At 43.7% G+C, this 50,618-nt stretch overlaps 1 protein-coding gene across 1 annotated transcript; it reads right to left on the minus strand.

Annotated features, from left to right (window-relative positions):
• Positions 1-6,828: 6,828 nt before the first annotated feature.
• Positions 6,829-42,865, minus strand: Cow (Proteoglycan Cow). The gene is made up of 11 exons (XM_089581877.1): positions 42,372-42,865; positions 41,619-41,685; positions 41,338-41,440; positions 32,894-33,240; positions 25,163-25,307; positions 21,833-21,936; positions 19,827-19,952; positions 17,509-17,715; positions 14,661-14,708; positions 14,291-14,428; positions 6,829-12,781 (listed from the first exon to the last, which is right to left on the minus strand). The coding sequence occupies exons 1-11, from the start codon at positions 42,510-42,512 to the stop codon at positions 12,663-12,665; spliced, it is 1,545 nt and encodes a 514-aa protein (XP_089438003.1). The 5' UTR covers positions 42,513-42,865; the 3' UTR covers positions 6,829-12,662.
• Between the last annotated feature and the right edge of the window lie 7,753 nt (positions 42,866-50,618).

Raw genomic sequence — 50,618 nt, forward strand, 5'->3', positions numbered from 1 at the left:
TGCCAGATCATCCTCCTCATTTTCTGACTTTGGTCTCCGTGCTACTGTACAAAATGTAAAATAAACCTTCCAGCTTTGCTATTCCTCCCGAAGGCTTCCATCCGTAGTCTGGCTGCTTCGTCCTAATGCGGTGAAGACCCTGGTCCCGATCCCCGAACACATCAACCTGCACACATTCATTGAGCTGACTCAGGCTCACCGAGCCGAGAGAGCTCTACCCATTACCACACCCCTCACTCGACAGTTACCACCAAACCCTATGGCGACGCCTCCAGACGCGAACCCTTCCATCTCCTTATACCAAGTCCCGCTACCACCAAACGCTCACCAACCCCTCTTGCACCCTCTGCAACTCCCCCACCACCACTCTTGCCAACATTCTATTCCATTGCCAGACGGATCCTTTTCCGCGGGGCCTGGAGCACCTCACCAGCTGGGAGGACTGAGCGACCCTGCTACGCTCTGAGGACTGGGTCCGGCAGAAGACCGCCACGGACCGGGCGTCATGGACCGCAGGCACATGAGCGTTTGAGTGTATAGTGGGGTCGTTCGGGGGCCCAGCGGCCTGTGCGCCCCAAACACTTCTGTTAAAATAAAAGTTTTTACTACTACTACTTCCAAAATCGTGAGCAACCGTTTGTCCTACAGCGTTCCGGGTGCTGTCATACCATATCTCTTTGCATATAGCTTACATGTGCTAGTCAAGTTAGAGGCTAGCCTGCGACAGGGATTCGAACCGACGACATCTGCAACCTTCATTTGTATGCCTTCCCGGACTCTTTACATTCTTCCCTTAAGGCGTGGTTCAGGTGTCCGCTGAGATGTGAGACAGTTAATTACTCCGCCATTTCCTTTCTTCAAAAACTAATTTTCGTATTAAAATTTTGACGCAGCCGTTCGTCGTACACCGCTGCGGGAGGTGTCATGCGATTTCTCGTTCCATACAGCATACGTTTCTCAACCAGCTGGTTGGAGGCTACCTCGCGACAGGTATTCGAACCGAGTTTCTGGACTCAGCGTTTGTGGAATCGGCATTCGGAGGTACGTCTTCATGGCATTTCTCAGTGCGCAACCTGCGTCGAGGTCGAACGCTCACGATGGCACACTAATGCTTTCGCCATCACTGCACGTATACGTGGCCGCCTTGAGGCAGCCTTAAGTTTCAAACATCGCTCAAACATCGCTGAGCTACTTTTAAATGCCCAGTCTCACAAGCGAAAAGCGAGTATGACGCTGAGCATTTTGGTGAACTCTAAAAAGTCGGGAAACTTACGCGCGCTATTCGGTTGTCTACGGTCGAGAAAAAAGCTCACGGTCTAACAAAATTTACCCTCATTAGTTTTGACACAGAGAGAAGCTATCGAGACAACTGAATCAATTGCCAAGTGAAATTGGAGGTGCGGTTTTCTTCTCTACTACCTCTCCGACCAATGTTGTTGGCGCCAGTGACGCCAATGAATTGTGACACTCTGGTTAAACTATCTGAGCTTTGTCCAGTTGTACTAAGGTTGCCAGCTGCTTCTCCCTGCCTCGTTGACGTCACTTCGAAAATGCTCGAGATTCTCTTTGAGGGGTCTCCTGACTTTTTATTACAACTGGTAAATTATTCCTTCAAAACACGCTTGGATACCTTCCGAGTGGAAGCTCGCAAAGGTGATCCCATTGCTCAAAAGTCAGGGTGGGGGCTACGTTTTGGATAACATTGGGCATATTTATTTAACATCGAACGTGGTTAAGATAATAGAAAGGGTTTTACTCATCCGTGTGTCAGCCTTCATGGACAGCAGAACTATTCTCAGTCCTTGCCAAATCTGTTTCCGGGCACCACAGTTGCCTTGACGGATCAGATATAAGTTCCGCCGTCAAGCAACCCTAAATCTGCCTCATGCGGTAAAAGCCCAATTTGTGGCCCTCTTTTATCCCTGTCTTGGAACCCAAAGTGACGGGATTTGAAGGCACAGGTTCCTTTCCCAAGCCGAACACCAGGCCGGGACATAGCTTGCACCCATTTTGAGAAAACCGGTGGGTACCCGGCCGGCAGCGGGAGTCGAACCCACCACCTCCCGAAGCCGAGGAGGGTGCTCTACCACGAGGCCACGGCTCCCGTTTTTCAGCGTAATTCACCCGACGTTATCAAGCTTGTTATATGCGTCTTTGCTTGTTGGGATCTTGCTCCCAAATTCGAACTCATGAAATTGTCATCGTTCCTCCGCATGCATTCAGCTAACGTGAGAGCGCAGTTAACGCCTCAGAAACGGGAGCCGCGCTTTCTTTCAACTGCCGCTCGTACCAACTGGCGCTTATCTTGGAACTTGCCGCCGCGGTGGCTCAGTGGTTATGGTGCTCGGCTGCTGACCCGAAAGACGCGGGTTCGATCCCGGCCGCGGCGGTTGAATTTCTTTGGAGGAGAAATTCTAGAGGCGTACTGTGCGATGTCAGTGCACGTTAAAGAACCCCAGGTGGTCGAAATTTCCGGAGCCCTCCACTACGCGGCGTCGACGTTAAACCCCATAAACCAAACCAAACCTTATCATGGAACTTGGAACCAACCACAACGCGAAGCTCCGTCTTGGGCACCACGAAAGGCGCGAAGCGAGTGACGTTTTTTACAAAGCACGATGAGAGCGCTGTAATAACGGTGCCCGGAGCGCGCTGTCGCGTGGTATTTTTTAAACTCCGCGGGCTTTCGTTTTTCCCGGATTAAAACGGCCACGCTAAGTCCATCTCGTTGGAAGTGCCGGGGTTGGACAATATTTGTGGAGCTGCACAACTTGACGCCTGAACGTTACTATATTTAAAAAGTTAATTTATTTATCTCGACTATTTGTTCAAATAGGACGAGCGAAAAAAATGGTACTGTAACTTTAGATAAACCCTAACAACATCCACGCGATTTCAGTTGTGAAGAACGCTTAGGTTTTTTAAAATCTTGGTCCAAGTTAGCTGGGACACCCTGTAGATTAGGGGAGAAGCAGTAATTTTTTTCTCGAGTAAGTTGGGCGGATCTGACCAACGTGCTTTTTAAAGTCCGGCCATTTGATGCTAGCTCGGGGGTCGGCTCAATTTCTTTCTCATTGCGCTCCTTTGGTTTACCATCTATGAGGATAGTTATACATTAAGTTGGTTCGGAAATATCAACGATCACTGCCCACGAAATGGTGCGATTGGAGTTCAGTGCGCGTACTTCAAGAGCGCAGCAATTGTTTTGCAACGCGCTTTACAAACAATATTTACTAGTCCAGTTGCACTGTTTGTTGTTGCACTTCATTTGGTTGCAGTGTGCGAACTAAAAAGTTACTCCTGCTATTTCTATGCCAACATATGAGCTCTTCTGCCGTGTGCCGAAATCCGCTTAAACTTGAAAGCACGCTTTCCTGCGGCGAGCCGCTGCCTTCCAGCCGAAGTTGAGTGCACGCTGCATCATCGGTGCTCAGAAAATGCACATTTGTGGCGATCGTAATTGTTGGGACTCAGGTAGCGTAATCGGGCCGGAGAAGCGACGAGGAAGATCTGAGACGTGGTTACGATGAAGACACTGAAAACTTTGTACAACTATTTACATTATGTACAAGTAAAGAGCAACTGAGACGTACGTGTCTTTCAGCAAAATGGAACGTCCTAGCAGAAGGGAGTCTCGGTGAGAGAGAGCTGCTCGGCCGTATTCGATGCCGAGTTTTTCGTTCCCTGAAATCCCTAGACGGGGGCCGGGCCTTCCGAGGAAGGCGTGTCCTGAAAATTAAGTTCACTGGTACTCATCACGCACTCTCTCATTAGGGAACACGCCCCCGTCACGTGTTGAGCTTGAGAGTGAGGATGACATCTACGTCGCGCAGACAGCGGAATGTCCGCGAGTGGCGTTCCCACGGCCTGCAGGTGGTCGCACTTGTTCCTGATCAGTGCAAGGTCAAGGCTACGAGGTCTGTTAGAAAAGTATCCGACCTTTGGCAGAATAAAAAAAACTGGCATAACTGGAGCGTTAGAAACCTAATAACCTTCAAAGTAGTCTCCTTGGGGCTCCATATGCATCTCCCAGCGGTGCTGCCATTGTTGGAAATATTCCGAAAAAACCCTTTTCGGAATGGAATTTAGCTCTGCTGTCATTGCAGCCATAATGTCCTTTCTTTTCTGAAATGGCGCTCCTTTCAATGACCTCTTGATTTTAGGAAACAGCCAGAAGTCGTAGGGGGACATATCAGGAGAGTAAGGAGCCTGTTGAACTACAGGAGTCTGTTTTTTCGCCAGAAAAGTCTGAATCAAATGCGAGGAATGTGCAGGAGCAATGCCGCGAGGGATGCCCCAATTTCTTGTTGACCTTAATTCCGGTCTCTTGCGCCGCACAGCACCACGTAGGCGATGGAGGACATCCCTGTAGTACTGTTTAGTCATTCTTTGACCCTGTGGGGTGCGTACTCGTGGTGTGCCACACAGAGGGAGTCAAAAAAGCAGTCAGCATCACTTTGACATTGCTGCGCACTTGTCGGGCCTTCTTTGGTCTTGTGACGTGGAATGCGTCCTCTGTGACGACTGGGATTTGGTTTCCGGGTCGTACCCGTACACCCAAGACTCGTCACTAGTGATTACGGTGTCGGTGAAGTCAGGGTAACTGTTTGTGGAATCCAGCATCTCCTGTGAGACTTCAACACGAAGCTGCTTTTTCTCCACCGTCAGCAGCTTCGGCACGAATTTCGCCGCAACTCTCTCCATGGCCAAATCTTCGGTGATAATGGAATGTGAATTGCTGATGTCCACCTCTTCCGCAATTTCTCGGATAGTCAAACAACAGTCCCGCATCACCACAGCGTTCACTTCGGCAATTACCTGGTCATTTCGGCATGTTGATGGCCGGCCGGAGCGTGGCTCTCTCTCCACGGATGTGCGGCCGTCTTTAAACCAGTTGCACCACTGCTTAATCTGTGTGCTGCTCATAGCATCATCACCGAAAGCCGTCTGAACATTTCGAATAATTTCCACTTGGCTATCGCCAAGTTTCTGGCAAAATTTGAGGTAGTAGCGCTGCTCCTCTCGCTCCGCCATTTTACTTGCAACAAAAAACCGACGAGAGTTTTTTTACCTCCATGTCCGTAACGCCCGTACCACGTGACAATCCTGCCCCGCCCGCTCTGCGGTGCTCCCCGCCACGTCCCTGCTCCAGCGCGGGCGGGTCAGGTTTTCAGGCGAAAGCCTTCAATGCTTCATCGTTGTCGACAGAAGGCGGTCAGCAGAAGCTTGTCAGCAGAGGTGTCACGCTTTTGACGGGTGTCTACAGAGATATGTGAGATAGTTACTGCATAGTTTCCTTTCTTCAAATACAATTTTCATTTTCATCATTACGGCCCCTCTTCCTCTTTCACTCCCACTTCCTCCCTTCCTGTATGGTGCGGTTTAACTGGTGTCCACCGAGATGACAGAGAATTAATGCGCCATTTCCTTTCCTCAAAAAGCGTTGCGTTCAGAGGGAAAGGCATCGCCCCGAACGGGTGATGGCGTTCCGTGGACTCCCTGGCAGCGCTACAACACGCTATCGCGTTCCACTCCTAAAGTTGAAGCTTAAGCGTCATTAATTAGCAGTTATTTAGTGATTAATGAGTAATTAGAATTAATTAGTAATTTGTCATTACTTGGTAATTAGTCATTATGTGTGACGTCATCCAGTGGTGACGTACCAGTACCACAGAGGTAGTCAAAGTGGTGCAGAAAATGCACTTTAGACAGATCAGGGGCACAGATCAGCTGTGCCCCTGAATTTTTTCACATGGTACGGCCGGGCGTCACAAAGTGTCTCGATTTGATGGAAGTTGTTTCAGTGGAGGCGAAATGCTAAGGGGCCCGTGTGCTGCATGATGTCAGTGCATGTTAAAGATCCCCAGGTGGTCGAAATTATTCCGGAGCCCTCCACTACAGCACCTCTTTCTTCTTTCACTCCCACCTCCCTCCCTTCCCCTATGGAGCGGTTCGGGTGTCCTCAGATATGCAAAACAATTACTGCTTCATTTCCTTTCCTCAAAAAACAATTTTTCGCTTCACACTCCCATGCATGCCCCAGTTTTCGAATGTACGCAAGAAATGGTCCAAATTTGTTGAGCCACAGCGGCGAGCGTAATCGCGTTTTCGAAATTCTAAGCACTGATAAGGCTATTACTAACGGCTGCCTACAAATCTCAAATTGCTATCAGGTGCCCACTGGCAATAGTTAAAAAGTTTACTATTAGAATTTACTTGATCACTTTACTAGTTAACATGATTCACCTGTTTTTTGATGTCCGCCAACACTGCATAGTATTACTATGCTAAAAAAGCTTTTCTTTACGTCAAAAACCCTATTTTTAAAAATTAGTGGCGGGCTTCCCCTGAAACACCTGGTATATGCAGCCCGATAACGAATGTGCAAATTACAGACTTCACCGATAAATCACGCCCTGGATGAAAAGAAATAAAAAATTCTTTGCCAGCGTCGTGTTCCATAAACTTCTGACAACAGAGAATTAGAGAATAGTCTGCGTGGCTCCCCGTTTTTACACACTACTACACATTTGAGTCGGTGCAAAAAACTCGCAGGGCTGTAGAGAGCCACGCTCATTTTATTATAACCCTCGAAGCAAGCAGCTTTCGATGAAGACCAATAGTGAAGACAGCAGCAAGAGAACAAGGCTCACACATTACAAAGGCGAAACTTTCGCTTGAAGGAAGAAAGAGGTGCCATGTGCAACTAGAGGTTGCCGCTTTATGCAGATGACATGTAGCTCCTCATTTTCAAATTTAAAAGGTTCATATTTTCTTAGTGACATGCACCTGTATCCACTTTTTGCACACCAGACTATCACACATACACTAGGTTATACACTACATAAACTTATGTCTTGTAGTGGTACTTTATTCATCACAGCCTACAAAAAACATTGTTACGTAGTGGTTACCAAGACCATATGCAAGTAGTAAATACATTAGGCATAAATGCATACAGAAAAACATCAGATGGCACTTATAAGACAGAAAAGAAGACATTTGTACTGCTACACTTTGTCAAACAAAGATGCTAGTTATGCAATGTGGACTACCATCCACTAGACACTTTAAGCCCAGGACTAAATTTTTCAATCAGTCTCAAATGTGATCAGCAAGATGTCATAAGCAACATCCATAAGCAATAAGCAATACATATTTTTCAAATTTTCTATGTTCACCTAGATGGTTTGTGCCGATTTAAAATGCGTGAGAATAAACAAGGCATCACAGGAAGTTGTGGCCACAAACAAAAGGGAATGCAATGAACTTGAGAATGCTCACAGAAATTTCACAAGTTTCTTTTTGTGATTACCACCTACCAAAAAAGAGCTCTCTGATGGGAAAATTTTGTGCAGTTTCGACAGCTAAGCCTTGGGTGAGCATTGCCATCTAAATAGCAAAGAATACGGGTCCCTTGGTTTCAGCTGAACATCAGCTGTGCCACAAACAGGACTTGACAGCACAACGATGCAAAGTTTCTGGCTTCTTGCTCATGGCAGCTGACATATGTCAAAGAATTGCGTCTGTGGATACTGGGCTTAAGTGGAGCTTTTTTTTTTTAAATTCTTGCTCTTGAATATTGTACAATTTAAGCATGTATCTAGGAGTCACAAAAACAGTGAGAAATACAACAGCAGCAGCTCTGCCACACAGTGCCCAATCTCTGAGCAGATCCAAACACCAACACAAGACTCTCAGAAACACAAATGCACACCCTCAAAGGTTGCCCCTCTGCCTTGGAGGAGGAAAATGGGGAAGGAGAGGAAACACGTGCACAGAACATGAACATTCTGTACACGCTAATTTCTTTATGTGCGCTAATTCTGAGGGTGCTAAATTCTGCAAGTGCTATAAACACATGTACAGAACACAAAGATTCCACACAAAGGCTCACGGTCACAGGTGGCATGCACAGAAAAGTCTCATCATAGCAATTCTCACCATTTCTAAGCTTTTCAGGCAAAAAAAGAAAAAAAAAAAGAAAAAACAATGCAAGAGCTGTGATGTGCAGGCATTCAGCCATGTCAGGGAACAATAAACAAAGACCCTGGCGAACCAACCAACAAGCCAATGCTGTTACACCAACAGCAGTAGTTTTTTTTTTTGCAGCCTCCACTGGAATGTGCTTCCTTGTCTCACTTCCCCATGTTTAAAGAAAACAGTCATGTACAGAAAAAGAGGGCACTGAAGGCTTGTTTCACAAGCAACGGGCTTCGAAGATTTGCTGTGCACCTTCTTAAAATGCATGAAAAATTGTACAAGATCATGATGCTGCTGTTACTGCTCGCATACGTAAATGCACTCAGCAGGCACCTTGCACACAGTTGTTCACATGCTCCCACAAAGGGAATGTAGGCCACTGGCCAACATTTTAATTTTATGTGCACACAGCCATAGAGCAATATAACATCTTCTCACAAGTTGCAGCTTATTTTCTTATGCAGCCTCTGTACACTACAGTAGGCAGGAAACTTCACATAAAAGGCTTAATCACAGAGCTCAAGGACAAGGCCTTTGAGCGAAAAACAAATGCTTTCCTTGAATTCCTGGCATACCGTTTTGAAAACGGTGCCATATATAAATAAAGGCTTGAAGCACTAAGATCAGGCCAGCGCCTCAACTAAAAGAAAAGACTGTCAACAAACAAAGCAATGCAGGAAGAAACAGTTGCTGCCTGGTTTTATGTTCCTCTGAGCTTGCTAACCTTCTGTGAACAAACTTTCAGGCACAGATGATAACCAACAAAAAATTAAATTTCAAAACTGGTTTTCAGGTATACTTCCGCCATGGTGATTGGAGATTCCGACATGAGAAAGTTTTTACACCTGTCTGTCTGGGTGTTCATTAACTTGTGGCTGTTGAGACTTTCCAGCAATGGGGAGTGGCCGCAGTCACTGAATCCACTTGTGACAAACTACCTCCTGACAGCGAGATTCAAACATGGACTAGCTCAAGCTCTGAATCAAGCTCGCGCCTCCAGACAAAATACGAAAAGTTACAAATGAGTGAATGTTCGCTCCCCTCTTTTCTCCGTCCTTTTATTCCCACTAGGCGCAGCTCAAGTTTCGATGGCTGATGCCGCAGCTAGCAATATCTGTTCCTTGCATTTTTATTTTTATTTCTTATTACCAATAAATAGCCACAAACAACAACATTACAAATGAATAGCTTGCCCCATGATTACAGGTAAGCGAGGATGCAGGGCAAAAGTTTCAACGTTTTACTAAAACAACACCTTTCTGGACTAAAACTGCAACTGATCCTCAACCATTCAAGAACCCATTCCCAATGTTCATCTATGGTCCATAGAGCAGTCAGCCAGAAATAAGAGTTTACTGAAATGCTGTTGGTGCGCATTAAAATCTTCCCACAAATGCCCTTTTCAAAGGGTGCTTCGACACTCGACAGCAACTGATCGATGAGTGGATACCTTCTTTTCTTTGGAAACATTTTTCACATTCTATATTACATGAGTGCAGCTCTAGAGAACAGAGGGTGTTTCATTTTATTAAATACAGATTGATTAGAACACTTTCATGGGAAGGTTAATCAGGGACGTGTTAACAGTAAACCATAATCAACTACTGTACTGTTCACAAATGTACTTAGACGTGTTCACCTGGCCATATAACCCAACCTCAAAAGCAGTGCTCTGAAACTATTAGAGTATTTGCATGGAAAATCTGTATCAAACAAAAGGAGATCCAAAGTATAATCATGAACGTAAAATAGCAAATTTCCACCATACAAAATTTTGAAGCTTTTGAAGCAAATCTTGAATAAAGATTAATTTTGAAGTGAATTTTGAAGCAAATTTTGGAGCTATAGGTACTTCAAATGAAACTGCACCCACTTGAAGCTGTGAGTGCTTTTCCCAGTTTGCATATCTACACTGAATTACCTGTCTAGAAACTGTCCTTCCAAGGACAACAAAAATTTCTGCCCATCTTGTGAACCACAACTGCACGAGGAATTCAACTGTGGGTGTGTTTTGCAATTTCTGCTCTTTTTCCAAGAAAAGAATAATGTATTCAAAGGGTCGTCATACCACAAAAACAAACTAGCAGCTTTATGAAGAGAAAATTTATACTTAATTATCATACACTGGAGAATTCTTTCCAAAGTTATATATTAAGGGCTTTTCTAGACTCTTCTATTAGAGAGAAATGGGAAACCTCAAGTAATTTTAGAACAGTAGTGTGTCTGATTAGGTACACCCATTTTCCCATTCAGTCATTTATAACTTCCTTTAAAATTGTGCAAGAATAACAAAACTTTGCAGAAGTACATATACTGCTAATATATACAGAAACCATGAAAATTTAATTAAAATCAGACAAGTGGTTCAAATCCATCTTTTAGCCCTATATCCCCTTTAATAACATATTGAGTTACAAAATTGTTTTCCCTTCAAGTTCGCAAAGTGTAATATGATCATGCTGGATTGAACACAATCCTACTAATTACGATAAAAGATTACCACCACAAATGTGACATTATTTCCATTAAATTGAATAAATCTAAAGAAGCAATTATTTTGAAGAGTTCTGAGATTTTAATGTCCATTATGCAATGATACTGGTAGTCCTAGTGCAACACACAATAACCACACGCAGGCTGTTTTTCTACCCACGTATCGTGCAGAGTTGTGGATATTGGTACTGCCTACATCAAATGGTCTCAAGTAAGACAAACATAACTGTAACTTAAAAATGTTGCAGTAGAAATACTTAACTGCAGTGGCTTTAAAGCTGGCACACGAAATAAAATGAAAGATTCAGTACATCACTATGGCACAAGTTTATACTATCACAGAAAGGTTTGTACGCTGAATCACTGAATTGGCCACTTGGAAGACAGTGCACTATTCAGCTCTGTGCCACCTATAAGCCCGTTGCTGTGAAACAAGCGACGGTCAAAGCTGTATGTTCGCTTCTTCTTACACAGTTGATAACAACAACAACAAAAAAAAAATCAACTGTAAACAGTTGGCTAATGCGAACAAAAAGTCGCAAAAGGCTTTGAGAGTGCTCAAAAACACAACCATTAGTTATAGACCTGGGAGGCCAAAACACAGGGCAAAACGGAGAAACACGCTCTTTAACCAAGAGAGAATACAAGTGGCACTCAACTTAAATGGAAGACTTGGATTCTGTTGGCTTCGTGCAAATTCTACGAAACACAGGCTGCTAAAGGATTTGCCTTTTTCTCCGCAGACACACGAAAAATAAGTGCATTTTTGCTTCATAAGTGTAAAGCATACATATAAAGCAAACAAAGGAAGCAACACAATGCCATTACATAAACACATGGCACTGCTAAGTAACAAAATAAGCTCCACCACTTTAAGTAGTTCAGCCTTTTGCATTTACGAATGTGGCCTGCAACAACTGAAAAATTGTGACACAAATATAATTCATCAATATAAAGTAAGACCTGTTTAACAAAGCAACCAGGCAGGCAATAATTGTGACAAATGTTCAAGATTGCATTTGCGGCTTAATAAATAAATGTCAAGAAATATGCACAAACTATGAATGTGTAGTGAGAGCAAGCTTGATGCATGTTATCCTCTCGTCCTCAGACTTTTTTTTTTTTTACTGTAATAATGTCTGAAAAATCATGGCACATTTATTACTGATGGAAGCAGCAACCATCAGGAGGCAGCTGCACTTCTGTGACTTAAATGCGACATGTTACAAATGCGGGCATACACAAAATGCATGTTGCGCAAGCTTCATTAGCATGTTCTGTTTATGCTGACAGCTTCAAGTAGCAACTAAAAGATTTTTTCTGCACATTTAAACAATAGGGAAAACAATAAAAAATGTAATATGCCCACACATTCGGGTCAAGTGTATTTAACAGTGCAGAAAATGAGGAGTCCTGCAGAGAACAAAACACACAAGGCTGACAACCTTGACACATTGTTGTTCAGACTGAACAAAAAGGCATGTAACATAATAAACCACAGTATTAAGCTTCTCAGACTGATTATTTTCTTTGTGCTCCAAAAAAATAAAATAAAATGCGCATGGGCATTTTAACACTGTAGAACAAATGCATAACAAATAGAAACAAGAATTCAAGCTTTCTGTGTTTCAAATAGAGCAGCTTTTTATGACTGAACACTTCTTCAAGCTTGCATAAAAGCAACGTCCCCTTTGAAATGGTTATCATAAAAAATCAAACTTTACGAAAGTTTAATGTTCAATGTAAATATGGTTAGCACTGCTGTCACCATGTTAAGATAAAAAGCTGTGAGAATCTCTCTCAAACCTGGGGCACACAAAAGGATAAGCCCACAATGAAAGAAAGACATCACTAGAACATGCTAACATGAGTCCAACACGACTAACAAGAAAAAAAGCCAATGTCTCCGTACCAGACTGCCAACGCTGCTGTCAGTTTATGCTAAAATAAGGGACATGTGGGAACAACTCTTGAAGACAGATGTGGCTCTTCCTGAAAACCACTGTTCTCTCCTTCTTTTTCCTTCCTGCTGCAAACCAGGACAGATGAAGTACAGACTATTGCACTTGCCATCACTGACAGAACAAGCGGGTGCATCAGGAAGAAACGATGGCGAATGGTAAAAGGGCTTGAGGGAAAAAGGTAAGAGGCAGGGCTTAAGTGGCCACTTGTTTGGGGGACAAAACTCAGAAGTCCTGAATGCGGTCTCCCGATCCTTCATCCTTGTTGTCTTTAACTTCATCACTGTCTTCTTCTGTGTCATCCTCGAGTGACTTGTCACGATTGGTCTTGTTCATCAGTGACTCTGCAACAATGTGAGTAAAACACGAGCTATAGCAAGGCTGCAGCAGAATTCTCACATTCTACTCTTCTTGAACACCAACTCTTTCAATCTTTTCACTCATGCATGTCATGTAAAGTCAAGGACGAAAGTTTGCAAGATGCGGATTCGCAGAAAAATTTTTTTTTTCTGGGTTGCTTCGCTAGTCGGTCAGCTGGTATTTCATCAGCTGGCAAACTGAACAACAAACGGCTTGGTGCTGGCGGTTATCGGCAGTTTGCTTTCGCAACTGTTCATCTCGGCAAGCGACTGCCAGCGCGAGTAAGTCGGGTAAATGGTGCGCAATTCGGAATTTTTGGGGGGCCAGTGTGGCAGCGTACACCCGCCACTTGCACCTTTTGCAGCTGCATACAACGACGCGGCTACGCCGATTTTCCAAGCCCGCTTTGCACATTCTACTTGCGTACACCTGCGTGCATGCTAGAGGTCTGGCGCAGCAGGGCGTGCAAGATGTGCAAGTTTTTTTTTTACATAAACACGAGTAATAAATTAAGGCTGTGCAAATTACTGAATAAACTCGTGTGAGGGACGAATTTTTTTTAAGATCCAGGTGTGAATTTTGAAGGTCTGGCCCATACACAAATAAAAAAAACCAACGTATAACAGCATCTTTTTCTCCATTATCTAGCCTGGAACAGGGGGTGTGTCCTATGCATGAGATTATAAGGTATGGCAGTAAATAAACAGAACATAAAACAGACTCGTACAAAATTCGGCTCCAGGTTTCTGTCACCTAGCAATATCTGAGTTAAATCCCTACTGGACTTGGACGAGCCAGGCTCGTCATAACCACCTGTCATATCTGGCTCATGATGAGTGTCCGTTAAGGGGGTTAATGTACGAACAATATAATTCCATACTTAAAACAGCGCAAACCAGACAATGGACAGATGAAAGATGTATACATGAGCATCGTGTACGTAAGCAGCGCTCATGTTTACGTCTCTTCTGTCCATTGTCTGGTTTGTGCCATTTTAGGTACGAATAACTACCAACCTGCCCAAGCTTCCCCATATGTAATTTCAGTTGCTTTTTCTGGTTTTGTTATGAGCAGAATACCTGTAAAACGATTTTCAGCCAAAGAAGTGGTTATAATCAATTACGTCATAACATTACAAAGTGCACTCTTCATAAATGTCCTGAAAATTGTAACCATGCACATCTACTCTCCTGCAACATGCTAAATGAGAAAGGTTGGAGCAGGAGAGTTATCAACATCTTCTACAATGAAAAAGGCACTCCATCAGGGCAGCTTGGTAGAGCAGAGTGCATGCAGTGAAATGGATCAAAGAAAGGTGAATACTAATTACACAGAAGCACTGCCAAGAGATAATTTAAATTGCAAGTAAACTCCGAGACGTCTGAAACATACACTACAAATGTTTAATCCCTGGGAGTTCGCATTTTCCCAATTTAGCTAGTTCAATGCACTATCCACTTGGAAGCAAAATACACACATATGAACACACTTACCGCAATCAGGCCGGTCTCTCCGGCGTGTGTTGGCAAACTCGGCACCGTGGCGGTCAACACACCAGCACATGCCTGCACTACTGTGGCACTGGGCTGGCAAGAAGTAACCCTCCTCATCACATTGTGGGATGTACGCTCCTGCAGTTATTGACGAGGGATGCAACAGTAAGCGCACAAACAAAACTTTCTGCCCTAAAAATGTTGCACATAATTACTAAGCGATTCAAAAATCTTTCCAAGCAAGCTAAGGTAATAAAAACACACAGCCTAAAAGAGCAGGCCTGCATTAGTCGCCTTGTGGATTGCATGAAGTTAGCTTTTTTTTTTTATTTGCCACTTAGTAATCATGGTGTTGAAGAAAGTCACTCACCGATTAGGCCAGGTGTCACGCGCCTCAGAGCTGCCGCACATGGTCGTTCTGCAGTGAAGAGAAACATGTCAGTGTGCTGCAGTGATGAGTACGTCAATATTTTTAAATGCATCGAAATATGCTACACCTAGGTTGGCCACAGGTCATAGGGTGCTATTTAATATGTTTGTAACAACAATAGAAGGTGTCACTGCTTTCATTATGAATAATACTATGCAGAACAGGGCAGAAACAGAAGGCATGCATTTTTTTAGTTTCACCATCAAAAGCGGAGAGCAATGCAACATTGTTTCGAACAAACAGAACAGGCCGCAGTGAATAAATGTGCCTGCCTAGCTGACAAACAACAAATAACTTGTATGTATGCCTACATCTATGTACAAATTGTTTATAGTTTAATGGTTTTATGGGGTTTAAAGTCCCAAAGCAACTCAGAATCTGGATAATTTCGACCACCTGGGGTTCTTTAACTCTTTCCTTCCTGCGCCATAGACCATAAATCATATACGACCGACGTTTTGAACCTGCAGCCAAATATTCAGGATGGCGCTCCTGGACAAGCTGCGCCATCTAGTTTGTTTCTGTAACACCATTTCTTTGGTTTCAGTTTTATTTCTTCATTTTCTAATGCGAGGAGGCGACTTGAAAAATCAAACTTTGACCAGACGCAGCCCGCTGGTCACCGCATGGTGTGTCTGTTTCGCCGCACTCCTCAAAGGTGAAAGGCTACACTAGAGCATTTTTGTCGGTTCTTACGCTGTGTTTTTTTTTTCTAGAGCAGTAGTGATGGGTTAGACATCCATGAGGAATGGCTGGATTTCAGTTTTGATTGCAAGACTTCGTATCAGAGACCCGGGACATCAACGCGTGCTCGCACATGTTTTGTTTTAGTGCTCAAGTTGTATTTTATGCAAATGAAGAGAGTGGTTTTATTCGGTGCTTTAGGGTTTCTGCAACATACAGCCAAGATATGTTACCAAATGTGCCGGCAGATTTTTGATCATGATGATGTCAAGAAAGGCCACGTCCCTTTTCACCCATAGAACCGTTTACTACCAGTCAAAAAAAAAAAGGAAAAAAAAAGCAGGAACTGCAAGCTCTGCGATATATATAAAAAAAGAACAGAACTCAGAACAAGTTTAATGTGTAGCACATCCCACATCTAACTCCACTTCATGTGCTCATACGACTGCTTTCTCTTGTGGCACAGCAGTCATATTGCCTAACGGAGAGTACAGTGTATTATGTACACAACTGAAATTTGCAAGAATGGTAGCTAAGAACATTTGCAAAGTTTCGTATATTTAAATTTTTTAAATCAATTTCTGGCCCAGTGCAGCGGTTTATTTTTGTTTTGCTTGTATTATTTTTTTTGTGTTGCCAGCATATTTAACCAATAAATTTTCGAAAAGTTTTGCGCACACAACTCTGGCATTTTTTTTTCGTTCAGAAGTAGAGTTTGATGTATTACAATGTGCAGTGCATTTAGCACTTCTTGAAGAAATAATTTTTATTTTAAAACAATCAAAATCGGTCATTTTTCTGCAGTAAGGAAAGAGTTAACGTGATATGTATGTACGTACAGATTGTGAATCATGAACAAAAAAACAAAACAAATAGGCTTCCATGGCATTTTCCAATTTTCAGTGTGCATCCTCCTTGCTCACACTACACGTTCACAGAACAAATGGCTTCTAAGTTCCATACTCTGGAACAATCACTTCTAGGAATACACATCACATTCATTGCACACCTACTAGACAGCAGATTTGAACATGACGAAAGAATTTTATTGATGAGAACCTTCCTGGCTACATCGATCTGACATCGTGCGATCACTGAGCGTGTTGACACTGAATAAAGAATAAAATGGAAGTCCTATGCATTCCTTTGTAGAATGGTCACACAGTTGCCCTTGTGACCACTTCACTATGGAATGCAGAGGACTTTGTGAAATGCACTTTGCGTTGCTTTGTAATCTCAGTGCCTTCGTGAGAACTGTGAACGCTGATACGTATGCCCTACTGAAGAACAATATTCTCATTACTAATGCAGCCCATGCAGCCAACCTGGCAGGCCTGCAGCAGAATTACACCACCTTTGATACTAGTGAGACTAGCAAGCACTAAGCACTTAAAGGCAACATATGTTTCATGTTCAATGAATATCCCAGCAGACACAAAAGAACATCAGTGAACAGCAAGGCACAACACGCAAAGCTGCTTCTTGAAATCTGATAGTGAATTACTAAATGTTATTATTTGAGCATATGAGCCCTAATAGGTCATCATGGCATAATTCATTGTGACATAGCCAGCTAATGACTGTCATACCTTCTAGCAACACTGTTAAAGCATTAAGAAAAAAAAAAAAGAGAGAGAAGGGATCACAGATCCAGCAGCACTGCATAACTCTGTATGTGCGGTAGTATGAAAAAAGTTGAAACTGTGTGTGTCTGCTCAGTACTTCATGGCAGAAAAATGCTGACAGAGGAAGAGGATTCAGGAAGAAGGGTAGTACTGTCAGCGACTTTGAATAATAGATCCCGAGAGTATACTCCCTCCCTTCTATTCTGCCCCTTTTTGATCTAACAAATGTGTGACCTCACCTTGACTACGTAAACCATTTTCAAGAAGCTGACAAAAGTTACATAAAAGTCAGGGTCTTGTTCTGTCTGAAGTGTCACCTGTCTTGTGCTGCACACATATAATGCTGTAACCTCTGATTAAATTGCAAATGAAAGCATGAAGTAAAATAGCAGAGCAGGTACACTCCCATTGAGAATGATAACAGCACTGCTGTAAAATGAATTATGATGAAAAAAAAAGAAAAAAAAGAGGACACCTACGGGACTTATTGAAGCAGGCACACCACTCAATGGTACTGAGAAACGAGTCTCGATTCAGGTCGCAGACAGCCAGGTAAGGCTGGAGGCACCGTTCACGATCATCGTGCTCCAAGTCATACAGCTCACGCAACGTCAGCAGCAAGTTTCCATCCGAGTCAAGGTGGTGGAACATCCAGCCTACCTCAGGCTTGCACTCAGGCAAATGGTCTGTGGGCATACAAAATGAAGTGTGCATGGGTGTGATGTACATCACAGCTCCTTCTGCTCAACCAGAACTATGTGGAAGCCTGACCGCAATAGCTGAAGTAGTCAGACAGTTTTTTTTTTCTTGAGGTAAGAACTAAAAAAAAATTATGCCTAGCAATGTTCTGCAGCTTCTATATTCCGACACTTGATTCAATGTACTGTCCAGCTACACATTCGCAAACCATAAACCACTCCAACCTAATGGTTTGGAGGAGAATTACCAAACAAGATGGAATACAGCTTCAGCTATTAACAATCGGAAACATGCTCCTAACGATGCTTCTTGTACTTTATGGACAGTGAACTGCATTATGGCTACTGACAAGTCCTGCTGATGCTGCAAAGCAAGTGTACACAATGTGAAAACAAAAGTATACCACTAGAGTACTATGATGTCCAGTCAGGTGATTCAGGTGGGCCTGTACAATTGGGGCCATGCAGGAAACAAAGAGAGCACTCAATAATGTGCCCTCTGTGGTCATGCAACTCAATAGGTTTGAGCATGGAACCAGCCATTATTCTGAAATGCCACATCTGATTGCGCGCTCAGATTAACAGATAAATTCTAAAACTGCTATTTTTATTTTTGTGTATTAAAAAACATGACTACTCAGAGTTGTAAAAATACAATGCAAACTGATCTGAACAGCAACTCCTGTTCACAAACTACAGCCGAGCCCACTTACGACGAATCTAACGGTCGCGCGGATTGCGTTCGTTGTAAACGACTTCCCAATTTACAGCCAAAAACACGAAGTCAAGTAAAAGTGGCGTTTATTTCTTAAGAAAGACCATTATGCGTGACTGCTTCTTCAAAGAACACGTCCTTCCCAGCTAGGATACACCAACAAGCTGCTTTGTGGATGCAATACGACTAATCGCAGTTGGAAGTTTTTACGCCAGCTGGTGGTAGGTCAGCCTCCTTGTCATCGTCTCTATCAGCTTCTTGGCAACTGATGAGTGCCTGCACGCCATGTACATGTAGTAGTAACATGAGGGGGAACATGAAAGCGTGCGGCCTCCACGCTTTGCAAAGCGCTGCCGCCAACAGCCAGCCAGCCATGCTTATTGGGCCTTTGCCGCTGATTCCTGCTGCCCCTTGGTGGCAGCGGTGCGCAAGGTGCGGCAGCCACATGTTTCTGTGTTCCCTCTCATATTGCTTCTACCTGTACAACAGCTTTGCCAGTGTATTGCTTTGCGATATCTGCACCATCATGAGCACAAATGAGGTCAACCTTAATTACTTCAGTTCCGGCCAGCTGTGCATCAACAACAAACTGCCAAAAACACAATGTCTCAACACGCGGGTGATCCACTACATCTTGCAGTGTTACTGGGTTGATGAATCCCGCCCAAATCGTGCGTCATTCCCACCTCCCTTCCTAATGTATAGCTAATGGCTAATAAAAAAATCGCTTGTCATCCAGTGCTTTGCGTTGTGCCTGTAGCGTATGAGAATGTAGCCCCCATAGCACCGCGGCTTGCAAGACTTGCTGATGACAAGCGGAAACCACCGGTCACTGCGGTCCATGTTCCTGCACAGAATGACGGTAATGCGAAGCTTGCTCCTATTTGGACCACTGCAAGCGTCGCCTGTCAAGGCATACATTTTTGGTGGCTGAATCTGGTAAACAGTTTCGTCTGTGTAACGTCCCAGCTTTTATTGCTTTCTCGGTTTGTCATATTCTTTCTGGGGAGGACAGGGTGGGGTGTGAGTTGTGTCATGGTGGCTGGGAGACGCTCTTCGGTGCTCCTGCACAAAGCGCGAAATACCCTACCACAAGGCCAAGTTTGTGGTGCCTCCTCATTCACTCTAACTCATGTTTGTTGTATCCGACTCAATGCTCTCGTTTGTAATAAGTGAACATTCACTATAACTGTGGCATTTATAAGTGAGCTCGACTGTATTTGAAATTTTAAATACTTGCACATCACTAACAGATAACAATGAATGCTCCCAACCTGCACAGCAGCATGTGGTAATGCACACACAAAAAAAAATTTCTAAACATGACACTGCCTCAAGATCGATGAAAGACATGTACACAAAGTTTTAGAGGAGTATGACTCACAGTCAGACACCCTGTGGGTCCTCCGTCTGGTGGACACTTGAGTGCTTAGTTGATGGTCACTCATGACCACGGAAAACCAGTCAAGCAGCCGGTCACCCATGGCCTGCAGGTCATCATTAGTGCACCCTGCACCATGACAATGGGGCAAGAGAGTGTGCTGTGATGATAGGCAGACAAGGAAATGTACTCACTCAATTCATTCCATTACCTATTAAAAGTTATGGCACCTCATCCATGCATTAAAACTAATTTCCAATAAGTTTAGCTAAAGGAACAGGAAACAAATATGGCTTCATAGTCCAAGGTTCGAGGGAACACCGTCTGGTCAGGGTGAAGCATTATCTCTTAACCATCCCTTCCCTTAACCATTAACCATTACTTCTTCTGTGACAGCCTTATTGTGAACAAGGGCCCCGTACGGGACCCGAAACGTCATTTTTCATCTTTTGACTTGGTCAGTGACCCAATTTTCCTTTGTGAATAAATATGGCTTCATGTACATAGTAGTTTACTCTTCATTTCTTGGAAGAGTGTGTATGTATGAAAGGGTAGCACGCCAGTGCCATTCCTGGCACTAACCAACCTGGATATAACTAAATTAACGAAACATATATATGTTTTGCTAATTAAAATACAGTTCTTGCGAGAAGACTCAAAGGACAATGCAGAATAGGAACCAAAATAAGAAATAAATGTAAGCAAAATCACTTTAAAAATGTTTACAGTAAATCTCTGTTATTCAAAGTCATAAATGTGGAGAGACGTTTTGCGACTGCGCTGATAGTGCAAATGTGGCAGTAGCAGCTGCCATCACTTCCCCCAGCGGCTTGCGAAATGCCACTATAAGTGGGGTAGGGAGAGTGGGGGAGGGGGGGGGGGCACCGCGGCCGAGCAATAAAGCACATGGCAGCACCGTCGCTGCACCGACTGCGGAGGCACCTGCTTCTTCCTGCATGTTCCCTCTCTTTGTCTGCCTACCGCTGTTGCCCCAGGAAACTGACTCTACACCTTGCATAGCTGGTGCTCTCCACCATCCCCGTTCCTCCTTGCCCATCGTGACCATGCGGTGGCGACAGGAGCGCACTTCTAGCTGCACTCCCAGAGTTTCAGCGGTGTGCGTCTGTCTGAAGCCTCTGAGTAGCAAGTGTAACTGGCTCCCTGGGCCAGTGGACACCTGAATTGCGCTGTGAATAGGCGGTGGCGTCCACCTACAAATTGAGGCAGTAATGCGCCCTTCCTTTTTTTCAAAAACAGTGGAAGGTTCAAACTCTGTTGATTTTGAGGAAAGGAAAGGCGCATAGCTGGCTTCCTGGGTCAGTGGACACCTCAACAATGCTTTGAGGCACATGGTGGTGGTGTCCACCTGCAAAAAACCGTGCTTAGCAATGTTAAACTGTCAGCCATATCTTTGCTATGTTTATTATTTTTTGCAGCTTTTGAGCACGAACTGTTGTATGGTACGTGGTGTGTACGTTCCAAAAGCAGAAGCAGTAGAGATGCGCCGATGGCGCTGGAGCACAACGCGTTGTGCCAACTGTGGTCACTCGTTGCGATTAAGGATGTTCCTCTCGGGTCAGTTTGTGCTTTATTGTCACGAGACTTTTCTGCCAAATCTCGTAACTCAGCACAACCTAACAGATAGTCGGCATAGCGAGTTCGTTTTATCAAGGTAAACCGCCACAACACCTTCATTACATGGAGGTCTCAAACACACGCGCTTGAATAGAATTGAGAGCCTTTGTAATATCTAGGAATTTGTTAAATGGAAGTTTGTTGCATCCAGGTTTAACTCCAAGTCTTTACACATATGTATGCCTCTGTGGACAGTGTAGCGTGTTAATGACATGTGGCTGAAATGTGTGGCACTTCTGATCATTCCACAAGCCTTCCACAACACAAGACCATGCAAGAATAGCTTTTACCACACATTCTCTTTATGCATTTTTACGCCTGCCAACAGCATTTATTAAACAAACACCATAAGTAATGTACAGTGGCCACCATACCTTTATCCTTGCTGACAACCGAGGAGGAAACCTTGTTTGTCATGACTGAATTATGACCATCCTTGCTGGCCCATGAGTCCTTAGAACTGAACTTCGATTTCAGTCTGGGCAGAATGAGAAAGCATTGACAATGTTGGATCTGGTGCACAGATTTATGACAAAAGATCAATTTTCCTGGCCATCAAAGACAAACAAACATTTAAGTGTAGTTGCTTGCCCGTATAAAACAAGAAAAATCAAACACTTGATATTTGCACTGAAGACCCACTTGAGCATAAGAAGGCTGATAACAAACTTATAGGGGCTCTGAACACCCTCTGAGGAGAGCACATAAACTCTCTCAATCACTACATTGTGTTGTCACAAACATCTGAGCCAAATAATACATTTCTACACGCAGCAGAGAACCCACAATTGCGCGCGAAAGTTGGTGAGCCCTTTCCGGTGACTTCATGTTTGCACCCTCCCGCATCTTTCTATTCAGAAATGGCTATTGGTTAGATTCTTTAAAGGTGCACTGAAGAGGAATCTGAACTCGTCTTTTTGCCGCGGGAACTCGATCTACACATTCCGAGCATTCTTAGAAACTTCGATTTACTGCCCTGTGTGGCCGATTTCCCTAATTAAATCGAATTAACGCCCGGCTCCCGCCTTTTTTTTTTAATTCTGCCTCGTACGGTGGGCGGAGTCGACCAACGCGGGGAGTGCCTTTCAGCCAGCTCCGTGGAGGCTTTGCTTTCGCTTTATTTTGTTTTTTAGGTTTCCGTGAATAAATAGTTTCATTTGCAGATAATATAACCGCAAAATAAGCCCGCAGAAATAAAAATACGCGCAGACTATTTGCTTCTACGGACTACTACGTATTACTCCGCCGATGGCAGAGCGGCAAGCCGCCACGGGACTGGGTGAAAGGCACTCCCCGCGTTGGTCGACTCCGCCCACCGTACGAGGCAGAATTAAAAAAAAAAAGGCAGGAGCCGGGCGTTAATTCGATTTAATTAGGAAAATCGGCCACACAGGGCAGTAAATCGAAGTTTCTAAGAATGCTCGGAATGTGTAGATCGAGTTCCCGCGGCAAAAAGACGAGTTCAGATTCCTCTTCAGTGCACCTTTAAGATATCAGGCAGCTACTATGGCTACTGTGAAGCAGCGTCCTTTAACATCCCAAGCATAGCGCACCTTTATTGAGAGGCCCTTTCAGAGCCCCTTTAATGACAGACAAAAATTAAACTAATTTCAAGCGTAGCACAGTACGACGTCAGATCTATAATACCTGTTCCACCAGACAAAAAAAAAAAATTGGAAGACTTTTCCTATCAGATCGAAGTTTTCAAGCAATCATTCTTTCCTCATACAGTCAACGAATGGAACAGACTTCGAGCTGAGACTGTAAAATCTTTATCAGCGATGTCTTGTCTTAAATCCCATTTGTTATCATGCCGATACTTCACACTGGTGGTTCACTCATGCACTGCACCTGAAGTGTGTAATGTGTTTTATTTTTGAAGTTGGTTGTCACTGAGCAGGCAGTGCTTTTTTGTTGCTCTGTTTTTGCCATATGCGAATTGCATCGTATCTTGCTTATTGAAATATCTTTGAAAAATGTTAGTCCAATAATTATGCCCTTATTGTTTGTTTTATTGTTTTCTCTCTTCTAAAATTGTTCTCAGTATTGTCTTCCAAATGTGAAAGAATATGTTCTTCGATGTATTTCTTTTGTATTTTGAATTGTTCATTTTGTAAGCATTGCGCATGTCCCCCTCCTACTTAGTCCTTTTTTACATGGCTAGCAGTATTGAGTAAAAAAATAAAATTTAAAGAAGTGGTAGAACATAATACAAAAAGTTTGATTCTGCTGTACCTGACCAGGTATTGTGAGATTACCTAACGTCTTTCCAGTAAAAAACGAAACAACCGGAAAAATTTAACTACCAAGTGGTTTGGGTGCACCATATTTACAATACATACTGCCGACCACCGATTAAAAAAAGCCCTAGCCCAGAGATTTGCGACTTCCTGCACGCTGTTAGCATGAAGCTGCTGGCCCATATCCTGAAACCAACATCAGTGTAAAGTAAAGCTCTGCCATAGCACCAACTAAGAATGCTCAGCAGGCCTCTTTTACATCAGATGGTGGTTGGGAATTCTGGAATGGGAAAGCGGTCAGGTGCACTACCACATAATATTTTGCATTTCTGTTCATTTTCTTTTCTATCTTTCCTGAAGAAAAGAAAAAAGAAAGGGCATGTTAAAGATTCTTAAATCTGTAATTATACAACAATGTCGAAGCGATATCTAAGAAGATTGCAAACTGTGTCTGGTCAACTGAGTAGGCACACTGAAAAAAAATACCAGTCACTTCACTAATCCACACATGTAACAATACTCACTTCATTTTTCTAAAGCACTTCCCCAGAGTGCATGTTAGCTGAAGCACTCTGAATGCATTAAATTTCAAATTCAGTGAATAGTGATGTAGTAAAAAGGAAAGACTACAATTTAGTCTTGTCAATGTGTAGCTCCTTTAGTATATTTTGATCTTCGAATTGCTGACTTGCTCACTACTGAACCTAGTGCATTTACTACCAGTTTACACCCTACAAGCTTACTGCACATTTGTTGCTTGTTATGCACTATATATTACCATTTTGACAATGATAAGTTCAAAGCAGCCTTTTGACAGATAGCTGAGCTAACACCTCACTGTTTCCACAGAAAGACCTCTGCACTCTCACCTAGCACAAGCAAGGCAGACTGCAAAGACAATGGTGGTGCGAATGTTGGTATGGCCACATTTTTTAAAAACAAGACAGTGCAAAGTCATGGCTGCTGAGATTGATCGTGACTGAGAATCCTGCACCATGCCCAGGTTCTGGAGGGTGTAATATGTTCAATGAGCATGCTGGTGTGTGCAGCCATTGCCCACAGCGTACTGCAGCCCAGTGCACCATCAGCATCCAGTAGCTCAGCTTGCAGCAGAGACCTAATCTTCCTAGGTTTGATGCTGCTTTTTATCACACATCTCCCCTTTCTTTTGCCAGAAACCGTTTGCAAAAGGGGGCAGCTTATTCAGGCTGAGTTCTTACTGCAAACTGCCATGCAAAACAAGACTGCAGGCACTAGCTCTAAAGTGTGCGCCGTAATAAGCACCCCCCCCCCCTTCTCATACGCATTCACACACACACATACATGGGTTGCAGCGAGCTTAACTTGTTAAGACTGAGTTAACATAAACACACAACTGACTTGTTGTGACAATGGTCAGCCCAATGCCTGACTCAACTCACTCCTGTTTGGTTCATGTAAATGAGGCTAAAGATATGCACACACCTGTTGTTGAAGGCAGCAGGCTTGCTCGTGGCATCTTTATTGGCTTTCTTCTCCTTGTCAATAGTGTTTTGTAGCTTGGCCATATAGCGGTCCCAGCGTGCTTTCTGACGGCTCTCACGCTGCTGTTCTTCTAGGCTTTTCACAGCTGCAGTGAGCAAAGGTGCTTCGATTAACCAAATCTGTCATTAGGTAAAGTATGAAAAATTACACTTTACGTGAACAAACAAACAAACAAAAACTGGCTTTTGCACTCTTTCTGAGAAAAAAGTAGAAAACTGTTTATTCGAAAAAGTGCTCTTTCAACCTTAGTGAAGAGGCCATTTCTGTCAACTGTTACCTACCACTCCACTGCTACTGTTATTACCCCCGTGTGGCACTAGCTCTACTTTTGCTACTTATACTGCTGTGCACATGAGCAGCTTGTGCTTAGCACCAATGATGACAGCAGTAGAGAAGCTACACCGTGCCAAAACATACTACTGGATTGAAATGAAATTCAGCTGTTGTCTCTGTGCAACATATAATGCTAACAACGGAACTTTCTTGTCACTACAACAGCTAAGAATGACTCCAGGGTGAGCTTCCATGCTGCGCAACCGCCCAGTGTGCTTGCCCACTGCCAAACTATGCTTTAAATCAACAGCTGAAACTGCCCACATTGCAATACTCAGCACAATCATAGGCAATGCAAGATGCTGCTGTATTTGTATCTTAGATACTTAGACCTAAAATATGTAGAAAAGTGGAGCCACAAAGCACATTTCTAACCCAAAAATACTAGCAGTTTTGCATACATGCATGCACATGTAACCAGTATTAGTGAGGTTTAGTTCAGATTGCAGATCTAATACTCCAGCAGCACTCGTACCACGAAAACAGATTCATGGCTGTAGCCTGCAGATGAGAGGAGAGGCGATAGCTTGACACTGACACTTTTTTTGGTGACTTGTGCTGCACACTTCCATTCAACTCTGAAATGTTTCACCAAACCCTTTGGCCCCAACTCTGCAGCCACATTCCAAAATGGACACTCACTGTAACAAGTACACAGCACACCATACGTTTAAACACCGCAGACATTTCACACTTATAATGAAGAACTGTACACTGGCTATTGCCTATGAAAGAAACTTTTTTTCTACTGTTAACACTCAGGGCCAACTCTCAGACCTGAGACTACTGCTGCGGTTAGCTTTAAATAGATTTCCTGGCCAGTTTAACCCCCTAACCATACAAAAATGGACATTTTTTTTTTATAATAGACAATGGTAATATGCTTCATCTAAAGCACAAAAACACTGTAATAAATTTTTTTTCAATACAACAATCTTTGCCTGGCACATTTCTGTTCCATGAAAAGGCATGCACCGCAAAGTAACAACAAAACAGAAAGGAAAGATTCTTCCTGTACATACTGCGACAATGAACATTCAAATTCTGCTACTTTAGTTTGACACAAGTGCACCAGCGCTCAATGCAGGAAACTACACATATGGCTTTCTAGCACCACCTTCACCAAGTGCATATTAGCTTCCAGACATGCTTCCCATTACCGACCCTCTTAGGACAGTATCCTCCTTCTTCATCTTCTAATGCAGTCAAAAAGGTCATCACTATCATCATATTTTTCTCTCAAGAAACAAAAGATATTCAGAATGTTGCCGTCACTGCAATCTGTGACATTACCGCTCTCATGTTCTGCCATGTTCTTTTGTGCAGTGAAAAGGTTTGCAGTTCAGGAGAAGAAAAAAAACAACTGTAGCTGAACTGTTCAATACACATGTATCTGTTGGCAAAACTAAAAAAAACACCACTGGACTAGCCCTAGTCATCTTAAACCGTACAAAGAGCACCAGAAAAGACATTATGAGTGGGACTCGTCAAAGTCTGCTACGGGGTTAATGATTTCAGCAAATAAAATCACTGACTGCACATTAAAGAGACATCGAGGACTAACTGAAGTTAACTTGCACTGATAGGTTCTATGTCCTAACGATACAATGACTACTCTCACCGAAAACAGAGCTTTTATAAGCTAGAAAACACCCAGAAATGAGTCCAGGTATCGTCATCACTGGCCATTTCCACACACACCGGCAAGTGCTGAGAGAGTTTTTTGCGTGCAGCTGCTTGAGGTAGGCTACATGGCCATCCATCACAAGGCGGTGATCACAGCCCCCCCCCCCTTTTTTTTGGCCTTCATGTCACGAGCGCTAACTGAGTAGTGGGAAAGCTTTTAAACCTAATTTTCGCAGTTAAAAATAAGTCTTTTGCTGCCAGTAAAATGTCAACATATCCAGAAAGAGCCACAGAATCGTTTTTTACTCGGAAGAAAAACTAGATGAAGTTGTTCTCAGGGTCACGTTACTGGCATTAATGTTTTTACCCTTACGTCGTGAACACAATACTCTATGAGTATGCCAGCCAATTTTTGAACAGTGCTGGTGCGACATCATCTGATTAATATCCATTATATCTTGAGTGCAAAAATAGGCTATATCCTTAATCTCAATGTAACTGGCAATATTTTTTTTTTTTATGTTTACAGATTTGTGCTTTTAAAAACTGCGAGAGATACATCGTTGCAGTCTGTGTAGGTGGATTGTACAGCAAGACGGACATTATATACCGGATATGAATCAATATTCAGATGATTAATAACTAAAATTAACAAGTCAATTTTTTTCTTTTGGACTTTAGGAGCAAGATTATATTGCAAAATTGAAGGCCGTCAGAATCGAAGGTGAGCCCAGTTTTAGAAATTGTTGAATCGGCAAAGTGGTTCGAAATATTGAATGCCAAAAATAAGCATTTGTAAGCTCACTGAGTTGACTTTTCCATAATGCGCATTTATAAAATGGTGTCATTACGTGTGGTATCATTGCTCATTTCAAGCTAACTTCTTTATCATCAAATACGCCAATGATGTCTGTGTCTGACGCATAAAAAATGAGGGTGACACCAATTTATAAATATGCAATGCTGGAAAGCCAACTCAATGAGCATTCAAATGTGTATTTATAATGTTCGATATTTCCAACCACACTGGCGATTAGGGGAATTAAAAAAAATAGCCCCTGCCTTCGATATTGATGGCTTCAATTTCACAGTATAACCTTGACCCTAAAATCAAGAATAAAAAAGATGAATAGTTCATTTTAGTTAATTGTCTAATTATTGATTCATATTAGGTACACAATGTCCACTTTGCTGTACAATCCATCTACATAGATTGCACCGAGGTATCATTCAAAGTTTTTAAAGTGAAAATCTGTAAACGTTAAAAAAAAATCGCCCCGTATTTTACACAATGGTGACAGTTATGTGTACTTTGTCCTTTCTTTTTTACACTGGTGGCTGTAGAGTCATGGGCAAAAGTTTCCGGGTGCAAAAAGATTTCTTTCTGTGCAGTTGGAGAACGTAGGATAATGAAAAGCGTTGAATAATGAGACGACGTGTGTGCTGTATCCCCTGGAAAAATACCATATGACCGACTAGCAAGGCAAAGCAGAAATCAATTTCCACAACTCGGTATCCCGCAATCTTTTGTCCATGATTGTATATAAAACTTTTTTCAGGGTAAATAGCTTTGGTGTCACATGTCATAACCATAAACTCTCTTGTTCACTCACTGGGCAATGAAAAAGTTATTCACATGAGCAGGAGCATGGGCACTATCGGGGATCTGCCCTGTGTGGTCAGGTGACTCAGGTGAACCCACCCACATTGGTCTTGCAGTGGCCGATTTCAAAACTCCTGCGTTCACTTGGTGGCCAATGAGGACGTTGCACTACAGAGGATGTGCTCTATGGTAAGAACTTAGTAAGCATGCTGGGCAGTGGCCTCAGGGTGTGTGCTCTCACGGAGTGGTTGCACAATACAGCTATCACTGCTGCTTCTTTGTCCCACAGAAGGGCAAAAGCTCAGAGTTCTTTTCTAAATGCCAGCGTTACTATAACACAACACTGGCACCACCTTGGAGTGCCTTTTCACAGTAATAAACAGGGAGGTGGTACCAGAAAGCTGGCCTCACTGCACCTCTGTAAGGAAGCTGTGCTGAGGACATGCAAAGAATCCAACCTGCAAACCCTCCCCATTGCTTTCTTCCCTTTCTTTTCATTTGCAAGTGCTTTAGCAGATGAATTTGGCAGCATTTTCTAGAGACAGAGCAAGTATGCATGTTCAGACACATGGACACTTCTTTTTTTTTTTTATTTCTCATTAAGAGGGCCATGGACCAAATCAGGGACGCATTAAAATTTTCTATACAAATGCAAACAACAGTGCCCATTACTACCAGAGATGCATAACACCATGGCTAATGTAGGACACCTCTCTGACCACACACGAAAGTATGTTAAATCAAGAATGCATGTTTTGCATGCCCCAATGTGAAATGGCATGTCTTATACTAAGGTGCAACCTTATAGGCTCCCTAGAAACAGCAGTTTGTGCAAGCTACCAGATGCGTTGCCACAGGTAGTGCCCTCTCAGCCAATGCAGGCTGCAAGAATTTGTGGTGCCAAGCACTGCTGCATGTGCATGCAGAGTTTTCCATTACTGCATGTGCAGTAGAGGAAATTGTCCTTGCAGCTACTGGTTGGCAGCAATGCAACAAGGCTATTTACAGCTTAATCTCTTTCACTAGTAGCTATCACTACATGGGGCTGCTTTTTGCCATGTACACCTTTCTCTGATGGTTGTACTAGGTTACAATAATGAGGAAAATGAGATGAAAGAACAACAATAGGGAGAAAGTCAAGAATAACAACTTTAGCAGGCCAGTGCGATTGAATGCCTGCAGCAGCTGTTGAACCGAAGTGGAAGCTTTTCAAGCAATAACTTCTTGCGTCACTGCGACATCACACTTTTACAGTGAGTACCCATTAAAGAGCTGTTCCGCTGAATTAACGTTATGTGGTCCGCCACTCCTTAGAGCAGTTTTAATTTTTAGAGATTCATTTATATCCTTTCCCGTTTTTAATTTTTAGAGATTCATGTATGTTCTTTCCCTTGAGGCTAAAAGATTATGATGATGATGAATTTTATTGGCACAAGGGCAGCTTCGGCCAAACAGCACCACGGCACAAGGCATTTTTTTTTCTTTATACAAGGTGGGGTCAAGGACCCATTTTCCAAGCATTTCACCCCAGAGATGCTGAGCACCAGGCCGAGGGAAAGCTTCTACACATTGGAAACCGATCGGTACCCGGTGGAGCTAGGGATCGAACTTTGTACTTCCCGCATATGCCAAAAGGAAAGAGTGCTGAAAGCTGAAGTGCTCATGCAATACTCTGCCCAAGCACAGCTCTGCACAGCTTTACAATAAATATTATTGCATACTAGCACAAATGTATTCAGCAGAATGTAAAAAAACAAAACAAAGAGGTAGTAGTGCACAAAACGATTTTCATTGGTGCATACAGGCTGATCCAAGACAGCCAGATGTAGCCATACATAACCAGGCAGTAATCAAGTTTTTTTGTAGTACTAATATAAGCTGTGAGGCTTTTAAAAGAACTGTCATCTGGTCTGCAAGCTCATGCTTCACTGTAAGTGCTGAAGAGCTGTTTTGAGGTGGGCCAGTAGACTGGCAGCTGCCGAAAACATTGTGAACAAAGATAGCACTGCCCATTCACTAGTGCTATGAAATGGAAAGTACAGCATGTTGATTTGTGCTGGATGGACAGTCAACAGTTTGCTCTCTCAGGAAGAGTGCATGCAATAGGTCTCAAGCCAAAGCTCATCAACAAAATGCAAACACGTGTAAACAAAACACAAATACAACACAAGAACCTCCCCAACTGACAGGGAGCTTTTTCAGTCATTTTTCACGCTAGGCTAAAGTGACCACAAAGGTGCCATGACACAAAATTAACTCAACTCAGGATACACATTGATAGGGAAGTGCACAATCTGACAATCCCAAAACTAGCACACCACCGCAGTGCTCAAAACCTGTGTTCATTTCAACGTACAGATGATGGCTTAAATGGCTTAAATGCAAATACTTCTCTATAGCTATGACATATATATGCCACGAAAGAAGCTCTGCATTGTAAATTGCTCTGCATAGTACTGGATTTTGTTTCAGCTAGACCAGTTAATGATGGAAACTGCATGGAAACTGCATATACTTTCAGCGTAATGCTGGCTAAATCATTCAGAGTGAATCCACCATTTTGTGAACGTTTAAACTATGCATGAGTACTTTTAGCCAATAGACCAGCTCTTGCTAAAGTCTTCTGACTGGCAGCATTAGAATTTACAGACACGTGCTGAATAGCTTAAACACTCTGAATACTGAATTAAGACCCTTCTGCTAGGACGACTAATTTTCAAAGAAAAAAGATGTTGTTTCCTCAAAATATATGCGAGGTAATCAAGTAATAACTATGACCTTGAGATTAAATACGCCCCAGGTAATAATGTAATGGCAAAAGATAACCAGCAGTGGCATTTGCCACTTTGTTACAACCTCAACAAGGCACAGAACTGTAATAAAACTTGGGTTGGGCCTAGTTGGTACATGATGTTGTGAAGGTGTAGTTTGCGCAACCAAGGGACGAACCACGAAGACAGACACTGAGACACAGTGTCTCAGTGTCTGTCTTCGTGGTTCGTCCCTTGGTTGCGCAAACTACACCTTCACAACACAGAACTGTAAACCTGATGAATGACCTGAGCAATATATGCAGCTGACATCAAAGAATCTTTACCACACATAGCTATCCTCTGCTTACCAGAGCTCGGACTTTCGAAACAAAGTTTCACATCCCAGATACACATAAGTGCGGCCATTTTTATTATAGCAGGTGTCCAAAAAGTATTTAAAAAAAGACCATCTTCTGATTCAGTTTCTCAAAATTATGTGGAGTGGTCTTGAGAAGGTGCTTGAGAAGAAACATGCTGGATTGGTGCACACTTTCGCCTCTGAATAAAACTTAATAAGCAACCGCACTTTACAAGCTAATTAAGAATCCAAGCAAAACAGAAGCACTGGAGATAAAAATAACTATATTACAGACAGAAATTAATACCTATGGCTTCAGCTCAAGAAAAATCATCCAACTGATAATGCCCCTACCTAAAAAACTGCAAAATTTATTGCCACGATATGAACATGCAAACCAAATGAATGGCAACTTAACTGGGGCTTCAATGTTAAATTCTCTTTCACATTAAAAGTGAATGGTGCAGTGCTCGCACACAACAATGCCACTGCGGATATTGCAATGTTTACATTGCACCAAGTGTAGAGAGAATATACAGGTAATAAGCAAAAGGACTGCAAAGAAACTGAGGAAGGGTGACTACCTCACACCGTGACAATTGTGACAGCCTTGAACACACAAAATAACAAACCATCAGGCTTAAGTGGCAGAAGTTGTTGAGCAAATATTAGCATTCATATGAAAAACAAATACAAGTTATAATTTTTGTGAACAGCACCTGCAGACAATGCATAGCTTAAATTATTGAATCCCTTTTAAATGCCCTTAAGCAGCTCTGACCGGAATTATAACAATGCAGGCTTATTCCCTACAAGGCTCAATCGCACTGAGCGTTGCAAGCCACTGATGAAACACTGCATTTCTAAAAAAAAAAAAAAACCACTATAAACCAGTTAAAGCTTTCCAAATTGCATAGACTGCCTGATTAATTCTCACGAATGGGAACACCTACCAGTGCGAGCAGATGACCAGCCAAAGAAGCACTAGCAAAGCATACCTTTGCACGGGCAGAATCCCTTGCAGGAGACCTGCACTGAGGTACGCTGGCGGCAGTTGTGGTACTGCAGCCGACACTCAGACGAATAAGTCTGGTTGTCCGTGCCACACACATAGTCCGCTTTGAACACGGGGCATGGTGGGCACCGTTCCATCTCCTGGCTGCTGTCATCTTCCAGGTACTGGTCATCATCGTCATCATCGTCTTCTGCCTCTGCACTGCTCCATGGCTTGGCTGTGCTGCTCACTGCAGCAGTACTATCAGCGCCAGCTGCAGTCGTGGTAGGTGGCATAGCTGTGCTCTGTTGTCTGTCGTAGCTGCCCCAGCTGCCAGACAGCGAGGCCTTCCTACAGCACAAGACAAGAAATGGCACACACATAGAAATCTGTTAGTATGCACATCATGAGAGATTCCCTCAAACAGCAGAGCATCCCTGCTTCCATTCTCACATGTGGGGTTACTCTGCCACATCTAGATCAGCATATCAGTAAACTGTGGTGAAGTGTAGCTTTTGCAGAGCAAGAAACTAACGAGTGTTTGTGGCATAAACAAAGCAGGATTTGATTATACCACATTACCCACAAGATCAAAGCAAATCACAAAACGTGATGTTTTCAATTAAAAACAACCTGCCAACATGATTGTACATGAATGGAGTTCTGTGCTTTTGCTAAAGACATAACAGACAGACAGGAGTTCAGCAAAAATAAAGGACACACACAAAGCTATTCCAAATGCAAAATGTGCTAGAGGCCATGGATGGTCTCCCCAGGTACGCCTCTGGGGAGACCATGCCATTTTTTAAATGCAGAAAGTGGTGGAAAATATATATTGCTGGTGAGTCGGCTGAGCCATGTTTTCTGAACTTCGCCAGCTGAGTCACAAAGAAAAACTGAAAGTCACTGTGCAATCAGTGCAAGAATTAAGGGCATGTACAGAGGTGGTTGGCAGCATGAGTGAGCACCGTGGCCAGCACAGTCCAGAAATGTTGTTCCCCTGTGGCACTAGCTTTGTCAGGCAGTCAATGGAGACAGGATACATCAACAATGTCCTTCGTATTTCGCACAAGTATGACCCAGTGGATGCATTCTAAATAAATCACTAGTGAAGGTTATGGCTTCACATTAGCTGGAAATTCAGCGCTTAACACAAAATGTGACAGAGCCTTTAACAAACTGCGTGTGAGACCAATGGAGTGAGCTCCATTATAGGCAGCAGACTACTGACTCACTCACGTTGCTACCTTTCAGTTACATGCTCGTAAGATTAGTTTCTTCTATATCTACCAAGCCAACTAGCACTGACCTGGCACTGAACAACTCCTTTACCTCTTTCTAAACTGACTGCTTCTTTTAGTTTCATTTCAGTAGTGTGCCAGAACTACTTTGTACCAAAGGAGCAAACAACAGTTCATGTGCAGTATCTCACAAAAGCATTTAAAGAGGCACAGATTATAACAATGCAACTGGTGGACTTAGAAGTACAAAACATACTAAATGCCATATCCACCACCAGTACAGCTGTCTTAACCATGAATCCTTGATTCTAAGATCTCTGTTGTTGACTGACTGAAAAACTTCAACACACCTCCATGGATGGGACCATGAATGATTATGCAACTGTCCATACTTTATTTTATAAACTCATATGCATAGATTTTGTTTTCAAATGATGTGTGTGCAACAAAGCATGAAAGTAAGGAAACCACCGCAAGCCACACTAATTGCAAATGATTAAGGCCACATGTACAGAAGAAAAGTGAAGACTGAAAGCAAACATTTCTTTCTAATGAAAATTTTCACATGGGGGAATAACATTAAGTGAGGGCAGTACGCAGGATTTCAGAGGCTCACAAAGATCTCAGGAAACTTATCCAGGGAGGGATGTGCAGCCTGGAATGAATGTTTGCATGCTTTTGCTGCTGACTCTCTTGATCCCTGTTTCACACACACAACAGCATCACGTGCGTAGTGACAGTCAATGATATATACTTGTCACTGTCGTTGGCAGCCTGCCTAACCACAATGGTTACCATAGCCTTTGTGTATGCACTGAGGAGACACCTATGCATATCTGTGCCATCAGGCACCTATGCATTAAACAAAGAAAACCATATACACACAACCAATTGGGTCTTCAGTGCCTGACTGGCCCTGCGGCCATTTAATACCATCCTTTAATATTGTAAATTGTGGGTTTAACGTCCTGAAGCCAAACATGAGCTATGAGACACCATAGTGGAGGGCGCCGGGTTAATTTAGACCACATGGTGCTCTTAACGTGCACCAATATCGCATTGCACATAGCCGCCTTTTGCGTTTCACCTCCATCGAAATGCAGCTGCCGCAGTAGAGAGTGAATCTGGGTCCTCTGTCTCGGTAGCCGAGGGCCCTAACCACTTAGCCACTGCGACAGGTAAATAAATACAATGCTAACAGTGAAAAAATAGAACAAACAGCAGCAGAATTTGAAAGCTAGGGCTGACAAGGAAATGATGCACATTAGCATTTCAACTCCTAAACATGCTGCTGCAGTCGTACTCCACATGCACATGCTCAGTGAAACCATGCACCGAGAGAGTTACACACTACACAACCCCTAACCAACGTATGATCCAGCAAAGAGGATACATGAAACTGCACTGAAGTTTCTTAGTCTGCCCACAGTGCTCTGCTGGGAGCATTCAACAATGCTTTCATGGTCAAGCACAACCACTTTCAATATAGCACTACAATTTAAAGATGGTGGTGGTGGTGTTTTTGTGCAGGCAGAATTAGTTTTACAGTGGTCTGTTGGCAACTGCTCAATCTGAATCATTTAATAGGATACATGCACATCTATGTACAATTGTGCGCAAAAGTGGACAAACCACATGAATGGCGGTGATTGCGATTTTTTTGTACAAAGGCATGCGTGCCTGACACAAGTGCGTAGGCAGATAGGCTAACATATTTGGTCATGCACCCTATGCGTATCTTGAAAACAGGCGCTGCACTGGGAGAAAGCGCTGGCATGCAATTCTGTCAGTTCACGTGGTCTCTCCACTTTTGCGCAGGGGTGTAAATGCAAATCCACACACACACACACACCTCTACAGGCACACACCTACGCAACCATGTCATGCCCACTGGAAGTCAAACAGAGCAATAAAAGCACGCAGCCAATACATGATCATATCACCTACAGCGATTTTGTAAAAAAAAGCACTACTACTAATGGTGGTCTGAAAGGCAGCTTATTCCCACGCATAGCACTTGCAATGTAAACAGCTGCCATTAAATAATTAACACAACATCACTGCAACTACAATATCCTGCATAAAGTCTTCTCTTACAATACCATGTAGCCAATGCTATCTGCACCAGCTTCATGTCTCAAAATTATGGAAATTGATGGACACAGGTTTTCCAGACTGGGCCTTGGGAGCTGTTCCTTAAAGGGCAACTGAAGAGGTTTTAGAATTCAATGAGTTTAAAAGCGCTGTATGAGTGAAACATGCAGGTAAAGCCTGCAAAATCGTTTTGCACTAGCATTTGAAATGGTAGCGTAATCGCCGAATAAAGTGGCGGCAAGAGTTCAGGCTTTTTTGCAGTGCAGTGACAGGCAGAGGCCCCGATAACGATATCACATACAACGGCGCTATGTTTGCGACCAAGAAACATTTTTTTTTTCATGGAAGAAAACCAAAGCTATCCAAGGTGAAGCTCATGAAGCAATGTTTGGCGCCATCGGATGATGCACAGCAGCATGCAGGTGAAGGCAGTGGACATCCGAAATTTAGGCAACAATGATGTCACTATGAGTTTCCCTGCACTTCTCCAACGCAGTGAGAAGCCTGAACATGGCCGTGGTTTTAATTGAAGATTATGTCACCATTTTAAATGTCAGTGCAAAAATACTTTGCATGCTTTACCTAGAACCTTCGTAGATTCGAATTCTTGAATAACCTCAGCAGCGTTTGCTTGGGGGCAAGTTGGTTCGTTTTCAAGGCGGAATTCTTTTTAGTGCAACACATAAAGCGCCTGTCTTACCACCTTTGGATGTTGTGCTAAAAGAATTCCATCTTGAATAACCTTGAATTCCCAAAAAACCACTTCAGCTTTTAAGCTATGCGTGCTTCAAAGCAATACTCAAGGCATAGCTATACTTACATGGGTATCTGCACTTTGCCAACCCTGATAATAACAGTCATATGAAATCTCAACACACATGAGATAATGGTTTGGTTTATGGGGTTTAACATCCCGAAGCGACTAAGGCTATGAGAGACTCCCACATGAGATAATGGAACCCATTCCATTGTAGAAAGTGGTAATACAGGCATGAACTACCATTCAGCGTTTCCCACCAGGAATGAGACTTTTTTATTGCCGGAGTTAAATGATGCTTTCATGCGCTGAAATGTTGCCTTTTTTGTAGTGTCTGGCCTTGACGAAGCTGCTGCAGCTACATGGTTGGCTTCAAGCTTCTGTTTGTGCTATTTTCGCATCAGAAATTCAGTTGCGGATATAGCCCTCCTGTTGTCCTTTCTTCTAGATCTCTTTGCTTGTGCTACTTTAAACTCAGCATTTACCTACACACTCCCTACCTACCTTTACATGAAAGAATACTCTGTAAAAAACTCAGCTAAATTGATGCTTGCATTCAGTAGATAAAAAAAAATGGTAATGTATATAAGCTCACCACAATGTTGAAAAGACCTAGCGCAGCTATTGTCTGGTGGTGTGGTAGTGTATATTCCCAATGTCTCCCCGAGAGACATCATTCATTCGTCACTCCCCAGCAGGTCTCACCAGTATCGAGTTGGGTCGATGCTTCAAGCGTGACCACCGCTGGCTACAACGCCTATGAAGGGCACTTCAGAGAAATTTTGCGGTGGGAAGGCACTGTGAAAACTCACCTTTTGCATGTTTAGTGGGCAGCTGAGGTAATGATGTTGCCTCTATCACTGGCAAAACGTCCAAAGCAAGTGGTGTGCGTTAACGCAAGTTGTGTCATCACCATAGAAACCCTGACAAGCGAATTCAAGGCAGTTGTATTCTGATAAATGACCTGTACAGCTTGATGTTGTTACTCTTAGCGCAGTTAACAGCATGGGCATCTGGTTAAACATATATCAATGCCCTCTTAATACGATCCCCATTAATATGGACGACTCGAATTATGTACCATTTATCTGGAGACCAAAGGTTTGAATGCATTTACACCTAGTTAATATGGACAGCATTGAGAACAAAATGCAGAGTGCCTCCCCAGATGTCCCACCCCTTGTATTTTGAGCGCAGAACACCAGCGAAAGGCAGTGCAAGGCAGTGCGAAAGTGCAAACATCATGGTAATGGCCTTTTAGATTGTGTGTGGTTTCATGCTTTACAGTGGCAAAGTACCCAGTCAACGCGCCCTATTATTTGTCGTATTGCATAAACGGCTGCGAGAAAAATTCTGCCTGCAGGCACGTTGAAAACTAAATTAACCAGCTGTCAGCTGAGTGAGAACAAAGTTCTTGGGATGTGAACAATCGCAGTAGGAAATACTTCATGGACTTCATACTTCATGGCTCCTCATGGACCATTAGGCACTTCAAGCATGCTAAAACCTGCACCACAAGATTTTAGAGATAATGGCAACCTAAATAATGTACCTGGAGCTTCCAAGGTTACCTGACTTTCAGAGCTTTTTTTTTTAGAATATTTTTTCTTCATGACTCATTATTACGGACAACACACTTTATGGCCACTTTTTTTCGGGAACCACAGTATCTATACTAACAAGGCACGACTATACTCAAGCCAACATTACAAAAATGAGATGTGTCTATAGTTGCATCATAGAAGAAGTTCATGCAGCTGCAATGGCATTACCAACACTTTTCTCTGTTTCTTAAAACAAGTGACAGACCTGGACCGTAGTCTAATGATGAAATAATCATACATTTTTCTACAAGACACAGTCATAACAAAAATTCACTTCAGTGTTCCATTAAGCTGGCTCATAAATGGACATGTAGCAAAGAAGCAACTTTTTAAAAGATATTCTTTTCTTTGAAACTATAAGCATCTAAAGCCATATATAGCTTCCTAGGAGAATGAAAATGTTTAATATTTATGTTGCCTTAATATTTGACTGTTATGTATGTTTAGCATTTTTTTGTTGTTGTTTATCAATGCTCCACATGGACTGCCTTCACAGCTTTATTGTGCAACTTCAACCACAGATTAACACAGCTTTATGCAGCTACTGACAATGACTTCTTCACCTCAACTGCTAGCAAACAAAAGCCAATATGCATGTCACATTTATTTTTCTTAATATTTCACGTAGGGCAAGACAGTAATGTGAAACTACAGATCATAAAGCCTCCAACGCTGCAGAGTTAAATCATACTGCGTGTGAGTGTTTCTCATTGTATTATACCATCAGCACCTCTCAATTCCATTCTCTCCATTTTTCTGTCCTTTCTATACCACAATGTAAAGCAGGGGTACATTCCTCTGGCTATCCTTCCACCCTTCCTCACATCTGACCTTCTCTCTCCCTCCTCAAAAAAGTCCAGAAATGAACTTTTTATTTATTCTGGTTTACACCACACATTCCAACCAAGGAGGAGCAGGCTAAAAGGTGTGATAACATCCGACTCAGGCCTGCTCTTCTACATGAAAACAAAAAACTAAACAGCACAATCTGAAAACTAACTAAGATACAAAATATATTTCAAGAAGCCTCTCTTCGGCCATTTCCTCATTAACAGCTTCAAGAAACGATTTCTTAGCGCTATCAAAAAGTTAGAATCAATGTAAAAACGCAATAGATGATGTGTCTACCATACTCCATCATTCTTTGGCAATAACACAAAATCTAAAAGAGCACATTAGACCTGCTTTACCATGAACCTTAGAATTTCTGTTATCACAGGACAGAATATTATAAAATGATTTTTTTTTCACACTGCATCTGCTCTAAACTTTGTCATACCTTTTCATTTCTTGTTAATCGCTGAAAGCTGACCATTAAAAGGCACTTTTTCTGCAAAAAATTTAACCATGCACTACCATTATAGAATATCGAGCTCATTGCCTAGCTTGACAAGGGAGAACTGCACAGCAGAATGGTCTGTGACATTACTATGGCTTCTGATCGCTTACATCCTGCTAATGTGCCATTAATGGACCATGCTTGACTTGCCCAACCTTGTTTAACATGCAAATGTTTTTATTCCTGCCCATTTCATGGATACTACAGAATTATGCAACAGAATGCAAACCTTTTCTATACCTGATCCACTTTGCTTTCACTGCAATATTAGCATAAGCAGCAGTCTCCACTTGCTGCTGTGGCTCTTTAATATATTTATTCCTACTGGTAACCAACAAAGCCAGAGCTGCATGTCCAGCAAAAAAAATAAAAACATTTCTGTTTCAGTCCACCACATTTACTAAGCACCTTTCATAGCTCTGCATTTGTAGCTTTTGTTGATCTAGTAGGCTCCTAGAATATCTACAAAATAAACCAGCAAACGTGCATTCACACTCAATCATGGCTTTCAGTTTAAGCACAAGTGATGCAAATGCTGCTCACTTTCCCTTAACAATACACTTTCAATCATGCATTCTATGCCCGTCGCACACAAATGTTGCATTTCTGTGGTCGAAAAGATGACATCTGAACAGCATGATTGATGACACACATGCACAGAAAAATGAAGAACTGAAGGAACAAATGCTTGTAACAAATTCAGCTCAAGCATTTAATAGAAGTAGACATGATACCTCAGTACATCACATTTTTAGAAGGAATATAGTGCTTGTCCTCAAACAGTTCATTACTTTTCAGCATCTGGCAAGCCAAAACGAAAAGCAACTAATATACACTGTTGTGTAATATGCAGTGTGTAATATACATTCTGTAATATACATTGTTGTTCATGGTTCCATAGTCTTCCTATTTTGACCAATAAATATTACAGGTGACTTCATTAGCACTTTCTAGTACGCTTTGACAATTTCAGGGGAGTACAAGTGATAATGTGAGCCGTCGCGGCGGCTCAGTGGTTATGGCGCTCAGCTGCTGACCCAAAAGACATCCAGGCCGCGAAGGTCAAATTTCGATGGAGGCGAAATTCTAGAGGCCTGTGTACTGTGCGATGTCAGTACATGTTAAAGAACCCCAAGTGGTTGAAATTTCTGGAGCCCTTCACTACGGCATCCCTCATAGCCTGAGTTGCCTAGGGACGTTACACTCCCATAAGCCATAAACCAAAACAAATGATTATGTGCAAATCACTGATAAAATACTGAGAAGTGGCAATGACAGTTTAGGGTGCTGTGCATACACTTTTGCATGGAGACAAGGTGGTGCCGAAAAGCAAAACAAAACTCCACACAAAATATGTAAGGCAAGCATACATGTCTTGCAAATGAATGCAGAAAAGAAAAAGAAGCATCTTACTTCATCTTCTTGACCTTCTTCGCACTGACACAGATTGCTGTGTTTTCATCTTGAATCAGGCACTCCTGGGTCGGTTTGCACTGGACAGTGCGGCAAAGGTCGGCTGGGGCATTAAGAGGAGTTAAAATTAGCAACAGGAAGAAAGACGCACATCCAAAAGTAACCGTAAAGTTAGTTTGAAGCCTGCACCATGGCCTAAAATTTTCTAACAACTGCAAATGTAATTCTTCTAACTTGGATCGCGCCGCGCCACCTCGGTGAAGTGATCGTTAAATACTTACCGTCGGCGAAGGACCAAGCATTATACGTCGCCTTGAGATCTTTCATGGAATCCTTTTGCGTGGAAGACTGCAGGGGACAAGCAATAAGGCGTACAGATTAACGCTAACTCTGATCTCCTCTAGCACACACAGCCCGTGAAGCGGAACGTTCGATCGTGACCTCGTCCGCACCTGACACACCCCACATAAACGCTCCCGGCAAACAGAGCGCTGTATCCAAGCGCCTCGCATTGCGCAGCGAATCGCGTCAAATCCTCAAAGTGAATAGCCGCAATGACTGCGGGTGGTCCACAGTTCACCTATTGAACCATGAAGCCCATGGCAAAGCATCAGGAAAGAAGCATGTAATTTGCTTCGACTTTCCGAGATTAGGCTGTTAACTTGGCTCGTTAGCGACTGACAAACCTCTGTGAAGATATAGCACCGTCTCGTTTTGATTTACCATAAATAGGCAATACAGGAGAAGGAATACCACCGATAACAAACGCTCGTTTGTTATCGGTGGCATTTATCATAATTTCCTCTTACAGCGCGTGAGGAAGGTGACAAGCAGGATTCTTTCGTTACACTACCGGAGTAATATTCATCAGTCTAACCTAAACTCCTGCGCACAATTCTATTCGCACTTAACAGGAGAATTAATGGCGCAGTCGGCGCACTAAAATAGCTCGGATGAAATAAATAAAAATAACACAACTGGATCACGAAAATGAAGCGCAGGAGCAGGCTAGCGCGGCTCTCTGCACTGCTTACCTCATCTCGAGAGTGCTCTTCGAACTCGAAGTCCCACTCCTCGGAGTCTTTAGACTTGTCCTTGATGGTAGCTGAATACGCCGTGCAAAGAAGGGACGCCAAAACAACTACCCAGAGCCACGCCTTCTTGTCAGTATGCATTGCTCCTTCCTAGCGCCGATCGGCTGCAAGTTTAGGCCTAAAGCTTTCGCAACCTCACCAACACCGGATCAAAGCGGCGGATGCGATGAGCTGAGCGCACCGACTCGCTACCCTTCACATAGGAGCTCGTCGGCGCGGTTCTCCAAATCTCGCTGTCGCCTCAACTACGCGCAATAGTTTCGACTGGCCAGTGGCACGTACCGGTTCGAGTGAGAAAAAAGGCTGCGAAAGAAAAGAAAAACGGGCTCAGCTACACCGGACGAAACCCCTTTTTCCGCGCACAGCGGCGGTTCTACTACGCGGCTGGCCAGCCTCGACCGCTGCTGCGTCGGCTCCGCTGGCTCGCTTGTAGTTATCGGACTCCGTGCCAGAGGGCTCTGGAGTGGTGCGCGCCGGCTCCATCGATTCGGACGTCGGCCGTGCCTGTTATCGCTAACAAGCGATCAGGTAGGCCCGCCACATAAGCGCACAATACCGCACGGACGATCGCGCGTACTAAGCGCGCTCTTTACAAGGGCGCTTCCAACCTCATTCTTTAGCGTTGGCGTTTTAGTTTCGTGCACAAACCGCGCGCACGTGCTCGCGCTCCCCGGAGGCGAAATGAACAGGTCGACAGGGCATATGCCCTTGTTAAAATGGTATCCCAGGTAGCACCTAAACGCTAGAATAAAGTTATATTTCTTTGTTCTACTCAAGCGGTAATACATCGAACGTTCTTAATGTCATTTTTTCTAACTTTACAGAAACGACGTGAATTAACGTTGGCATAAAGTTTTCTTAACAATACTGAAACATTTGTATAACAAACAATAAAATAACAGTTTCGAGGGATCAGACCAAGAAGCAGTGAATAAGTTATGTACGCCAGCAGCCGCATTGAACTCTGCGTGAAGAGTGCTACAAGGGCGGCGATAGAGCAGTATAATACACCATAAAAGCATGCCACACTCATGCACTCCGTTGTTACCCCGAGTTCATGATATATACGAGGTCTGTTAGAAAAGTATCCGACCTTTGGCCGTTGAAAAAAAACTTGCATAACTGGAGCGTTGCAAACCTAGTCATCTTTAAAGTAGTCTACTTGGGACTCCACACACTTCTCCCAGCGGTGCTGCCATTGTGGGAAGTATTTCGGAATGGAGTTTAGCTCAGCTGTCGTTGCAGCCATAATGTTCTTCCTTGTCTGAAATCGCGCTCCTTTCAATGGCCTTTTGATTTTGGGAACCAGCCAGAAATCGCAGGGGCCATATCAGGACAGTAAGGAGTCTGTTGATCTACAGGAGTCTGGTTTTTCACCAAAAAATCTGATTCGAGTGCGAGGAATGTGCAGGAGCATTGGCGCGATGGGTGCGCCAATTTCCTGTTGACCTCAGCTCCGGGTTCTTGCGCCGCACAGCATCACGTAGGCAACGGAGGACATCCCTGTAGTACTCTTTGGTCATTGTTTGACCCTGTAGAGTGCGTACTCGTGGTCTGCCACACAGAGGGTGTCAAAGAAAGCAGTCAGCATCACTTTCACATTGCTGCACAATTGGCGGGCCTTCTTATTAGTCTTGGTGACGTGGAATGCTTCCACTCTGACGACTGGGATCTGGTTTCCGGGTCGTACCTGTACACCCAAGACTCGTCACTAGTGATTATGATGTTGATGAAGTCGGGGTCACTGTTTGCGGAATCCAGCATGTCCTGTCCCAACAAACACAAAACCTCCTCAGAAACTCCAAAAAAGGATGGAATGTCCCAGTCCCAGTACAACGTTTATCAAACGTTTCCAGACCATAGAGGCACGACATAGAAACACAAGCAAAAAGGCAGTGCTCCCACTAAAGGTCTAGAAACGTTTTTTCGGGAGTGTTAAGCAGCAACAAAAGCGAGTTAATGCATTTTCGTCCCAGAAATGTAACTGGGCATAACGTTTTGGGACCAATGATTTTCAACAAGAAATAAAAATCGACTGCTAGCGCTCTCTTTTCTCTCTCCTTCGCGCCACAAGCTGCGGGGAAAGAAGGTTTTGCTCTTGCACTCGTTGTTTTGAGAGATGAAACGGCAGTTTCATTAGAACAGCCGAAGGAAGCGGTTAGCCCCGCATCTCTCTCGGTGCATGCGTTTCTCGCACGTGGGCCGTCGGCTCCATGCTGGAGGCAGGCGGCGGCGGTCTGCATTTTCATCGCGCCGCCGGCAGCGGCGGTCAACATCTTTCCCGTCTTCTAGCGTTTTCCCAGCCTTCCGCCCAACTTCAAAATTGTGTGGTGGTCCCTCCAGGCGTCTCCGACTATCGGCACTCCTCGCTGCGCCGCTGTCTAGCAGAAGTGCGGTAATGGCCTCCCGTCGCTCGCCCGGCTTCCTCGCTGGACGGACGCCATTTTGCGCACGCTTATTCGCGCTGCCCCAGATGTTCGAGCACAAGCCCCAGCGCGCGGCAGTTCTTGCTCTCGTCACTGCGCCAACTGGGCTGTCGTGGACTTCGTAGCTACGGATTCACGGAAGTTTTCCCGCGCACCTCGGCGTGCCCACACCATTCCTTTTGGAACTGATGCCGCGGCTGCGCATCGCAAGTCCTTTGCGCAGCTGCACGGCCCTACTGATGCCGCTGTTCGAGGCGGCGTTCGTGGCAGCGGAGTTCGTGGCAATAGGTGACTCCTCGCACGCACCCTGCATTCCTCAGCGCCTCCGACGACTGCAGCACGTTGGTGGTGGCAGCGTGGCCGTCTATACTACGGTCTGAGGCGGGAAGGACCTTCCGAGACCCACCACTCTCTTTCTGCGAGTGCCCATGGATTAGCCTGCTCTACCAACTTCGCCACCGCGCAGCCATCCTGCCGCAGCGGTATAGTTTGTGCAGTGTTCGCGTGGTTATATTGACTCTCTCCCACTGGATTAATCGTGCCTTGATCTCGACTCCCACGCTGGACTGTGCCGCATGCGCGGTCTGCCGCACCATGGATGCAGCGCGCCATCGCACGTACCTGAGCACGTTCACCTTCCCGCCTGGCTCCAAGCAGTCTTATCCCCACACTTAGTCGCAAGAAAATAAAACTCCCAGGATCGTTACGAGGGTGTAACGCGTAGTTTGAGCGCTCGCTGTGCTGTGAGAAGGCGCAGGACAGAAGCCTGCGTTTAATTTATGGTTTCAGAATTGCAGCCTTGTATTTCATCCCTGGGTTTCCGTAGGCAACGTCGTCAAGGTATGTTGGTTTATTTTAATTATTTATTTAATTTATTTATTTAAGCATACTGCAGGCCCTTTTCGCATTTTTTTTTATTTTCGCCTAGTAGAACTAATATTTTTTTTTTCTGTTTTGATAACACGTCGCTGAAGCTTGCTCCGAGTCTCTAAGCGTGAGGGGGGTTTCAACTTGAAGAAAATCCGTGACCTGAAACTGCGTGTCTGCAGCGTACGCCCATCTCGTCTTTTCTTTTGTCACCGAAGTTGCTCTTTACATACGTTTGCTTTTGCATGTGCATATCTGCTTTTGAAGCCCTTAGAATGCTCGTTTAAGGTGCATCAACTTTCAGCCTGTATTCTGTTTTACTTGCTTCATATTGCAGATTTCTCAGGGCTGGAGAAAAAAGTGGCCATCATATGCATGGCGCCGTAGTGTTATGTACACTGTGTATTAAATGGTGCATACGTTTGCGTCTGCTGTTTGTATTCATTCAGATTTGCGCCGTTGAACGTAAGTTTTTCGGCACGGACTTTCAATTCGGTCTGTATTGTTTTTCTTTGACTGAAACATGAATGCATTTTGATTGTGGTGGTGTATGGTGCGGTCGCCGGCATGGACGACAGGATGCAATTCGTGCTAAGAGCACACCTAGTAAACTGAAATTACTTCTGTATGGCGCTGCTATTTGCTCTTATATGAGCCAAATCGGGTGACTTTTTGAGTTCATATTTCCTTTGTGTGCAAAATGCTAGGACATTTCACGTAAACGGATAAGTGCAGAACGGCCGAGCCAGCACGCATTCAGACGAGTGGAAAGGTGGATTACACCACCTGTAACGTAAGTATGCACCTGAAATTTGGCACATATGTGCGCTTGGATGCCTGCAGGCTGCACGAAAAATGAGGAATAATTTTATTGAACCAGAGCCGAGAAATCGAGCATTAACCTTTTGGGGCTTTCCATGGGACGCACAATTTTTTGGACATTGCTAGTTGTGGGGACGTTTTTTAGATGTGTTCGGGAAAAATGAGCACCTCCTGGGGAGATTCCAAATGTCCCGATGGGTCATTTTTGGGAGATTTTGAGGAGGTTTTGTGTTTGTTGGGGTGAGACTTCAACACGAAGCTGCTTTTGCTCCACCGTGAGCAGCTTCGGCACGAATTTCGCCGCAACTCTCTCCATGGCCAAATCTTCGGTGATAATGGAATGTGCGGAGAAATTGCTCATGTCCACCTCTTCCTCAATTTCTCGGATAGTCACGCGACAGTCCCGCATGACCATAGCGTTCAGTTCGGCAATGCATGGTCATAAATTTGGCATGTTGATGGCCGATTGGAGCGTGGCTCGATCGTTCTCCACCGATGTGCGGCCATCTTTAAAACAATTGTAACACTGCTTAAACTGTGCGCTGCTCACAGCATCTTCACCGAAAGCCGTCTGAATATTTCGAATGGTTTCCACTCGGCTGTCGCCAAGTTTATGGCAAAATTTGTTGCAGTAGCGCTGCTCCTTTCACTCCGCCATTTTCCTTGCAATAAAAAACCGACGAGAGCACTGCACACTGCCTCACTCAAACGCTGCTTCCCAGCGACTGACGCTATCGGCAGGCGGGAAAAAATTCATGCATGCGCATGAAGGTTCAAGGTCGCCTGATGCAAACGCGCTTGTCTCATATCCATCAGGTGTTCGCAAAAAAATAAAAAATAAAGTCGGATACTTTTCTAACAGACCTCGTATACTACACATGAGCAAATCTGTAATAAACAAAGTTTTCTAAAATAAATTTGCAGTTCGTATATAATCTACAGCCAATACAAGCCAAGATCTTTAATTGCAAAGTTCTGTTGAAATTTGCCATTATTGCCTGAACTGTGGAAAAATTTAGCCATGGAACAGTGCTTAAATTAGGTGCCTGAAGTCAGCTTAAGTTGGTCAGGAACGTTACATTAACGTTATAGTGCCGTTTTTCTGTTGTTATAAGTTATTTTTCCACGAGCATTATTGAACTATATACAGGGTCTGTTCTGAAAGTATCTAGTAGGACTGTTTTTTTTTTTTTTTCCTGGGCTAACGGGCGGACGAGAGGTGGTCTGCGCGTGCAGGATCGTTGAAGGGGGATATTGGGAATGCTGGGGAAAATCGGCAGTCGGCTCTCGGCCGTTGAAGAGAGGAGGTCGCTTGTACATGTGAACCCTTGTCGAAACGTCTCGTCACGCAGAATCGTCGAGCGTTTACTGGATCAGCGATGCGCGATCAAATTTTGAGTAAATTTTGGTAAAACATGCAAAGAGACTCACAACATGGTTAAGGAGGCCTACGGTGACACTTCCATGGGTAGATCAGGTGTTTTTTGAGTGGCACAAGCTTTTCCGAGAAAATAAGGAAAGAGTGGAGGAAGACGACCGCACCAGACGCCCTTCGACCAGCAAGACCAACGAAAATGTGTAGCGAGTGAAACATTTACTTAACAGTGATCGTAGAATGAGTATCAGAATGATTGCTGATGACTTAATTGAGCATTCCTCAAACCTAAGTTTTTGAGATCGTGGCAGAAAACTTATCCATGAGGAAAGCGTGCGCGAAGTTGGTGCCGAGAGTGTTGTCAGAGGAGGAAAAGGCCAACCGGTAGGATCTTCTTCATCATGTGAATGAGGACCCCGATTTTTTGCCCAGCACAAGGCGGCAACGCTGCCTCAGCCCCCCTACAGCCTCGACTTGGCTCCGCCAGACTTTTTTCTATTCCCAAGAATAAAATCGACGCTCGAGGGGAAACATCACGGATCGGTAGAGGTGGTTCAACAGGCCGTGACGAGGGAGCTAAGCAGCATTCCGGTCCAGACGTTCCTGGAGGCGTACGAAAACTGTAAAACTCATTGGCAGCAGCGTGTAGGTACGGAAGGGTGCTACCTTGAAAAATTGTAATCGTTTGTACTATTCTCTTGAATAAATTTTGTTTAAAAAATTGAGTCCTACTACTTTCAGAACAGACCAGGTACTTGCAATATTAAAAAAAAATTACGAGGAACTTTAGCGGCTAAAGTGGTGAAAGGCGAAAGCCTGAGTGCTGCATTCTGCTACACGATTGTTCACTTCACATTCTGTTGGCGCCATGGGCGTCCGGAAGGGGGGGCAAGGGGGGGCGGTTGCCCCCCCTTGTAATTACGGATATTATTTATGCCCTAGTAGAAAACAACTACAAACCTACCGCCTCCCCCATCCCCAGACATTGGGTGCACCCCCCTGGAAAAAGTTCTGCGGACGCCCTTGGTTGGTGCATTAATTAACTGCCAATTAATGACGCTTAATGTTCGCCTTTAGGAGTGGAACGCGACAGCGTGTTGTAGCGCTGCCAGGGAGTCCACGGAACGCCACCACCCGTTCGGCGCGATGTGTTGCCCTTTGAACGCAACGCTTTTGAGGAAAGGAAATGGCGCTGTAATTCTCTCTCATCTCGGTGGACACCTGAACCGCACCGTACAGGAAGGGAGGAAGTGGAGTGAAAGAAGAAAGAGAAAGAGGGGCCGTAATGAAGAAAATGAAAATTGTATTCGAGGAAAGGAAATTACGCAGTAACTGTCTCACATATCTTGGTGGACACCAGTCGAAAATTGTATTTGAGGAAACGAAATTGCGCAGTAACTGTCTCATATATTTCGGTGGACACTCGTCAAAATTCGCGCGCAGTGACGTCACGACCACTTCGACCAATCTGAAACGCGGACAAATTTGCTAACACGTCTTGGTCATGACAGTATGAGCCATTAAAGGCTTTCGCCTTAATAAGGAATTTTTTTTTCCTGACTTACATTCTTAGTGGTACATTAAGCCTCATGTGTTTGGTATTTGCATGTTACACCTGTGCTTATTTTTAATGATAATTTGCAATATTACATAAATGTTTTGAACATAAAAATGCATCATAAACCAAGTTGCAGTGTTTTATGTCCAACATTAACATTAGCATTTCGGTTTACCTGTCACGTCATATAAACGTTCTCAGTACGACAAATACGTTTTATGCCAAATTTTAACGCTAGGTTAAATTTTTTTCCACAACACACAACGTTATTTTAACATTCCTAGCAAATATACGTACAAGGTTACTACAATATTTTGTGCTACCTGGGATGTTGTCCTTACACTGTACCACTTGCGCAAATAATTCTTTGCTGCGACATGCATAGAGAGTAGAAAATTAAATGAAAAGATTGCTGAAGACGGTTTCAGTTAGCGAAAGAGCGCCTCCATCCAAATAGCAAAAAAAAAAAAAAAAAAGTGGCGGTCGATTTGCGTAGTTAGGCCAAATGCGAATTAGGTGCGCTAGCAGTTCGGTTTTCCCATCGGTTCCGCGGTGTTCCGATCCAGTGTTCGTGGGTGGCGGTTGTTCGGATAGCGACAATGGGTTAATGTCCATATATGCGGAATGGGTCATTCATAGATCCCTGGGAGTCTTCCTACCACTCCTGGTGCAGTGGTGCAAGCAGTGTGCCACTGCCCTTCTATGGCAGGTGCTGCCATCGGTGGGACTTTGGTTGATTGCTTCGGTCGGTTTGCGACCCAGGTTGCTCTTCCTGAGCAGCCTCTCATGATTAAATGAGCTGCCGCCTGATACGGTGGGCAGGTGAGCAGCCTGCCACAAGATAGGCTTCAGACAAAGGCAGACAAACACACAAAGGCTAAATGCGGGGAATGGCCACAATAAACCTTTGCAATAAGGGCTCCCTGGGCGCTGCTTATTGTTCACTGGACTGTCGTGAGCACCTCGCACTAGCACGGTGGAAGCAGCGGCGGAACCGGTTTCCGACAGTCCAGAAAGGAGGCGTTTCGACAACTCCCTCGCCGGATTCAAAGGTCTATAACTGTTAGCGCACTAAAAAGGCAGAAAGAAAAAAATGACAGGACGGTTACGATTGGTTAACGCGATACTTTAAGATATGT

This window comes from Amblyomma mixtum, chromosome 3, assembly GCF_055824585.1.
Source record: "Amblyomma mixtum isolate Tamu chromosome 3, ASM5582458v1, whole genome shotgun sequence".
Lineage (NCBI taxonomy): Eukaryota > Metazoa > Arthropoda > Arachnida > Ixodida > Ixodidae > Amblyomma > Amblyomma mixtum.

Excerpts from the sequence above, each read along its gene's own strand:
- Cow (XM_089581877.1), bottom strand. The coding sequence starts at position 42,512 with ATGCATACTGACAAGAAGGCGTGGCTCTGGGTAGTTGTTTTGGCGTCC. Across the intron at positions 14,709-17,508 it reads TGCCTGCTTCAATAAGTCCC|AACGACCATGTGCGGCAGCT; the intron begins GTAGGTGTCCTC and ends TCTTCACTGCAG. Across the intron at positions 14,429-14,660 it reads CGTGACACCTGGCCTAATCG|GAGCGTACATCCCACAATGT; the intron begins GTGAGTGACTTT and ends CAATAACTGCAG.